Raw genomic sequence first — 72,089 nt, 5'->3', positions numbered from 1 at the left:
AACAATCAAGGCAATTATTGCATGATAAGACGTCTATCGAGGAAATTTTCGAGACCACCTGAATCGCTTGTGACATCAATTCAACATTCATTACAAACATCTGAGGGTCAAAATTCATTGCGAAATCACCTGGGTCCACTTGCTCAAAAATATGGCAGCTATATTGAGTCAAGATAAAAATTCCAAGATGGATTACGTATACGGTGTTAAATTTATCGACAAAGGAATGACGCTCGGTAATAAAAATTTCGATGTGGATAAAAATGATAATATAATTATCGATGGATCAAAATACGTTGGAACAGCAGGTCTTTACGAGTTGGTTTTCAAGAGAATTCCCGACGATGAAATATATACTGCCAATGACTTGCAGAACTACAAAAGTATATTAATAAGAACAAATACGCACAGACGAAATGGTAATGTGAATCAGCCAGTATTAGGTAACAAGGGATACAAATATAAATATATAATCGCACCATTATTCTCTGATAAAAAATCTGGAAAAGGTATACCGCGTGCTATGACCTTAAACAATAATAAGATTGATTACGTGCATTGGAATGATCCTAACGAGTTGGTAGATCGTCTGCGATTGCTCGACGCTTCACGTCAAGCCGGCAACAACGCCCACGGCAATGAAATATTGTCGATTATCGAGGAACTTTACGAAGCTGGTATTATTATAAAATAAGTTATACATCCACGATACGAGTCAGTCTGTCAGTATTAGTGGTATCGAAATGTCGATTAATAAATTTGGATTATCACTTGGAATCGAATAATAATTCATATTATCAATGGAATGGATTACTAAGAAATTACGTGCGCGATAACAATCTGTGTCTAACAACCTCCGGCTATGACGCAAGGTCGCGCAAGATACGACGTGTAACGCAACCGGAAGATGATAATGATGCAGCCAACAAACGATATGTCGAAGCGAATGTCAAGCTTTTGAGAGATCAACAGAAAAAAATTGAGAAAAAAATAATCAGGCTTGAAAGGAATATGCAGGCGCTATTATTAACGCTGGATAAAATGGCTGTAACGCAGACTACATCAAAAGATACATAAAGAACTGTACTTGAAAATTATATCACATTATTATAAATATGCCTCGATCAAACACCTCTGAAAAGCAGCTACTCGTGGAGGAATTGCACGCTCCAGCGAGAAGAAATTTTCCGCGTAGACGCGTCATAGTACGTGGATACGACGACCTGTGGCAAGCTGACGTGGTCGAGATGCGTCCTTATGCAAGAGTCAACAAAGGATACAATTCCATACTCACCGTCATCGATGTGTTGAGCAAGTATGCATGGGCCGTGCCGCTCAAGAATAAGAGCGGACGCGAAACAGCTGACGCTATCGCCGAGATAATTCGAGATTGCAAGAGATGTCCGAGAAACATACAAACCGATAGAGGAAAAGAATTTTACAGGGCAAATGTGCAGAAACTCGTAAAAAAAACACAACATCAATCATTACTCGACGTATTCTGTTATGAAAGCCTCAGTGGTGGAACGATTTAATCGTACTTTAAAGAACAATATGTGGAAAATGTTTACACTTAATGGCAATTACAAGTGGATCGACGCGCTGTCCCGACTCGTTGCAGAGTACAATGCGCGAAAACATCGCTCTATCGGCATGAAACCTATCGATGTTACTCCGGAGATTGCCGAAAAACTTTTAAATACGATATACAGTAACGTAAAAATTGCTGCTCCGGCAAGATTCAAAGTAGGCTGTCAGGTACGCGTGAGTAAATTCAAGGCCATCTTCGAAAAAGGTTTTACACCAAATTGGACTACCGAAATATTTAAAATTATCAAAGTGCAGAAAACTAATCCTGCGACATATATACTTGAAGATTCGCGCGGAAATTCCGTCGCCGGAGGATTCTACGAGTACGAGTTACATCATGTTGCAAATCCCGATGTATATCTCGTGGAAAAGGTTTTGCGGAAAAATGGCGATGATGTTTATGTGAAATGGTTGGGACTGGATAAATCTCACAACTTATGGATTCATAAAAATAATGTATTATAAACATTTATTTAAAATATCTGTACGCTGTTTATTTTACAATATATTTATCTAATAATTTTATAAATATACATATAATATACATATTTATACAAAATATACATATTTTACAACAAATATTATTTACAAAGGTATTTTATAATGTCCCCATGGTAATGTATCAGTGGTTTCAGGTATGATATACCGCTTGTCATCGTGAGGACTTAAAGCAATTTTTGTCTCGCGAATGGTGTATACTTCATGCAATTTCGATCTTATACATGACTGACTACGTGTCATTTCAATCTCTTCATTCAAACACCGCGTGTAATCATCAAACATTATCGTTCTCGCGACAACGTTACTCTTGACACCTTTTACTTTTTTCGTATCTTTCTTGCCATCCACTCGCAAGGCATACATTTTTGCTCTAAGCCCTACAAATTCGGTCATAATCACACCGTTGTTTTCATTTTTCATTAGACCAGGTACCTTTTTATTCACGAGCGGTATACCGTACACATTGTCCGCAGTGTAATCGCTCGTATCAAATTTGTCGAGGTTGCGCTTTATATTCTCGTACACATCTTCGCATTCGATGTGGTATATTAGGCTGTCTGTGTCGGTGTACATTACCCGGCATCTGTCACGATACAGCGGTGACATGTACTCATGATGAAATTCATATAAACATGTTTTGGAGATGTCGAGTATGCACATGCCAGCATAGATTGGTTTATAAAATTTTACCTCGAGTTTGCGTAATTCGACAGCGATTAGATTTTTCGAAAAGATACTTCTACTGTGAAAATTTGGTTTCGCAATCATTGCCTCTGCACCGTATCTTCCTTCCCAATGTGTGATAAGTTTTACATCAACCCGATTACGCACATTTTCCATCGTTTTGCCGAATACTGCATTATTCATCAATTTATATAAATTTTTTTCAAAATCATTTTTTGCTTGCGTTCTAAATTGCGTATTAAGTTCGATATAATTTCGAAGCCATGGAGATTGCGCGAATTGTAATATGCGATGTATTTTTGCAACGCGAAGGCCGTGACGCGTACATTGCTGCAGGTTGCGGTAATGTATCACATATCGCTTCTTGTCGTATAGCGTTGCGAGAAGCTTATCTTCCCGCTTGCCTGGCGGCTTGTCACGTGTCGGGCAAAACGGTAGGTCAGTGTGCGTGTCGTGAAGATGTCGCGGATATTCTAAATCTACCTCGAGGATGTAGCCTGTGGGTGAATCGAGCGCGATAGATGATGTGTCGAAATTAGATACATCGTCGACCCATTGAAAATCAGCATAAGGCAATGGTTGACACATTGCCCATCCATACAAATTATTTACATCGAAATACATTAGATATGAAGATGGTTTCAATGGATCGTACGACTGCATGTACTTGTTATTAGCGTGTGCATATCTGTTTGAACATTGACTCAATCCACCGCGTATACCGCGTTCGATAAACATTACCATGTCAACGTCTGTAAGTAATTCGAACGTAATTTTTGTGTGCTTTAACATGGCGTCCCACGTATACCCGGGGAGAGTATAGTAATACGCGGGGTCGAACCCATAACTCTCGACACATTTATCCCGGAAATTTTCAAAAATGTCAGCTAATAACATAACATCAGTTTTTAAATATAAGTCGCTATATTCGCCCAGCGTTCGAATGGAGAACCGCTCCCAGACGTTTTCGGCGTGCGCGTAATCGTTCTCGGATACAGTGTCGCCGGTCAAGGAACTGTAAAATGATTCGCGCGGTGGTAGACATGTATCATGTAACCTTTCAAAACAGTCAATGCATTCGTATGGAAAGACACCTTTCCGTGTTAATAATTCAAAATTTTCGGTGGATAAATTTTGAAATTTCAATTGTAAAATTTTGAGTTTGTCTTTATTCAAAAAAGATGCCAATTTATCGAGACTAGTATTGAGAAATTTATATGAATCGATAAAACGTAATTTAATATGATTTCCCGATTTTTCTTGCTCTAGTTTAACAGTTTTTGTAAATGATATATATTTTTCCTTTGTTATCGGAAGTAATTCGATTCCCCCTTCGAACGCTGTTACTATTTCCTTAATTATAAAATGTGAGTCGTAACCGGATAAATTATGAAAAACAATAGGAATACAAAAAGAGTCTTTATAATTTAGATTGCAATTTGAGTGTGCGGGACCTCTGTATCGGCCGGTTAGATGACAATGATCGCGTACGCATGTATCGTCATCTTGTGTGAATGGTTTTTCACAAATATGACACTGCGTCGCGCTATGAAATTTTTCCCACTCGTCTGATGTTAAATTTACCATGGGGACGTTAGTTGCTAAAATATTCTTTACGCGTATCGCTAAATTTTTAAGTTGTTCGACAAACCATGAAACGCAATCTACACTACGACGTGAATAATACTCGGATAATGAATTATCGTACGAGCATTGTACAAAATATGCTATACTAAATACTTGGTGATGTTGAAAGTTTTTTTCTTCTTCCGTCTTTGCTAGCACACATTCGAGGTCGGCGTATACGGCAAAAGGAAGCCGTTCTTTTCTGTTGTAGTTGTTAAACGTGAGCCACTTGTCCTTATCGCTCGGTAACCGGATAGCGCAGTCATTCATCTCTCCGCAGTCTACCATATGTGACTGCAACTTGTCTTCCGAATGGAAGTAGTGTAAGCATCTGTAAAAACAAATAATTCGTTTTTTTTTTCCCCCCATATATAATTTATATATTATACATTTTTATATATTTTATATATTGCGTTTTTAATTAAATATACTGTAACGGCCAGCGTTTCGTCTTAACGCCCGTCGCCGTCCGTCACTATTTTCTTTTTTTTTTTCTTTAATTATTATTTTATTTAATTATCTATCTTCTTCCTTGCCACTGACCTTTAACTTATATTTTACACGAGATTCCACTATAATCACATTTAATCTCAACGCGGTAATACGAATAAATCGCATCTAAATACTGCCGACAATCGAAGGAACACACAACATCGCGCCTGTCAAAACTAGCAGACGACAAGGCGGCCATAATGGAACGAGAGAGAATTTGGAGAGAAAGCTCTCTTCGATTACAGCGGGAAAATTCAAATAGCTTAATAAAACGATTTATGCTCTTTTCCCTTTTTCAATATTTAAACGTTAATTCAATATTATTATCACTAGACCATTCATGTCTAGCAGTCGAACTACGATATATAAACATATTTATAAAGATATTAATTTAAATATATTAATAATTACATTAAGAATTATGTACGAAGTATTGCAAAAAAGATAGTTATATGTAATACGCTTACATTCGTATATATATATATATATATATTTATATATATACATATATATGTATATAAAACTTTTAACGCACACAATCAATCAAAGAATACACACATATATGTGCAGATATGAGCCTAGTGTAGACACACGCGTATAACTCTTTCTATATAAATGTGATAAAACTCGAGTATAGGATATATATATATATATATATGCATCTGCGGTATAACTCTTTATCGACAAAATCGTGAACATAAATGTGTGAGATTCTAAACTTAAGTGAACCTGATAGATATATATATTTTAACATCTTTATTTAGACATATTATAACAGGAACAAATATCATCTTACATAATTATCAACTAACAATAGTTTAAGACCGACTCGAATATCGAATATAGCTTAAAAATGCATGTAGGTGTGCGACTCACAGACACACTGTTAAAATGAATAATTAACGAACAAACTAGATTTAAATTATTAATGCTATCGAGTTCACCTCAATATATACATGTTTACTAATATTAAAATGGTCATAACAACAAAAGAGAGTTCACATATACATGTATCTACATTAATTAGCGACCAACGATATTTACACTCTAACAAGGGTAATAACACAATAATATTTGTAGCCAATCATACAATTTAACGGTTTATTTCAAACGACGACAAACATACCTAATTACACAGTCTTAACGCTCTAAAGCAGGGTTGGCAAAAAACTTGTTTTTTTCATTTTAAACAAAAAACATTGATTTTTTTGTTTAAAACATGTTTTTTTTATTTTATACGTGTTTTTAAGTAAAGTAAGAAAAAAACATGTTTTAAACAAAAAAAACACGTTTTAAACAAGCAAAAAAACACTTGATAGCTTTGATCTGTGTAATCGTAATGTAATGTAACCGTAATCGTAATGTAATGTTCGACCACTCGCGTCTTTTTTCTGAGGAATCCATTAAAAATGTTAAACCGATAACATGGTGGCTTGCGTTAAAAGAAAATGTTAATACTGTAACATTTGACTTATTGTTAGTTGAGTAATAATTCTTTATTAATATATAAAATTATATATTCTTTATTTTATTTTGAGTTATTAATTTTAATTAAATTTATAAAAGTAGGTATTAAAAAAATACCCAATATGCAATGACTGCAATGCAATTCCCAATTTCAATATGTTATTGTTACCGTTCATTTTTTCGTACTTAAATGTTTATTATTTTTTTAGTTAAAGGAATAACATTATTTAATTATTTGCAATAGATAAAATGTAAAATGCAATGTGTTATAATTTAGATTTTAATAGTTTGTGCAGATAGCTTTATAATTTATAAGTAGTCTTTAATATATTCAATTATATTGATTGTTACTTAATATATTTAATATCCAAAAATAAATATTCTGTTAAAATAATACTTATCTTAGTATTTTTATTTCATTATTTATATTTATATTTTTATATCTATATGTTACATATAAATATAGATAAAAAACTAAAAAAATTAAAACAAAAACCTTTTTGCAACATTAGTTTTGCACGTCTATTAGTTTTTGTTTGTTTTTGTTTTTCTTTACAGTTTCTTTTTCAAATAATCATATGTTTTAATTGCAATGTTTTAAACAGTTTTAAACAGTAGTTTAAAACTGTTTAAAACAAAAATGTTTAAAACAGTGTCCACTGTTTTAAACATGTTTTAATCAAACAGTTTTAAACAAATTGTTTAAAACATGCCAACCCTGCTCTAAAGTACACAATAATAATAACATGTTTTCAATCTAAAACTCAAAACATCTTTAGAAATACAAATGTACTGCGCAAATATTCTAAGAAGTCAGCAAATATACCGAGAATGTTTATATTTTCGCGACACGTGTCTCATCGATACTTGTCCACGTACGACTATCGAAAGACTGGGGGTAGCTCAAAAATTAGTATATAACCGCTCGCCAAGAAGTATTAAAATCATTAAGAATCCAATTTCAGATCGATAGACTCACTCAGAACATTCAGAACAAAATCGTTATATCGAGATCATTAAGAATCCAATTTCAGATCGATAAACTCACTCAGAACATTCAGAACAAAATCGTTATATCGAGATCATATTGAGAAACCAAAAAGCACACTAGCTTCTAGATACTATTCGTATTAATTAAGATAATTAAACAGTTATATTTATACACAGCGATACTTATAAAATATATATATATATAGATATATATACGTGTTATAATAAAAATAATAATAGTAGTTATAACTTATTTATTCACATATCTGTGATTATCCAGCGTCCACAACATATCATCGTAAATATTTACAGTATATCTAATTCATTCTCACAGTGAACATTTCGAAGTCTCACGATAACATTCCAATTAACCACTCATACGAAAATTAATCTTACACTAACCAGTGAAGTGACTTAACTCTAACAATCAAGTACGAATAATAAATTAATTATTAACGTAGTACGCTAACACTCAACGCGACTCCGCGACTCTCGAATCTCTTTTGCGTCAACGAAACTCGCATCTTTCTACTGTCGCTCCACTCGTCGAGCTCTCTCCTTATTGCATGATATTTTCAACCTAGAAAATAACCACAAGCTCAGACTGTTACATATATATATGCATTTCAATTATTATTCAGGAAGATTTTACACTTATCTGATAATTCGGTCTTCCATTAATATTTTTATTCCATCTACCGCGCGCCTCTCACAGGGCGTCGCACGGTTCCAATCCTTCTGAGCGCCTCTGAAAGGGCGAGCTGTCCTTGACTCTAGCTCCTTTTCTGTACCCATCTCTCGGAGAGCGCCTCCATAAGGGTGAACTTCTATCCATTTACAAGGTCACGCCTCTCTCAGGGCGATAACCACATCCATCTCAACATGTAATTGAAGAAAGACAGTATCGATTAACGCTAGTCAAGAATTAATTAAACACTGATAAGTGTAATCAACACATAAATATATAGATACATATATATATATTGAACCAGACTAAGTGACAACTTATACATATAACAATATATGCTAACCTCGTAATTGAATCATAGATGTGCCCACGACCGTTCAAGGACCATCTAGAATCTCAGGAAACCCCGGAACCTCTACCGGAAATTCCATTATTCTTTTGTCAAAAGGGCTTGGGATACTTCCACCGGTCTACCAAATCCACACTTTGTCAAGTGTGTTTCTCAGCTCTTCCTCGCCGTACTAGGACATATAGAAAACGAATTAGTAAACACTGTACTATGGTTAATGGCGTCTACATAGGGTTAAACTGCGATTTTTGTAAAGGGTCTCTAACAATCGTAAAGCCAGGACCCACATGTCCTTCATGCAGAGATAAATATCTCGACTACATAATTGGAACTCCAGATCTAGATTACACAGTAGACGGAGAATTAATAGAAATAACGGTAGAAAGACAAATCACAAACGCGCAATAAAGTTCAACCAAATACTTGTATAATAATTATAAAGAAGAATAAACATATATTTGCATACACATTTTACATCGAGGAAACATTACAACAAATATATTACTGTTATATAAAACGCAGCTAACATTATTCTATTATAAAAGTACCACATCAGTAACATAGTAAATAAGAGCTCGCGTACTCACTACTCACATTTCCCCCTCTCATTTTAATCATAAAAATACACATACATTCTATCCATCCGCTTATAAAATTTTCTATTTTTATAAATAATAATATTCAAGCGTCCTAGATAAGATTAACGCGTTCTCCCTTACTCCTGACCACGCGTGTTCTACCGCTCGGCCCCGCTAGTCAGGTGTCTCATCGCGTATTCGTAGAGGCGCGCGAACGCGTTAGAAAATACTTACCCCTAGGACGTGACAAAAAAGAAAAACTGGTGACAGCGGTGGGATAGAACAGCCATCGTTGGTGGAATTTGCTCATCAGGAGAATAAAAGAATCATCACACTGTAAATTGGAAACAAGTAAAATCACGAATCAATTAATATAATTTACAACTTTAACCAAAGATATTTATTACAAACATTACCTACTATATATACACGAATTATTATTGTATCGTATAATATTATTTATGGAAGAATTGACGAATCGCGAATAGTATCACGTAAACGAAAAATATTAAATACGAATATTAATTATTACAATTATATTATTACATAATATTATTTACACATAATAAGAATACTACGAAATTTTACATTTTACAAATACATTTATAAATAAAATTTTACACAATTATAAATATTTAAAATGGATCGCTCAGGGGAACCCACAAATTACGTCGCGAGCAACGAAGATCGCGTCAATTATTAAATCGCACTCAAAGAAATGCGCGAAAAAGAAACGGAATTATGTAAACGTACAGAATTATTAGAAAATATGATGCGTACACTCACCAATAGTTTTTCAGCGTCTACCCCAAATGAGACCGCCGTAGGTCCAAATCGCACATTTAATTATCCGAACCCGTTAACACAAATGGCAACAGCGACGAATAATCCTCTCGTAGGAATGGGAAATTCAAAATCGTATATCCGCGATGCACTTGACCTCGTACCGAAATACGATGGGCACAACATTCCCGTCTGGCAATTCGCGAGAGCCTGCAAAAGAGCAAAAGAGTCAATATCAGTAACAGACGAAGCATATTTTGTACGAATGCTACGCAATAAATTAACTCATCACGCGTACCTCGCCGTAGAAGATGAAATTCACTCGACGGTAGAAAAGTTCGTCAATTGCCTCAAACGTACTTTCGGACCCGGTAGAAGCTCTAATTACTACCGCGGACAATTAAGTATGGCCTATAAAAAACAGAACGAACACATTGTCACGTCCGGGGGGTAAGTATTTTCTAACGCGTTCGCGCGCCTCTACGAGTACGCGATGAGACACCTGACTAGCGGGGCCGAGCGGTAGAACACGCGTGGTCAGGAGTAAGGGAGAACGCGTTAATCTTATCTAGGACGCTTGAATATTATTATTTATAAAAATAGAAAATTTTATAAGCGGATGGATAGAATGTATGTGTATTTTTATGATTAAAATGAGAGGGGGAAATGTGAGTAGCGAGTACGCGAGCTCTTATTTACTATGTTACTGATGTTGTACTTTTGTAATAGAATAATGTTAGCTGCGTTTTATATAATTATAATATATTTATTGTAATGTTATCTTGATGTAAAATGTGTATGCACATATATGTTTATTCTTCTTTATAATTATTATACAAGTATTTGGTTGAACTTTATTGCGCGTTTGTTAGTTTCCCACTAGTTAGTACCCTGTTATTAAGTTATTAGTAAAATTAATATTATTGATGCGAGATTAATTCTTAATTGACATTAATTGATTCTGTCTTTCATTAATTACAGGTTGAGATGGATGTGGTTATCGCCCTGAGAGAGGCGTGACCTTGTGAATGGGTAGAAGTTCACCCTTATGGAGGCGCTCTCCGAGAGATGGGTACAGAAAAGGAGCTAAAGTCAAGGATAGCTCGCCCTTTCAGAGGCGCTCAGAAGGATTGGAGCCGTGCGGCGCCCTGTGAGAGGCGCGCGGTAGATGGAATAAAAATATTAATGGAAGACCGAATTATCAGATAAGTGTAAAATCTTCCTGAATAATAATTGAAATGCATATATATATGTAACAGTCTGAGCTTGTGGTTATTTTCTAGGTTGAAAATATCATGCAATAAGGAGAGAGCTCGACGAGTGGAGCGACAGTAGAAAGATGCGAGTTTCGACGGACGCAGAAGAGATTCGAGAGTCGCGGAGTCGCGTTGAGTGTTAGCGTACTACGTTAATAATTAATTTATTATTCGTACTTGATTGTTAGAGTTAAGTCACTTCACTGGTTAGTGTAAGATTAATTTTCGTATGAGTGGTTAATTGGAATGTTATCGTGAGACTTCGAAATGTTCACTGTGAGAATGAATTAGATATACTGTAAATACTTACGATGATATGTTGTGGACGCTGGATAATCACAGATATGTGAATAAATAAGTTATAACTACTATTATTATTTTTATTATAACACGTATATACATATATATATATATATATATTTTATAAGTATCGCTGTGTATAAATATAACTGTTTAATTATCTTAATTAATACGAATAGTATCTAGAAGCTAGTGTGCTTTTTAGTTTCTCAATATGATCTCGATATAACGATTTTGTTCTGAATGTTCTGAGTGAGTTTATCGATCTGAAATTGGATTCTTAATGATATTAATACTTCTTGGCGAGCGGTTATATACTAATTTTTGGGCTACGCCCAGTCTTTCGATAGTCATACGTGGACCAGTATCGATGAGACACGTGTCGCGAAAATATAAACATTCTCGGTATATTTGCTGACTTCTTAGAATATTTGCGCAGTACATTTGTATTTCTAAAGATGTTTTGAGTTTTAGATTGAAAACATGTTATTATTATTGTGTACTTTAGAGCGTTAAGACTGTGTAATTAGGTATGTTTGTCGTCGTTTGAAATAAACCGTTAAATTGTATGACATTGGCTACAAATATTATTGTGTTATTACCCTTGTTAACGTGTAAATATCGTTGGTCGCTAATTAATGTAGATACATGTATGTGTGAACTCTCTTTTGTTGTTATGACCATTTTAATATTAGTAAACATGTATATATTGAGGTGAACTTGATAGCATTAATAATTTAAGTCTAGTTTGTTCGTTAATTATTCATTTTAACAGTATGCCTGTGAATCGCACACCTACATGCATTTTTAAGCTATATTCGATATTCGAGTCGGTCTTAAACTATTATTAGTTGATAATTATGTAAGATGATATTTGTTCCTGTTATAATATGTCTAAATAAAGATGTTAAAATATATATATCTATCAGGTTCACTTAAGTTTAGAATCTCACACATTTATGTTCACGATTTTGTCGATAAAGTGTTATACCGCAGATGCATATATATATATATATATATATATATATATATATATATCAAGAAACACGGTAGTGTCTCGCGCCTAGTTTGGGCGAAGCCGACCCCTCAGAAGCGAGGCACCGTGTATCTTTACGCGAATCGGACAGTTGAGATATTCATAGTTTCGGATATCAATATAAACGGCTGAAGCTATCGAGTTTTTACTACGCTTAATCGATAGATTGAGGTCGAATTATATTAGGAAAGTGTCTTTATTTTTGCTCTACGTTCATTATAAACGAAGATACCCAGATAGACAAAAGATATAGTAAGATATCTTTTACATTCCTAAAAGATATCTTACTATATCTTGAGATGTTTTTCATTTTGTACCAAAAGATATCTTTTAGGAATCTAAAAGATGTCTTATGCAACAGTTTCAGATATCTTTTAGATATCTATAGATGTCTTCAAGATATCTAAAAGAAGTCTAATAGTTATGTTTTAGACAACTTATAAGATATATTCTAGATGTCTTGGAAAATATTTTCCAGATGTCTTCAAGATATCTAAATAGATCTAAATTTATATTGGAAAAATAAATAACACATAGCATGACAATGTTAAGTTTATTAATTAATAGTTGCTGCATAACTGTTCGCAACAACTTTTAATTAATAAACTTAACATTGTCATGCTATATATGTTAAAATTGTTTTCTTGAAAAAACTTGAACACTATTTTAATGTGAAAACATGGAAATATATATTTAAAACTACATAGAAATATTACACATACAAAATATTATTACGTATTAATACTAATTATTATTATATATATTATTAATAGAAATATATATATGTGTTTCTATATATATATATATAATACACAAGTCTATATATATACATCCTTCTCTCTCTAAAGCCCCTTGCACAATGCCAGGCAATAACAGGCAATAGGAACAGGAAATAAAAGATATTCACCAATAAGAGCAGAAAATATCTATTCTCTGCTCTTTATGGTAAATATCTTTTATTTCCTGTTCCTATTGCTTGTTGCCTGATATTATGCAAGGGGCTTAATATTTAAGCTATCTAATATTAATGCTGATTTTCATTGTTTCTTTCTTCTCCTTGCATCTTTTTCATCCGATATCGCATTTTATCACCTGCATGTTGCAACCAATTTCTTATATGTTTTACAATCAATGCAACGGAGCAATCAGGTGTTTTTTCTTTTGTATTAATCACAGCCCCTGTGGGTAATATATACACATTTTTATATTAGTGAATAAATATATTGGAAAATACACTATATTTATATAATATTAGTATTTAAAAAATCGTTAATAATAAGTTATAATTTTTATACGTGTCACGTACATCACAAAGAATATAAATAACAAAATAATGCGAATAAATAAAAATTGAAAAACAAATAATCTTGTATTAAAGTACACTTACCAACTATAGTATTTGCAAACGTAGACTTTTCAATTGCAACAGTATTTTTTGCACCAGTCCAAGATAACTTGTGTCCTACCTCAAATGTAATGCAGGTTATCAGTATATTGGAAATCATTTTTTGTACCGTATCACCACCAATATACTTTATTTTCTTGTACTGCAAAGAATATTGTCATATATTATTAGTGATAAACTTATTTTCAATATAAGTCTTCTATATTCTATAAATTAAAAAAAAATTTTTCTAAAATATTTAAGATATTTCTTGGATATCTTCATAAATTTATTATTTATATACGTATATTTATATTTATATTTATTCAATATTTGTTGCACTTGTACTTTAATTTTACTATAAATTTATTTATTATAAATAAAACAGCGAAAACTAACTTTCAGTATAGATATATATATATTATATGCTATAAAATTGTCGTTATTGTTCGTATTATTATTTCTTATCCTTTTTTCATTAATTATTTATTTATTTAAATGTAATTTCTATTATAAAAAAATTCTCACATCTTATATTTTCCAGAATATTTTATATATTTCATAAAATTTATAAGGATTTCCAAAAATATCTTAAACTTCTTGAAACTTTACAAGTTTTTTTAAACATTATAGACTAAGATATTTCATTTCAACAGATTCAACATTTACATATAAAAAGTATACTTACAAAGCAATTACGAATTGCTTCATCATTTTTTTAATCTTTCATCGAATTGTATATATTCCTCAACGGATGTCAATGGAAAATCAGGCATTAAATCCATCGTTATTTCTTCATTTTGTTCATTTCTTGGAAATCGTTCTCTTAAAATGGTAAGTATTTCTTGAAGTTTTGTTTTATTTCTACTTGCTTCGCGTCTCATTTCAGTTTTAAATTGCTCAATGTCTTCACGTAAAATATTTATTGTTTCATGTAAAGCATCTGAAATAAAAAAATTATTTATATTAATTTTATTAATTTTTTATGCAATTATTGTAAATGAAGCTTTATATTTTTAATGTTATAATAAAAAGAGATAATAAATTCATAAATTATACAATAAAAATATTTTATGAAAGTTATAAATATATTATATAATAATAAGTATATTTTATGAAAGTAATAATAAGTATATAAAAAGACTACGCCACAATATTAAAAATATTACTTATTAAAATTATTTGCAGTTTTAATTTTTTAATATTAATCATGTTTAAAGAAAAATATCACTTACGTAAAGTTGTATGTATATTTTCGTCCACATTATTTATTTCTACATTCTTCACCTCTGCTCCTATATCAAATAATAAAAATATATCCAAAAATTATTTAATTCTTTATTAAATTTTTATTAAGGCTCTTAGGTATTTGTCGCAGCTATGTTACATTGTGACATCAAAGGCGAGAAAGCACGCGTTGAAAATTCTTATAGCATTTCTAAATAAAAAGATAAAATATCACTTTAGAGAGCTTTAATACACTTTTAAAATCTTTTACATTTTACACACTTTTAATATCTTTTTATTTGGAAATGACGTAAGAATTTTCAGCGTGTTTTTTTCGCTTTTGATGTCACAATTTCAACATACGACAACTCAGGAAACCTTAAAGTTTCTTTACAAACTATTATATATAACCTCTATTTAGGTCTTCATTTTCCTCATTGATTTCCTCATTTTCCTCGTTGATTTCCTCATTTTCCTCACAGATTTCATTTTCCTCATAAATTTTTTCATTTTTATTAATGTCAAATTCTTCATGTTCTTTATCATTATCAATTCCTTCATTAAAATCAGGAGCATTATTATTTATCTCACTTTCATTATTTTCATCTTGAAAAATTTCAATCGAAAACGGTTGATGTTTTAGAGATGGAGGAATATTGTTAAAAAATGGCTTTATTGGCAAGCATGAGGTTTCCTTTTTCTGAAAGATTAAAAGTAAACATCAATTTATATATATAAATAGATCTTAATACCACATGTACGCACATTACATTTAAATAAAATATCTTTGAGCGTTTTCAATTTTCAAAATACTCACATGCTTTATGTCAGACTCTGGATTTGCTGATTTAATAGAATATTTTCTCTTTTTAACTTGATCGTCATGCGTTTTATAATTTGATGGAGGCCGTTCAAGTTTACGTTTTTTCGAAATACTTGCAATATAATACAAAATTATATTTTATAAACTTACGATTTATCAATTTATAAAATAATTTATATATTTATTTTACACTATATTATTATTTAAATATCTTTTAATATATTTTCTATTACTTTTATTTATTGTAATGATATCCTAAACTTACCATTATGCGCGTCAGAATCGTCAGAATCATCATAAAACGTTTTCGGCGTTATCAAACGTTTCGAAGGCAGTTGTTGAACTTTGTTTGAAGCGGCCAATTTATTTTCATCTGAAGTAGAAATATCAATACATGGTTTTTCTACTTCTCGAGCCGTGTCATACGTATCATACGGTCCCAATATTTTACGATATTTATAAAGTTTCCAGTCCTTTCTAGGATTGATTTTTTTTTTTATTGCATTTGTCATATTACATTTTGATGCAGGACATATAAATGTTTTGTCCTTTAAGCTCACCCAATTGTGAGGAACGATCTGGCAATAGTGGTCCCAAAATATGATATTATACATCTGAAATAATAAATATTGATTAAATTATGATAAGTATTTAAAAGAATAATCGGAAACAGTAAGTCTATAAAATTATATAAAATATAACTACTGATGGCAGTGGGAGGGGAGTTGCACGAATAGAGTGAGAGGCGAATACTATAAAGTTAGTTCCGTCTATTTCTAATAAAGCCTAATTGGTTGGTAAAAAATTAGCAGTATTTACCAATCAGCCTCTATTAGAATGAGACCTCATATGATCTACTTTTTACCTTAGTCATATGGCTCCAATTCCATTTGCCATCAATATAGTCAATTTTATATGTCGATAGTAATAACACTTTAATCTTTTGTGTGCAGAATAGGAATTATACAAAATGTGTTTTTATAAGGAAGTCGAATTGCCTTGGCACTTTTTTGGCTAATTGAATGTATTTCAGCGTCAGACCATTCATCTCCGACATAAATTCTTAAATATTGTGAATCACATGGATACGAAATAATATTGCTAGAATTTTTTAATATTTTTTCTATTACAATTGGTTCTCCATCTTTTTTGCCAATATAATCAATCTTAAGAACATCTTCATCCATGTAACAATAAGAATCAGCTTCTTTTATACAAGATAATGTAAAATTCTTAAATTTTGCTACTCGATGAGAATGTGTACATCCAAAAGGTAATTTAACATTATTGGCTTTTTGAAAAATAGGATTTCAGCCTCATATTCAATATTTATTACATTTTTAGATTTTTCCATTAATCTTCTGTGTAACTGCTGTAATGGTTGTGCATTTTTTCTTAGCATTTGCTTCAATTCTTGAAAATAATTTTCAAAAGGGAAAGCATTGAACATATCTAAACATCCATAATTCTTGACATCCTCATGCAAGTGAATCAAGTTATGCATGTTGTACGTAACGTAAGATTCAGAGTATAATATTTTAAATGTTTGTACAAAATGTACTAGCAATTGATGTGCATATTCATTATTATATATACAATCGGCAGGATTGCAAAGAATGGAAATTGCACAGTGTAGAACATAAAAATGTTTTACATAATCATTTGGCAAATATGACGACAAAGTGACCAAACCTGTATATAAGAGAAATAATCTTAATTCCGTCGCTTTCCAGCGATCCAATTCATCTAGACCTCTTGGTTTCCTGGAAAATTCCATGGGTATGTATGGTATTAACAGTTTCAAATCTGCATAATTGCTGAATTTGAGAAGCACATAATTTAATACCCTTTATTCCATGGATCCAAAATTTTATAAGTCTTTTCATGACACCGAGACAAATGAGATGCATGTAATCCAAGGGAAACTGCGTTATCATTTTCAATCCAATTTTTTCCAAAGATGAATCATTCAAATGATGGTCTTCATTATACCGTAAAAATTTTTCATCCGTGCGTAATGGAGCATTTTCATTAAGAAATAACATTTGATTATCCCTCCACTCACCTTCCTCTTCACATTTGTCACATCCATAATATCCTGTATGGCCTTTAATGCATTTCATGAATGCTTTAGCAGGAGCGTCGCATATTAGCATTTAGCATTTACACAACCTTGTATTTGTTTCTTCTATATTGAAATCCTTTTTCTTGAATGTCATTATATTCTTCAATAAATTGATTAATAATTTCATCAGGGTTGGTTGGTTTACAGTATCCATGGAATACTCCAATAATAAATGGTTTTTCCCAATAATCTGCGTGAATAATTTGTCCCAAAAGTGGCCAAAATTGTGATTTTGAACTTTTTGCTAAAGGTAATCCGTCAATACTTAAGTTGATTTTAATTGGATTTTCAAGATGTTTATAAAGAGGTTTAGTTTGTTGTAAATGATCTTTTAGTGCTTTTTGTAATCCATGATAATAAAAAGTGGCAGATTGATTAATCATTGATGTTATTGGAGTTTCCAATAATGTTCGTGCATCACAAGGAAGATTTTCATGTCCATTAGCTCTGAGACCTTTCAACAATTTTGTAAGAGCTACATGAGTAATATTATTCTCAAGACTCCATGACCGTAGAAAGTTTCGTAATGGAAGTTCTTTCTGTGGATTAATATTCAAATCTTCATAATATTGATTATTGTCAGTCAATTCTTCGTCCAATTCTATATCAGATTCTTCATCTTCACAATATTGATTATTATCAGTCAATTCTCCGTCCAATTCTATATCAGGTTCTTTAAAATTTGAATAAGAGTCAGTCCTATATTCTTCGACATCTTCAGACATGTCGTTGTTATTTGAATTACTATTTTCTATAAAAACAATGTTGTCAATGGGCCCTTCTTGAGGAATCTCAATTTTTGGATGTATAATATTAATTGTGCAATCTGTTTCTTGTCGCCGACGCCATTGTTGAAACCGACTCAAATCCTCGTATCTTTTTCTTTTCGGCATTATTTCCAAAATTATTATATCTATAATTATTTATTTTCAAAAATTACTTTTTACAAATAATTTGTTATTATTCATTATTTTTTAGTATATTTTATTATTATTTACTATAATTATTATTTTATTATTATTATTACTATTTTATTGTTTATATTATAATTATTATTATATATTATTATTATTACTTTTATTATTATTGTTATTATTCGATATTACTTTGCACAAATAATTCGTTATTATTATGCAATATCAAGTAAAGTATAAAATATCGTAAAAGTAAAAAAAAGTACTGTTTAAATATTTTTTACTTTTAAATTTGCTATCATAACATGTAATAAGAGATACAAAAAATGTGTTTTTAATACTTTAGTTTAAATATAAATAATACAGTTTCGGATGTTACATTCTAAATTGTATTGCTATTTTAAGTAAAGCATGAAAGATGGACATTTTTTCTGTCTTTTATTATGTTATGATAGCATATAAAAAATATTGGAAAAATTCTTTTTAAAAAATAGAAAAAAGAAAATAGAAAAAATATAGATATAAACATAAGTATAACAATATATAAGTGTAAATATAGACACACATTGTAAAATAGACACATTTTATATTTATTATACAGGATGTATCATAAGCCATGTCTTCTTTAAAGAGTTATCAAATAATCGAAAAATTTATGTAAATTATTATTATTATTAATATTTCAATTAAAATATGTAACTGTTTTGATAACAATAAATTGTTTTGATAACAATAAATATAATATTAATTAACTAACAAATAGTAAGATTAAAGATGTTCAAATAATTTGCTATCATTGTTTGTGACAGAAATTGTGATCTGAGAGACGTAAGAAATGCTTCAAAAAGTGGCTTATAATATCCTATATAAACTGTATATTTATATCGTCGTATACTTACGTCGCAGAATTTACAGCTGATATTTGCTTTAATTAGTATACTATCGCAGATTTCCTTCACAGTCTGCAAATGTGAATAATTGCACTGATAATGAACGATTTTCGTCGTACCGTTCCTCTAATCCAAAGGAAATCCTGTAACCGAAAACGAATGACTCAACAAAATATGAAAACGATCAACTCTAACATGTCAATATCAAATGACATTGTAAATATGTTTTGAATCTACCAACAAACATTAATGTATAATAGATTTTTTTATATGTAACTGCAAAATTTATATGAACGTTGTTTGTTATTGCACATTATATTTATAATTTTATATTAAAATTTTTAAAGGAAAAACATCTCTTAATTTTATCTCTTATCTAATATTAAAGTAAAACCATATATAAGTTATTATTGACGTATATCAACTTAAAGATGTATTTTAGAAAAAATAAGTTTTCTAATTATTATCATTATTAGAATAAGTAATTTAATCATTATGTTACTATTAAAATCTGAATCTATTTGGAACGAATAACCCATAACATACTGTTCAAACTTGTATGGTGCGAATAGAGAGAAGATATAAAGAACTACTTGAGAAAGTGCAAGGTCTTTTCCGCGGATTCAAATAAATAAGATAAATTAAATAAATTACAATAACATAAATTATCACATTATTTTAAACAATTCAAACAGATAAAAAGAATTGTAATAAATGTATACCTTGTAACAGCGATGTTAGGATATCATCCAGGATGGATAATAAAAGACATCTTTAAATATGACGAGCAGCAAATATTGGTTCGATGCAAGAAAACAGTGCTATCCAGAGAGTCATTTTTCCTATTAAAATTTTTTTATGTTTATACATATACAATATGTATAATATGTATAATATGTATAATAAATAGTAATAACAAGAGTGGTCTTTAGGGGCTGCGCACAATAAAAGGAGTAAGCAACAGGAATAAATAGACCAAAAAATTTTTCTGCGTTACTACATTGCATATGTTTCATATTGAATTGTTCCTTATTCTCTGCTCTTGTCTTCTGTTTCTTAGACTCTGTTCCTTATTCCTTTTATTGTGTGCAGCCCCTTATAAGTAGCATAAATAGTATGACCTGTTTTTGGATCAAATGGCAGTTGTGCTAAATAATAACTCGAAGAAGTCGAATATCCTAGTTTCCTCATCATTCTTATCACTGAAAAGAAAATATTACAACTACATAACCTCAAATATGTAACAGAATAATGTAGTTTAAAATAAATTATTTTATGTATGTAATAAATATTACATGAATATATTATAAAAATATTCTTTATAATTTCATGTAGCATTCAATAAAAATTTAATTAAAAGAAAAGGAACAATCGAAGTCACACACTACTCATCTTAGGAAAGTCGTTCCTCGCAGAGATAATTGATCCGCACAATTAGAAGATATCCTACGGCAACTCGAGCTTAGCACATTGTGAACACTCGCACAGTTTTACACATTACATCACTTTTCCACATAATAACGCACTTTTGTCATTCATTCACGCATCATGCGTGAATCGGAAAGCACAACACCTTAGACATATATTGTGTGTCCGCCAGCGAGAAATAAAAAGAAAGGTTAGGTTAGGTTAGGTTAGGTTAAGTTAGATGCGAACTTTTGATTGTTTCAGGGAAGGAACATTCCCCCAGGAATGGAAGGTAGCACATGTTGTGCTCCTTCCTAAAGAGGGCAGACCATATACGTCACCATCGGCGTATAGGCCGATCTGTCTGCTGGACGAGGCGGGAAAAATCCTAGAAAGGATAATAGCGAACCGCCTCGTCCATCATCTGTCTCGGGAGAGTCCCGATCTTAGTCAGGATCAATACGGTTTCCGCGCCGGACGCTCAACGATAGGCGCGATACTTCGGATGCGCTCGGTCGCGAGGGCCGTTATGGAGGGGGGCGGGGTGTTACTAGCGATGTCATTGGACATATCCAACGCTTTTAACACCCTGCCCTGGCACCGGGTGGGGGAGGCCCTGCGTTATCATAGGTACCTCCCCACCTGGTAGCCATAATAAGGGTTGATGGGGGCGAGAGCTCGACACATGGTTTTGAACGCACTCGAGGAGCTCTATACGATGGGGTGAGTGCGATATTTTTTGGAAGCATCGTTTACGAGGTACAGGCATGCACCCCCTTAAGGGATGATGGGAGTGAAAGCTCGACACATGGTTTTGATCGCACTCGAGGAGCTCTACACGATGGGGTGAGTGGGATATTTTTAATTTTGTTTTTTTTAGGAAGCACCGTTTACGAGCTACAGGCATCACCCTCTTAAGGGTTGATGGGGGCGAGAGCTCGACACATGGTTTTGAACGCACTCGAGGAGCTCTATACGATGGGGTGAGTGCGATATTTTTTGGAAGCACCGTTTACGAGATACAGGCATGCACCCCCTTAAGGGTTGATGGGGGTGAGAGCTCGACACATGATTGTTAATTTTATATCTTGTAAACGGAGTGAGATACGGATTCCGACCAAGAATACTTATATTTAGAACAAGCAACGCTCTGTCCAACGGAACCATCCTCTCCCCTATGTGGTGATTTTTTAGTATCTTGTTGATATTCGACACGCCGTATTTCGGGAACGGTACGAGATACGTGAGTTTGAATCGCGGGGTCGGTCTAGGCCCGGGAAAGACTTCTCGCTCGTGATTGGTGGATTTTCAAAAATAGTGATATCTCGGAAACGGTAAGCGATAGAGGATTTGTCTCGGTGGTCCGTCTACATTCGAGGAAGGCTTCTCGAGCGTGATTGGTCGATTTTCAAAATCGCGATAACTCGGTAACGGTGCGTCCTACGAAAAAAAGACAAGATACCTTTTTCGCTTCATTGGACGAGATCTACAAAATTGCTCTCTAGTGTTTTTGTCGTACGACTCGTCGTTTCCGAGATACGCGATTTCATTAATATCTCGTCAACTATCGATCGCACAGATATCTGATTTCGCGACAAAGTAGGTAGTATTAAACCTTTTGTACCCTCCAAGTGTTTGTTATAAGGCTGTAGGAATATAATATCAGCTGAAGAACATGAATATTTTATTTTAAATATTCTACCTTAAAAAGTGAAAAATGAATCTTTCACTTTGGCTGTTGGAATATAATATCTCAGCTAAATAACATTAATGTAATACTTAAAAATTTCAATATTATATGCCTTAAAAAGTGAAAAAGGAATCTTTCAATATTAGAGCATTAAAACCTATTTGCGTTGCATCTAGACGCTATTATATATCTGCTCGCATAAATACAAGGCTGTAGGAAAATAATATCTGCTTGAGAACATGAATATAATAATTTAAAATTTCAATATTATGCCTTATAAAGTGAAAAATTAATGTTTCTAAATTACATAATATACAACTAGTTGCGCTGGATCTATAACCGATTCTATATCTACTCTCATAAATACAAGGCTGTAGGAATATAATATCAGCTCAAGAACATGAATATAAATATTCAAAGTTTCAATATTCTACCTTAAAAAGTGAAAAATGAATCTTTCAATATTAGAGCATAAAAACCGTGTTGCGCTGGATCTAGACGCGGTTCTATATCTACTCTCATTAATAAAAGGCTGTTGGAATATAATATCAGTTCTACAACATGAATATAATACTTCAAAATTTCAATATTATGCCTTAAAAAGTGAAAAATGAATCTTTCAATATTAGAGCATTAAAACCTAGTTGCGCTGCATCTAGACGCCATTATATATCTGCTCTCATAAATACAAGACTGTAGGAAAATAATATCTGCTCGAAAACATGAATATAATATTTCTTTAATTCAATATTCTGCCTTAAAAAGTGAAAAATGGATCTTGCAATATATTAGAGGATAAAAACCTTGTGGTTCCGAGATATTAATTTTCTCGTTTTTATTTTATCTACATTTGATTTTAAGAGATTAAGGAATCAAACTCGCTGGGTAGATGAAGTTTAATAGTACCTACTTTGTCGCCAATGGAGATGGCTGTGCGTTTGATACTTTCCGACATTTTAATTTTAAAACATTTTAAATCCCCAACCTTTATGATAGTAGATATAGAATCGAATGTAGATCCAGCGCAACAAGGTTTTCATGCTTTAATATTGAAAGATCCCTTTTTCACTTTTTAAGGCAGAATATTGAATTAAAGATATATTATATTCATGTTCTTGAGCTGATATTATTTTCCTACAGTCTTATATTTATGAGAGTAGATATAGAATCGCGTCTAGATCCAGCGCAACAAGGTTTTTATGCTCTAATATTGAAAGATTAATTTCTCACTTTTTAAGGCATAATATTGAAATTTTGAAGTATTATATTTATGTTCTGGAGCAAATATTATTTTCCTACAGTCTTGTATTTATGAGAATAAATATAGAATCGCGTCTACATGCAGCGCAGCTAGTTGTATATTCTGTAATTTTGAAAGATGCATTTTTCACTTTTTATGGTAGAATATTTAAATTTTCAACTTTTATATTCATGTTCTCGAGCAGATATTATTTTCCTACAGCCTTGTATTTATGCGAGCAGATATATAATAGCGTCTAGATGCAACGCAACTAGGTTTTAATGCTCTAATATTGAAAGATTCATTTTTCACTTTTTAAGATAGAATATTTAAATTAAAATATTCATGTTCTTCAGCTGATATTATATTCCTACAGCCTTGTATTTATGAGAGTAGATATAGAATCGAATGTAGATCCAGCGCAACAAGGTTTTCATGCTTTAATATTGAAAGATCCCTTTTTCACTTTTTAAGGCAGAATATTGAATTAAAGATATATTATATTCATGTTCTTGAGCTGATATTATTTTCCTACAGTCTTGTATTTATGAGAGTAGATATAGAATCGGGTATAGATCCAGCGCAACTAGTTGTATATTCTGTAATTTGGAAAGATTAATTATTCACTTTTTAAGGTAGAATATTTAAATTTAAATTTTTATTTTCATGTTCTTGAGCTGATATTATATTCCTAAAGCGGCGTTTCAAGTCTGTCCGAAAAAAAAAAAAAAAAATACTTACCTTGTTGGGAGCGATGCGTGTGAAGAAGATAGTCGCAAAGAAACAGCACTTGGGCGAATATCTATACACACGCCCAAGTGCTATTCCTTTGCAACTTTCGGCCCCTAGGCGTGTCCTGCTCCAGGAGACTCGTGGATGAAACTAGTATATATATTGATGGCTGCTCGTAAAAGTACATGCGAGAAAGTAAAAAAAAAACATGGAAATTTTAGTAAATATGATCAAGTATGCGTGTAATCGGAACCCCGTCACCCGTCGAAGAGTTACCCTCAACGTTTTATAAGTCGCAAAGCCATCACCCTTCGCGACAACGTAGGTACCGTTAAACCCATGGACATATGAATATATCTGGACGGAGCGTAAAGTTAGTTTTAATGGCGAGGGGACCGATACTGGCGCGGCGGGGGATCGGCCATCTTGTCTGGCGACATTTTGGCGCTCTGTTTGAAATGTGACATATCATGATATTTTATTTCTACTTCTATTGCATGAGAACAGACTTTTATAGAATAGAACATTAATTCAATAATTGTGCGCAATTGAAAATAATTTTCTATGTTTATATTAAAAGTTTATATCTTTTAATATAAATGATGCAAAATATGATATATTTTTATTGTTTGTATGGAGAACCATAATCCTCATATTTTGGCTTTTTTGAAACGTATTAAAACATTGTAAGCTATAAAGTCATAATTATATAAAATATAATTTATTAAAAGTTTTGACAAATTATTGAAAATAACTTTATACCTAAATATATTTTATACCTAAATATATTTTATACATAAATATATATATATATATATATATATATATTTACCCAGATAGCCAAATCTGTCAAGAGATGTATTAAAACTGTGTGCTATATATTTTTGCCAGCAAAAAAACTGCAGATTTTATACAAAACTTGTTATATCAGATAATGATAGCAGAACGTTGGCAGAAATGTTATAAAATCTGCTGACATAATTTGGCAGCAAGTCAGTAGCAGAAATCAAGCAGGATTTGTATAGAATTATCATAGCAGATTGGTAGCAGAAATCGAGCAGGATTTGCGCAACGCAGTTTGGTGTCAGATTGACGGCAGAAATCGAGCAAGATTTACGCGCGCACAATCTGATGGCAAATTGACAACAGGATCTGCATTTTGCAGTTATTTAATAGTTCCTTCACCTATCGCTATGTGATGTATTTTCTCGCAATCAAATTTCTGTTAAAAATAGATATAAAGTCTGCAAGTCGTGGCTATTAATAAAAGATCAAAAGTATATTTTTCTATCAGTTTAATTTTTGATATCTGACAAGTCTAACATGAGAATATTAAACTTATTAGAATCAATAGGATATACATGAAAAATTATCCATTTACTTTCTGTTTAAAGCATAAAGCAGAATTTAATTCTCATATAAATTATATCTTAAATTAAAAATTATAAATTTAATTATTTTTACAATTTATTTTATTAATTTAATTAATAGATTAAATTGAACATTTAATTGCTATGTGAGATATAACTACATACAATATAATATGTTATACATTAAATATCATATTTATGAAAAAAAAATTATAAGTAGCGGATAACACGTCTTATGCATCTGTTATATTCATCGAAAAATATTGAATTTTATTATACTTATATGTTCAAATGGCAAGGAACTGCAGATCCTGCTCGATTTCTGCCGCCAATCTGCTATTAGATTGCGTTTGACAGATCTGCTCGGTTTCTGCCGCCAATCTGCTGTCAGATTTTGCTTACTAACTATGCTAGCAGAATATCATCAATTGCGGACACAGTGGATAGGAATCTGCTGTAAAGTCATGATTAGATCTGCTGTCATACTGCCGATATGCTGCTAACATTTTGCTATCTGGGTATATATATACACAACTCACAATGATTAAAACTGATTATAAAACTTTTCAATTTAATGATTCACCTTTTGAGATCTTTAAAAATTTGATTCACATATTGTAATAGTGTAAAACTGCTTTAACAAACATTCTTATACATAATATTACACATATCCAATTTTTACATAGTATATATTACATATACTCTATATCATACAATATTATAAGTTAAATCCCTTATAGTAATGTATCACTAGTAACGCCAATTAATCACTTATTTCGAGTATTTAAATTACTGTATATCAGTAACTTATTTTTTGGAAATTAATATAAAAGTAACAAAGTTATATGTCAATAATATCATTTTAATTCTTATTGACTAGGAGAAAGTATGCTAAATCGTTAAAATCGTACATCTACTGTATTTTATGAATAGAGTTAAAATATTTCAAAGTGTTAACGCTGTTGTACCGCAGGTAGCCTCATTCGAATGTCGCATTGTTTATTTCCTTCTCAAGAAATATATGCTACCACATTGAGAAAGACAAGAAATTAAATTTATTATATTAAAAGCAAAATTTATTATTAAAAACATTTTTCTACTTATTTAATCCTGTATATGGAAGCATTGAAAAATCGGAAAAATGTTTTAAATTAATTTTTTTCCTCACGACAAAAAAAGCATGGAGATTCGTAAAGTGGTAAAATATACCACAAATTTTTTCCTATTTGTATTAATACGATTTATTAAATTAATTTTTTTACTGAGACATTTGTTTTTTTTCTTTATATTTAGATGGTCAACTAAAGAAAGTATTATTAAATTTTATAATTATATTGAGATCATTCTTATTTATATTTTTGTGTGACACAAGTATTTTTGTAAAATTTTTGAAGGAAATTTATGATTATAAAATATGACATTCTTATGGATATGTTTTGTTGCAGACTGAGAAATTCTATAGAAAATAAGACTTCATTTGTGTTACAATTTTTTAATTTTATTGCTAGAGGTACAATTTAAAAACTCACGGGTACAATTTAGCAAACCGGCATTGTAAATTATGTTAATTTTTAAACATTTTGGAACGTAACCTAGTATCACATGTTAGTACAGTTAGTATTATTTATTTTTGTTGTTAATATATATATTTATTCCCCCCCTGCCCCTGCCTCTTCCTCCTCTTTGTCCGTGTCCTCTCTGTCCTCTCTGTCCTCTCTGTCCTCCCCGTCCTCTCTGTCCTCCCCGTCCTTTCGAAGTTGAAATTGCTTTCGCAATAATATTAGTTAATTCTTCGGTCTAAAACAAAAAATAAATATGGAAAACATAAAACAGAGCATACATGTTATAATAACATATATATAAATAAAAATATTAAAATAAATTCTAATAACACACACTGAAAAAAAAGATTATTTAATTCAACTAATATTTAGTTTAATACGTTCAAATAAATCATTTATTTGAAAGTAAATAATATTAATTTGATATGACAAATATTTATTTGATATAAGAAAATCCTTTTCAAAACAAATAAATATTTATTTGTTTCAAATAAATGATTTATTTGAACGTATTCAACTAAATATTAGTTGAATTAAATAATCTTTTTTTTCAGTGCACCAATTTACAGCAAAAAACCAGACAAGATATATTTCTTAACATTTTTGAATACTGTAAACAAAACCGCAAGCTAATATTCACCAGTACATCAGGTTTCCAAAATAATTTCAGGTTTAATATACAAGAATGGCTTTTTTGCAACATTAAAGGTTTTTTTTGTAAAAAAGATAAACGTTATCTGAAAATTCTGATCAGGACATGTGTATTGTTCATCGAGTTCCAAAATAACTCGGCATTTTTTATTTTTTAAAATAATAGATCTTTTAACCAGTTAGAAAACGATTTTTCCCTAGCGAAAATGAAGTATAATCTTCGAATTATAAATAATTAAAAAGAACTTTTCGTTATTATACTTTGTGAAATTTAAGATTAATAAAACTACATTCTTCAGTTAATTTTCGATAGAGTTTACTTTGCTAAAATTTTAATTTAACAAGATTACAAAGATATATTAATGACAAAAATTGGAAACTAAATTTTCTTGACATTTTCCAAGAAAAACATCTCCAAATTAGCTAAAGAACTATTAATTTAATATTTTTATAAAATTAAACTTACACTTAATGTTATCATTCTCGAACTTGAAGTCGGAACCTCCTCCGTCGGCGTCGAAATTTCCTCCGTCGGCGTCGGAACCTCCGTTGACGCCGGGATCTTCATGGGTACCGAGATCTCCGTCAGCGTCGGGACCACCGTCGGCACCGGTACCTTTGTCGGCGCCGGGATCTCCATCGGCGTCGAAACCGTCGTCGGCGTCGAAACCGCTGTCGGCGGTAGTTCCGACGTCGACGACAATGCTTGTGATGTCGTCGGCATTGATTCCGCCTGGCTTGTATTCTGAAAAAAGGATTAAAAAATCATGATCATCATTTTTTTAAGTGTTAAAAACTTAAAACGCGGATAATACCACTCGCTAATGAGAGAGAGAGAGAGAGAGAGAGAGAGAGAGAGAGAGAGAGAGAGAGAGGGCGATAAGAGAAAAAAGTAAATAAAAAGTAACAAAAGCGACAAAAACAATTATCAAAGTTTTATGTTTATCTCTCCGACAATCAGTGCAAATAATATGTCAACATTATGCCAACTAAAAAAAATGAGTTTATATAGACACTAATTGTTGGATAACTATATTCGGAAACCTTATCTTATTTTTAGGTGAGCGAATCAAGCTGAATTTATTAAGGAAAATTAATACAAAGTATTCTATATCTCACTCTGTCTTTAATGTGAGTCACGTTAATATAATCAATCAATATATTTTGTACAGTTCTGCTTACCTTTACGTACGCTTAGTCTTTTCTGACAATGCAACCAGCCGGCTCGTTGAACGTCGGTCGAATGAATCGTGTGTCATGTTACGCTGCGCTACGTCACATGCTGATTTTCTCAAGACGCATGCGCGTATTGATTAAAGCGGTAGATCGCGAAAAAGCCGGCGATAAGTCGGTGAGCACAAAACACACTCAATATTTCTCATTTTCAATTTTGTTTAATACAATTTTTTATTATATATATATATATATATATATATATAAAATTATACAAATATAATATATAAAGTAGAATAATAATTATATATATTATAAACTTTTTCGCAATGCATACATATATACATACATAAAATTTAATTTTCCATTATTTTTTCCATTGGTACAGTCCTTATATGCACATTTTTCGAAGAAACGATATGCACGATTCTCATCCGACATTGTTTTTCAATTATTTTTTCTTATATTAAAGTTTAAACACGATTTAAAAAACCTTTTCTCACAAACCAAATGCGATACACTTCGTGTATATGAATATACGTATCTTTCACTGATTAAATCGCGTATTAAATCCTTTACGGACAATAACACAGCGAAAACAATGAATTACATATACTTATATATTTCGTGAAAGGATGAAAAAACACGTTTCGCGTACCGCAACTAAACGTATACTGATCCGAGATATCAGTTCTCCCCTTCCATTTCTCTAACAAAAGCTATACGTAAAAGCTGACAAAAGAAAAGCACCAATGACGTTTTCGTGTATATAATGTTTAAAATATCTCATATTTATGAAATATATAATAATATTAACATATATATATATATATAATATATACATTTAAAATATAATATATACATTTACATAATATAATATATATAAAATAATATATACATTTAAAGAAAAATACTAAAAAAAAATGTATACATAAATTGGCCTCGTACTCTAGTCTTCAGGGTCTTCATAGAACGAACATTATTCTATTAAACTATTACGATATCGCAACGTTAACGCTATCAGCACTTTTATGTAAATATATTCGCATAAAATCTTATTATTATAAATTTCTATTTCTAAATTAAAAGTGTCTATTTAAAATTTGTTGTCGGATAGGATAACAAAGAAAAATTATCTCTTTACAGGTGTATGGTACTTTAGAGAAGGAAATTTATTTATTGTGCAAAAAAAACATTAAAGATTACAAAAATATACAAATAAATCTATTATTTAATCTTACAAGGATTGTTTTATTTATTAATAAAGAGTCTACAAAATCTTTACAATCTACAAGTTTTACTGTAAAATTAATTGTTTGTTAAAATTTAAAAATAAATATTTCTCTCGCGAGAATAAAATATATTTTTTAAGTGCGCGCATATATATAAATTAAATAAATAATTTAATTATTTTAATAAGAATATTTAAATAATAATACACGCATTGCTGTCCATATATGTACTATGATTGAAAAAAGATCACGCACAGTTAATAAAATATATATTAATAAATCTGTTTTTGTACTTTATATATCCACAATTATGGATCTAGGATCTAGCATGGACATGAACCAATCGGTCGTTTTACCGTGGCATCGAAAGTGGATCTGGCTACGTAGTTCCGCTGGCTCTAAAATGGATCCAGTTAGCGCCACTGTACCAGCTAGGAAAACCGTCCCACGAAAAACGGCGGCGTGGCCCCTCTCATTCTTCTCTCTGGCCTGGGTCTCCTGTCGACCCTTAAGGGATGAAACTTGCAGGGTCGAAGGGGTTTAACGCATGGACGTATGAATATATCTGGACGGAGCTTTATGGCGCGGGGGGTGAAGATTTTTGAGGAGGAGGGGGCCGCCATATTGTCTGGCGACATTAGTGCTGCTCCATAGGTATAGAACAGTGTCATTGAATTATTTTATTGTGCGAAATTAATTTATTACACGAAAATATTAAAAAATGCCGCTTTGTGTTGCAATCGGCTGTTACAACAAAAGTTATCGCAAAGCTAATGATAAAAATCTAGTCTTTCTTTCCCCGAATCCAATAACACAATTCTTTTCATCAACCAACTGAGATGCAGTGATATATTTTTGTTATTTATATGAAGAACCGTAAAGGTGCCTTTTCATGCTGACGCTCGACACTCATTTTTAGCGTCAAAAGACGTCACGTGACCAAAAATAAAGATACCAATTCGTCAATTTTGGTCACGTGACGTCTTTTGACGCTAAAAATGAGCATCGAGCGTCAGCATGAAAAGGCACCTTAATTCTCATGCCTCAGATTTTTTTAAACGAATTAAGAACACTTTTAGCTATAAAGTGGTCTCGTGGTATTACATATATATGATCAATATTGTTATAATAAAGTTGATTTTAATGTTTATGAATGTAATTCATATATATAGATATATATATATACATATATATATATGTATATAAAACTTTTAACGCACACAATCAATCAAAGAATACACACATATATGTGCAGATATGAGCCTAGTGTAGACACACGCGTATAACTCTTTCTATATAAATGTGATAAAACTCGAGTATAGCATATAAAAAAAGGTAAAAAAAGGCGCCTAGTATGGGCACGCCAGTAGTGAAAAATTACCCATTGCAAACCCATGTAGAATCGTATGAAAAATTACTCATTGCAAACCCATGTAGAATTGTACCATTGCAAACCCATGTAGAATCGTATGAAAAATTACTCATTGCAAACCCATGTAGAATCGTATGAAAAATTATCCATTGCAAACCCATGTAGAATCGTACTACAAAAGTAATGATATCAAAAAAATTGTGCGCCAAGTGAAAGTAGAAACTTGTATCAGTGGAAAATTTAAGTTGCAAACCCATGTAGTAAAAAATTACCTATTGCAAACCCATGTAGAATCGTACTACAAAAGTAATGATATCAAAAAAATTGCGCGCCAAGTGAAAGTAGAAACTTGTACCAGTGGAAAATTTAAATTGCAAACCCATGTAGAATAGTACCTATGTAGAATAGTATAATTATAGAGACCTCTCTTCACGCTGGAAGTTGCAAACCCATGTAGAATCGTATAATTATAGACCTCTCTTCACGCTGAAAATTGCAAATCCATGTAGAATCGTATAATTATAGACCTCTCTTCACGCTGAAAAATTTAATTTAAAAAACTAGGCACTACTAAATTTCAAAATTAACTTTAGCATATTGTTTAATTTAGTAGTGCCTAGTTTTTTAAATTAAATTTTTTATTTTTTTTTATTTGTATTAATTTATATAATTTTTGCATAAATTTTTAATTTTTAATGCTTGTATTAATTTTTAATTCTGTTTTTTTGTGTTTTGTCTTATTTTTTTCTTATTACGATTCTATATGTGTTTGCAACTTTCAGCGTGAAGAGAGGTCTATAATTATACGATTCTACATGGATTTGCAATTTTCAGCGTGAAGAGAGGTCTATAATTATACGATTCTACATGGGTTTGCAACTTCCAGCGTGAAGAGAGGTCTCTATAATTATACTATTCTACATAGGTACTATTCTACATGGGTTTGCAATTTAAATTTTCCACTGGTACAAGTTTCTACTTTCACTTGGCGCGCAATTTTTTTGATATCATTACTTTTGTAGTACGATTCTACATGGGTTTGCAATAGGTAATTTTTTACTACATGGGTTTGCAACTTAAATTTTCCACTGATACAAGTTTCTACTTTCACTTGGCGCACAATTTTTTTGATATCATTACTTTTGTAGTACGATTCTACATGGGTTTGCAATGGATAATTTTTCATACAATTCTACATGGGTTTGCAATGAGTAATTTTTCATACGATTCTACATGGGTTTGCAATGGTACAATTCTACATGGGTTTGCAATGAGTAATTTTTCATACGATTCTACATGGGTTTGCAATGGGTAATTTTTCACTACTGGCGTGCCCATACTAGGCGCCTTTTTTTACCTTTTTTTAAAGGTAGGTTTTTATAGGGATATCATTCATTTTTGTATGATAAACATCTTTAAATAAATAAGCAAAAAACCTGCCACCACCCCCGTCATATTTCAAAATACGACGGTCCTCTGCTTACGATAGATAAAAACAACTATTTTGTACAACCATATTTAATTAAAATATTTTTATAGGTTTTTATTTATCAGTTGCAACTTTTTCATATCATTATTTTTATAGATTAATATGTCATTAAAAATATATTTATTATTCACAATCTATACCTCTAAGTCCATTGATGACTAATCGTTGCTGCTTATCTAGTTCATTATTAAATATATAAATAAAACAAAAAGTGTGTTATATTATTCCATTTTTAGTAGTAATAGCAAATTATTGACAATTTATGCATGTAAAAAATATTTTTTTGCACTTTACGAATAATGCAGAATAAAAGCGTTGTCATGAAATTGCTAATACATTACGATACATTCTTTTATATAGGACTGATCGAAATGCAATATTAAATGATTAAATATTAATCATAAATTTTATATTATAAAAATCTATTTAGTGAGAATTTTTCAACTACTTTATTTTATATCGAATTTATATTATTTATTTGCTATTTTTTGTAAAAATATTATATAAACATCTTTAGCACCTCTAGGCCTCTTTTTAACTTGCGCATCATCAATTTCGATCCAAATATTAGATAGTCCTTCTCTACATATGCTTATATAATGATCTTCATCGGTGCACGAACCATCATAAAGAATAGCATTCATCGTCTTGTACAATTGTCCCGCTATTAATACTTTAATTGTTGGAACAGCACATAAGTTAAATTTGTGTTCTGCTTTTATTAATTTACCATCTTGTGATAAAAATTGTATTAAACGAATAACAATTATTTCTCTTGTTAATGTTACTTCATTTTTAAATATTTTATCAGTTCCAGTACAACATTCACATGATTCGTTGTGTAAGTGAAACCAATGTGAAAATGTAGCATTTAATAAATCATTAAGATTATAACTTTTTTCCTTTAAATTATCAAGGGAAATTGAAATAGCAATATTATTTTCAACAATAGTTTTTATATTGCCACATGTTTTGCATCGCTTGGTAGAAGTTACCTGATGTTGTATCAAATTTCTTAAGTAATCATATTTTTCGCAAAGTGCCGTAAGAAAATCATACGCATTTCGTTTTACGATGCTCGAAAAATATTCTCCTAAACATTGCCGTATTGCATAGGTATTTAGATTACGCATTCCATTTTCATATCGATGCATTAATATACGTGAAACATCTGTTTTGTCGCAATTAATCAATTGTTGCCTAATAACATTTAAATGTAATAAACATTGCAATACTGTATTTGCATAACATGAAACCTTGTCTGTATTCTGAAAACCATGTATAACCCAAGCAGTGTTTTGAATTCTTCGATTTGAAGCAATATCTTGAATTTTTTTATCTGAACTTGATTTTTGAACAGAAGCAACTACTTTTGGTAACGCCCATCGAACATCTTTCACTTTATGACAGCGTTCTTTTGACACAGCAATCATTTCTGCTTTTGGATTGTGTATCCGTTTTAAACGATTATATTCAATAATAGCTTCATTGTTAGCAACTACTGCTGAAGGATCAAAGTTAATTAAATGCAATCCTTCTAGAGATGTTATTCGCGACAAGGCAACATAAACTTGACCACAACTAAATACAGAATTGCCAATATCCGTAACAACACTTTGCAAACTTAATCCTTGGCTTTTATGAATAGTGATGCCATAACTTAAAGATAATGGAAATTGTTTTCGTATAACATACGCTCTATCCAATACCTGAAATTTAACCTTTACTCTTTCAATTTCATATTCTAAACCTGATGGTAAAAGAAGTTTAATCTTTTCTACGTCGTCAGTAGACGTTTCTCGTACAATTGAAATTACTTTAGCAATTGTACCGTTTACAAGACCCAAACTAGCATCGATGTTACGCCGAATCATAACTTTTGCTCCAATTTTAATTGTAATTTGTTTTGAAACCCCAGCTGTTCGAGAATTATCATCATCGTTATTTGACAATACTTTTAATACTTTCTTTTTTACATATGGTATACATTCAATCGTATCTTGAGCAATTAATAATATTTCTTTGGAAACAATGCGTCTTAACATTGCATCATTAAGGACATTACACATATTACAAGTTGGCAATAAACAAACAATGTCCGATGGTAAACTGTTAATAAAATCACATAATTCATTTAATCTAGATTCGAAATAATCAGCTTTGAAAGATATTTTTCTACTCTCTAGAATTTTACAATCAGATTTTGTCACTAAACCTATACGAATTCGCGACAATAACTCACGGTAAGAATCATCTCCTTGCTGGCGCATATTGATTGTCAATTCATCATACTCAAATAATGTAATCCATAAATTAACAGCATTTAAAGAACCAAGACATTTAGCAATTTTTTTATCTGATAAATATATAAAGATAGAATCTTCGCGTACAGGAGGTAATTGAAGCAAGTCTCCGAATAAAAGAATATGCTTTCCACCAAACCAACCATCATCGCAATCACTAGTGTCAAAAATCTCAGACAATCGAAGGTGTATATATATTAAAATCAAATTAGATATCATTGACACTTCATCAATTACAAAAAGAATAACATCTTTAAGATCTGCTCGTAAAACTTTCAATACATGATCAGATAATTGTTTATACTTAGGAGTTTGACCATGTTCAACGGGTAATTGAAGCAATCTATGAACTGTCAAACCATCTATATTAAATGCTGCTATACCAGTAGGTGCTGCTACAGCAGTATCTTTGTTGAGATTTTGTTTTATCCAGCATTTAATAGTCTTGATTAAGAAACTTTTTCCAGTACCACCTTCTCCGCTAACATATAATCGTAATATTGATTTATCGGACTCTACAACATTGATAACTTTATCAAATACTCGTTTTTGATCCGTATTTAATTTTACTATCATTTCAGATACATCAATTTCTCGAATCGCTCTATCACCAAGATCTTTAAAATCTTGCATTGCTTCACCAGCCTCTATATTTTGAATACCTATCGCATTTTCAGGATCATCCTGAGACTGCTCTTTTTGTAAATCGTCATCTAAACATTGCTGATGCATTGACTAACTGTTTTGCAGTCTCAAATGCTTTTTGCAATTCTTCTAATCTTTCATGATATTGCAATGCTTTTACAAGATGCAGTTTTACTTTGTGAAACGATTCGGCATAAGTATCGCATTCATTTATAAGATCCTCTAATTTTCGCCATGGTTTAAACATAAGCAATAACGCAAAGAAATAATTTTCCGGCTGTGTATTAACATTATATCTATAATGATTAATAAGATATCCGCGCTGTCGCCGTTTAAGATAACAACCATTACGTATTTTATAATATTCAATATACTTATTTTTCGGTTTGATCTTCGAGATATTGTACCACTGTGCAAATTCATAAAGAGACGTATTTTCTAGTTCGTTTGGTCTATGTGGATAATGATCATCTATCAAAGATTGATAAAATATATTTGTAGATTCAGCATCAAGAGCTTCAATTTCTCTGCGACTTTTTAATTTTCTATATCGTATTTGATTAACATCTAACCATCTGATGGTTGTATTTCGATCAGTTCCATACAAAGGAATACCTAACAATGTATCAGCAGCTTCGAGAGCTCCACATTCTCTATTATTCGTAAATCGCAAAGCAATATTCTAAAGATGACTCGCTAATGATTTGTTTTTGTTATCCTTACTATCAAGAATAGTCTCAGACAATTCACTTTTCCTCGCTTTATTCATATATTTAGTAACATACCAGGTAAGCAGCGATGATTTTTCACCAATAAATTGTATATTCATATTACCTTCCCATGCAGTAAGAAGAACAGGATTATAGTCATTTATATTAACTTCATTATCCATTCGAGGAAGATCATAAAGTCTACTTTTATGTTTCAATTGTTTTCTACCGGCTATCGAAGTTGCCACATCTCTCATATTCAAAGTTTTAGTAACGGGACGAGGAAATCCAAAACGACATCGACGAATAACTTTACGTGCTACTTTTTTAGAGCGAAGACAATAATCATTATGTATATGTCGCTGATGCGTATCAACACGACTGTATAATAATGGCGAAATATTTTTATCCGGCATTTTGCAGCTTATATGTTGTAAAATAAATTTAGAGACTTCTTCCATAGTAGATTCACCGAAAATCGATGCATTTTTAATCCAAATTAATAAGTGAAAATGTTGTATACCTCTACCTTGATATTCTCGTCGCCAGAAATAGTGCGTTACTTCTCCAATTGGATGATCTTTGGACTTGATAAAGTCAAGCATTGCCCGAAACTTATTATCGAGAAACCTGGATGTTGATACAGGATCTCTAGCAATGAGTACGCTAATGCTAAAGGAAGCGTCATGCCATCCATTTACTTCACGAATATATTCACCTAAATCTTCCCATAACCATTCACTTGGACTTAGTGTTAAAAACCATGTCGCAGGTCCATAATGCTGTGTCATACAATTTAAATCACTTCTCGGTCTACGCCAATATTGCTCCGTATTTCGAAGTGTGGCAAATATTGTACTCAAATTAGATTCCAACAATTCTTTCGACATTGCGTCTAAGTATTCTGCAGCTGTATAACGAAGTCGCGGATTAGTTACATTCATTTTATGAAAAATTCCACGATTTAATTGACGCATATTTGCATCGTTCAATAAATAAAATAAGTATTGTTGATTCAATCTATACTGTGGATGTTTAGATGTCAAACAACATTTAATAAATTCATGATCATGAAGTTTAACCTGTCTAATTTCACGTTGTCCATTAATACCAGAAGAATATAAATCTGGAAAACACATTAAATCTAAATGTTGCTCACGATTATTCAAAGGCAAGTCCTGAATTTTTAACATTTGATATAAGGCTGTCGCAGTTTTATTTGCTTTCTTTTCATATAAAGGATAGATAGTATATTGTTCGTAATAGCCATCGTCTTCAGCATTAGTAACTTGAGTTAACATTGCTTTCCGCTGGTCTTCTGTATCATTTTTGATCTCTTCTATCATTTAATAATTTAATAATTAGGATTTAATAATTAGGATCATTTAATAATTTAGTCTCATCATCAGCCACTTCTGCATTATCTTCTGTCTCTTCCATTTGGAATTCAGAATTTTTTAATTTTGGTAAACGTAAATCATTATGATTATTTGGCAATATAATATGAGAGTATAAAGTATTGTTACGCTTTAACCACGTTAAAGCATCAAATACTTTTTTAACATCAACTACCTCTTCCCAAATAATCTTTGATTTTGTCGGGATACCTCTAACTAATATGTATAATTCATGATTAATATTTATTGGATCAGTATTAGAACATAATTTATTCAATGTCTCTTGTAACGGAAGTGGTAAATGAAATGTTCTACCTTTAACTTTTGGTACCATTTGTCTTTGAGGCAACTTTCTATTCATAACACTTCCCATTTTGAGAACAGTTTGAAACGCTTTAGCTCTCTGTATAAGAATTTTTTCGAATGTATTAAGAGATGATATTACTTCAGGCACCTGATTTGTAAAGAGATTATTTAAGACATAGTATGCAGGCATTAAGCCTTTACGAAATTTGCTTGCACAATAATTACATATGTATTGCGCATCAACTTTTTGTTGTACATACGTCATCAAATCTCGCCAAATTAGTGTCTGAAAACTATTGACTTTAGAAACATTTTTTTTACAACAAAATCTCTCGCACGATACGCAAACATGTCGTGGTGTGTCCATAGAGCGTTTAGTCAACGCTTTAAATGCTTTACGATATTTAAAAATAATATCATCATCACTCAAAATTGTATCAGTCCGTTGATGTCTGTACATATCTACTTTCTCCTGTGCAGTAGTCACAATTTCATTCAAAGTGTTCATATCAGCATAATTTAATGCATCATCTAGATTTTCCATCTTTCGATGAAAAGCTGTAAGTTGGTAAATTAAACGCTTCATATATCTTACTTTTGGAAAATGAGGCGATAATAATTGAACTGGAAGAAACATTCCTTTGCAAAGTGTTAAATCAATATAGCAGCTACGCATATGACCCAATTTCTCATTTGAAGTTTTCATAGTACATTTATGAATATTTTGCATCAGTTTTGGTACATTTTTTAAAGTACATGTATTTACGGTTTCGAGAAACTTTTGATAACGATCAATTAAAAGCAGATCGTTAATTTTACAGCTTGCAGTATTACACATCAGAATTGGTTCATTCTTTGAAGTACATGTGTTTACGGTCTTGAGAGATTTTTGAGAATGGTCAATTAAAAGCGGATCGTTAATTTTACAGTTTGAAATATTACACGACCAAGATTTTTTAGCTCGTTCTGTTATTAATGGTAATATGTTTACTACTTTTCCTTCTACATTCATTACCAAAGGTTCCAATGGATTTACATCATACTGATATGTAGACTCAATGAAATAATTTTCAGATGAGGCTCTATGTCTAGATTCGCCACATAGCGCAGTTAATTTGTCTTCAATTGTAGAACAATCTGCGACAAGAGTCAAATACACTTCTGATTTCTTTTTAATCAAACTTAACATTTTGTATATATTGCGAATATAATTTTTTCTAATACACATGCACCAACGTACAATTTTTTCGGCTTTCAATCGTTTATCAATATGACCTTTAATATTGATTTTTTCAATAATATTTTTTATAAATATTTCTGAAGAATTATAAAGTTTTATTGTGTTTTTGGACCTGAATTGTTCATACTTTTTAGTAATTTTTTTGACAATATTACAAGTTTTTATTTCAAATGTAGATTTTGTCTTGATTTTATTTTGTATTTTTGTCTGATAATATCGCTTATTATAAAGCCATTTGCGATTAGGATCCAATCTTTTTTGTCTATCTTGTTCATGCTCAAAGTTTTTCGAATAACGCATACGCTTTTGTGCGCGTTTATTTTCTAAATCTCGTTCATATCGATATCGATCTTTAATGCGTTCATCTTCTAAGTTTCGTTGATATCGATTATGCTTTTTAGCGCGCTCATTTTCTAAGTCGCATTGATATCGTTTACGCTTTTTACCACGTCTATATTCTAAATTTTGTTTATATTGATCGCGCTGTTTAGCGCAATTTTCTTCTAAGTTTAGCCGATATCGATTGCGTCGTTTAGCGCATCTATCTTCTAAGCTCTGTTTATATAGATCGTGCTGTTCAATTTCTAAGCTCTGTTTATATAGATCGTGCTGTTCAATGCAATTATTTTCTAAATCTTGTTCATATATTATATATCATGCTTTTTAATCTGATTATTATCTAAATTTTCTGTATAGCGTGCACGTTTATTTATGCAGTGATTTTCTAAATCATGCTGCTTAGTTTCTTTATAAATATCATTGTTTGTTTTCATGCAATCCTTTGAAGCATTTTCCGTTAATTATAATTGATTATTATTTAATTCTTTTTTAGATTGGTAAATATGACGTTGCTTTTCTAAACGGTTCAAAGTTTGTTGTTCTGTCTCACATCGACGTATAGTACGTATACGGTCTGCTTCAATCTCTCTTGCTTTTATTACTGCTAATGGAAGCACCTTTTGAGGAATATATTGTGGATCTTGTGGAAAATGCTCAATAACATTAGATTCAAAAATCTTAATTAAATGCAAACGCATTAAACTATGATCATATTTTACTTTTTCGGGTTTAATATTAAATAACAATGAAATTGCAAAGGCTATTGCGAAAACCCCGCAATCGCTACCGTTTGGTTGGTATTGTACAGTAGGAAATATGACAGATTTTTTTTCAAAGTTACATGTTGGAAATAATTTTTTCAAGAATTGTTCATGTTGTCTATGCAATTTTTTATTATTTAATGCATCATAAATAAATATTTTTTTTGTATCGTAATAACTACAAACCCAATGTCCATCTGATGGACCTGACGAACTATATAATATTTGTATGTGTATTTTATCAATTGGCATAGCCTGAATAGTATCAGGAAGTTGTAATCGCCACGTTTCGACAGGTCTATAATCTGAACAATTTTTTAAAAGATTGTCAAAATGTTCCATATGTATATCGGTTAACCATTCGCCTCGCATAATTATGTTTTTTTCTCTAGGCATTAGGACTATTTGTTTGTTTCTCTTTACAGACATTTTTTTATATGTATATATATATATATATATAAGGTAAACGCTTTATATAAACAATAGCTTTACATAGACTTTTTACTTTATATAGACTAGTTTTACTTTTATATTTCGTATAACAATTTTTTTTTTATATAAACACAGTATATTCTATATCGGTGCACAGCAGCCGCTTTTGAGAGGCGCACAGCAGCCTTGTATCGGCGCACAGCAGCCGCTTTTGAAAGGCGCACAGCAGCCTTGTATCGGCGCACAGCAGCCGCTTTTGAAAGGCGCACAGCAGCCTTGTATCGGCGCACAGCAGCCGCTTTTGAAAGGCGCACAGCAGCCTTGTATCGGCGCACAGCAGCCGCTTTTGAAAGGCGCACAGCAGCCTTGTATCGGCGCACAGCAGCCGCTTTTGAGAGGCGCACAGCATCCTCTTTACGAAAATTAAAATTGGTTATACTAACCTGTATATCCACGTAGAAAGCCGCTATTGAAATTGTCAATCCTGGAGATCCTGGTCTGCGCAGAAAATTAAAACTTCTTATAAGTGATAGGGCCTTTAGAGCCGAACGCGGATGTTGATGCGTATTCCAACGAAAATTTAATTTTTTTCGCTGGAATTAAATTAATTGTGCATAGGGCACGAATTTTACTGCTTGGTATACTGCCAAGTCTTGTATGGAATAATCTCATACTTGAGATTTTTATTCTATACATCCCCCTCTAACCCCCCTAAACCCCCCTAAAGAATTAAATGCTTTAGGGGGGTTTAGGGGGGTTAGAGAGGGATGTATAGAATAAAAATCTCAAGTATGAGATTATTCCATACAAGACTTGGCAGTATACCAAGCAGTAAAATTCGTGCCCTATGCACAATTAATTTAATTCCAGCGAAAAAAATTAAATTTTCGTTGGAATACGCATCAACATCCGCGTTCGGCTCTAAAGGCCCTATCACTTATATTTGTATTTATTACGGAAGAGCCTTAATAGTAATTCTTATTAAAACTTCTTGTTTCACATTAACATTATTTAAAGTGAGTGGAGCTTTACAATTTACATAATTTTAAACAACTAATTATTCAATAAATATAAATTTCTCATCAAAAATTTGAAATAATTGCTTTTTGGGGGACCATTAGAACTCTCAACAGAACTGCTGGCGTTCAATCTCTGAAATTTATAAAATTTCGAATTGCGACTAGCCAGAAGATTTTTATATCGCATCGTAGCGTTTTGAATGCTATATAATAATTCAAATAGTTCAAGCTATTTCCTTAACCAAAGTGTTAAAGTTAACTCGACATAATTAACGTAGCCAAGGAAAGTCACAAAAACATTTATAACAATATTCTGAAACTTTTAACAATATTGTTATGCATCACTGCGCAGATTTTTTGTATCATGTAATTGCTGCGCAATGATACATAACAACATCCTTAAAGGTTACAGAATAGGCCGCTAAATATCTCTCACAATAAATAAATAATATTAAATTATATATCTGAAAGAATCAAATGATATTTTAATATATTTTATACAGTAAATTATAAACAGAAAATTATTTCAGATAAAACTTCTGTTTTGGTTCCATTAACACATATAAAAGCATTGTACTTGCAAAATGTAATAGTCGTGAATCATTCAGTTTATTATGTAGTGGTATACAATTTTCAAATATCTCATTATATATTTAAATAAATAATACATGAATATATATATATATATATATATATATATATATATGTATATTGCGTGTGTATGAAATAATGGACACAGAAAATTCATTAAATATAATAAAATATTTATAAATTAAAATATTCAATATAAGAGAAATTCAAATACATCATTAGGTATTTAAATAAATAATACATACATATATATATATATATATATATACTAGTTTTTTCAATATATATATATATTGAGAAAACTATATTGAAACCAAATCTTAAACCCAATCATAAATATGATATACTTTGCGAATGAATAACAGAATCATACCTGATAAATACATCGGAATAATATAGCAATTATATGTTTTTTTAAATTCTCCTCTTGTTGGTTTTTCCTCTTGTTATATCCTCTTCCTCTTTTTCTACTGTTTCTATATATCGTAGCTGAAAAAAGTAAATATATTTAGTAATTTAACAAATATAATATTATTAATTTGCTTTAAGAATATGAATAATTGCAAGAATATATATATATATTTTTTTTAAGAATAACGTAATTATTAACTTCCTTATTTTATACCAACAATTATGTATTTATAAAAGAAATAATAAAATGGTAGCGTAATAAGAAAGTATTATAGTTATTATTACAACTACTTTCATATGTTACGCTATCATTTTACTATTTCTTTTATAATAATTTTCTTGCTACACTACCATCCTACTATTTCTTTTATAAGGACGTAACAATAAAAAATAAATGTATTTTGGCAATAATTTAAAATATATGTAATGTATCTATATATAATAATGTAAATAAATGCTAAAATGTGTATATACTACTATGTTAAACCAAATCTTAAATCCAATCATAAATATGATACTTTAAGAATGTATAATAGAATCATACCTGATTAATATATCTGAATAATATATAGCAATTATATGTTTATTATTCTCCTCTGTTGTTTTCTTCTCTTTCTTCTCTTTCTATATATCGTAGCTGAAAAAAGTAAATATTTGAGTAATTTAATAAATATATAACATTATTAATTTGCTTTAAGAATATTAATAATTGCAAGAACATTTATATATATATATATATATATATATATACATTTTTAAGAATAATAACGTAATTATTAACTTCCTTATTTTATACCAACAATTATGTATTTATAAAAGAAATAATAAAATGGTAGTGTAATAAGGAAGTAGTTACTATTACAACTACTTTCTTGTTACGCCATCATTTTACTATTTCTTTTATAATAATAATTTTCTTGCTACACTATCATTCTACTCATTTCTTTTATAAGGATGTAACAATAAAAAATAATTGTATTTTGGCAATAATTTAAAATATATGTAATGTATATATCAGGGTTGGCATGTTTTAAACAATTTGTTTAAAACTGTTTGATTAAAACATGTTTAAAACAGTGGACACTGTTTTAAACATTTTTGTTTTAAACAGTTTTAAACTACTGTTTAAAACTGTTTAAAATATTGCAATTAAAACATATGATTATTTGAAAAAGAAACTGTAAAGAAAAACAAAAACAAACAAAAACTAATAGACGTGCAAAACTAATGTTGCAAAAAGGTTTTTGTTTTAATTTTTTTAGTTTTTTATCTATATTTATATGTAACATATAGATATAAAAATATAAATATAAATAATGAAATAAAAATACTAACAAGGGGAGGTCGCGGTTGACTCTTCACCGATTTTGATCTCCTTTGGTATGGTGAATCTACATCGAAAAAAAGTTGCTCCGTGTTCGAGCTTTTCGTCCAATGCGCCTTGTAAAAAAAAATTTTTTTTTCCCGAAGTTTAGAGAAATTGTCAGGTTCGTTACGAGGCCTAAAGAAAGACACACTTTCGATCGGTGCCGCTAGTGCAGCGGCAGAGCACAAGAATAGTAATCTGGGATCCCCAGGTTCAGAACTTTGGGCTGTCATAATTTTTATTTTTTTTATTTTTAATAACGTATTATTTATTATGATAAATAAATATTCGGCATATTTTTATCGTTAGTTATGCATATATCTCTTTATATATTTAAAATTAATAAAATGATCGTAATATAAATAAAATATTTTTAGAAATATTTTTAGAAATATTTTTACTTTTTAAAGATTTATACATTTTTTCAAATTTTCTTTAATCTAATAATGTTAGAATACACACTTTTCATAGCTTTACAAAATTTAATTTATTACTCATTATTATTTTTTGCTTCAATATGTAATAAATATGTCATAAATATATAAGTAAGATATTTTCTAACCGACCTTCTAGAACCCTTATTAGTAGACAGGATCAGACGACCCTCTCCTCTCCCTCCAACGTTCCTTACACTTTCACAACCAGCGGTTTCATCCAGCGGTTCACAGCAGGTAGAAAATCCGAATTTTGTAAAGCTATGAAAAGTGTGTATTCTAACATTATTAGATTAAAGAAAATTTGAAAAAATGTATAAATCTTTAAAAAGTAAAAATATTTCTAAAAATATTTCTCTATAAAAATATTTTATTTATATTACGATCATTTTATTAATTTTAAATATATAAAGAGATATATGCATAACTAACGATAAAAATATGCCGAATATTTATTTATCATAATAAATAATACATATTATTAATAAAAAAAAAAAAAAAAAAAAATTATGACAGCCCAAAGTTCTGAACCTGGGATCCCAGATTACTATTCTTGTGCTCTGCCACTGCACTAGCGGCACCGATCGAAAGTGTGTCTTTCTTTAGGCCTCGTAACGAACCTGACAATTACTCTAAACTTCGGGAAAAAAAAAATTTTTTTTACAAGGCGCATTGGACGAAAAGCTCGAACACGGAGTAACTTTTTTTCGATGTAGATTCACCATACCAAAGGAGATCAAAATCGGTGAAGAGTCAACCGCGACCTCCCCTTGTAAGATAAGTATTATTTTAACAGAATATTTATTTTTGGATATTAAATATATTAAGTAACAATCAATATAATTGAATATATTAAAGACTACTTATAAATTATAAAGCTATCTGCACAAACTATTAAAATCTAAATTATAACACATTGCATTTTACATTTTATCTATTGCAAATAATTAAATAATGTTATTCCTTTAACTAAAAAAATAATAAACATTTAAGTACGAAAAAATGAACGGTAACAATAACATATTGAAATTGGAAATTGCATTGCAGTCATTGCATATAGGGTATTTTTTTAATACCTACTTTTATAAATTTAATTAAAATTAATAACTCAAAATAAAATAAAGAATATATAATTTTATATATTAATAAAGAATTATTACTCAACTAACAATAAGTCAAACGTTACGGTATTAACATTTTCTTTTAACGCAAGCCACCATGTTATCGGTTTAACATTTTTAATGGATTCCTCAGAAAAAAGACGCGAGTGGTCGAACATTACATTACGATTACGGTTACATTACATTACGATTACACAGATCAAAGCTATCAAGTGTTTTTTTTGCTTGTTTAAAACATGTTTTTTTTGTTTAAAACATGTTTTTTTCTTACTTTACTTAAAAACACGTATAAAATAAAAAAAACATGTTTTAAACAAAAAAATCAATGTTTTTTGTTTAAAATGAAAAAAACAAGTTTTTTGCCAACCCTGGTATATATATATAATGTAAATAAATGTGTATATAATAGAGTATTTATAACTCAAGACTTTCCAAAACACTATAATAAAACATTTTTCTCAAGTACTTTTCGTGTTATAAGGCTTCAAATTTACAATTTTTCGACGTAAAATGTAAAATATCTTAAAAAAATATTCAATTTTCGGTAATCTTACTTTTATACTTTTATGCATAGAATAATGAGATCAATCAATTAGTGTAAGAAAAACAAATAATTTTTTCTTAAAAGCAATTGTGTTTTTTGACACCAATTGATTGATCTCGTTATTCTGTGCATAAAACTATAAAAGTAAGATTAGCGAAAACTAAATATTTTTTAAGATATTTTACATTTTATGTCAAAAAACTGTAAACTTCAAGTCTTATAACTAGAAAAGAACTTGAGAAAAATGTTTTATTATAGTGTTTTGGAAAGCTTTCGACGTAAGCTACATACCTTGGTTATATTATTTCGCGCTATTATTATCGCAGTCGACGCTCACTGTTACCAGTTTCTTCTTCTTCTTCTTCTTCTTATATTGGCACTGGGCTTCGTCTATGCAACACCCATGCTGCCAGATAATGTTACCAGTTTCGAAACATGCAACACGTCGTCTTAAGGCTTCTGCACATGGGACGCGGAAACGCTTGCGCGTGGTAACAAGCAATACGTTGATTGGTTACCGCTTCGCTTCTTGCCGCGCGGTAAGCATTTCCGCGTCCCATGTGCAGAAGCCTTAAGACTTGACGTGTTGCATGTTCCGAAACTGGCAACAGTGTCGATACTCTCGTGTCTCGTCCAACGCGGGCCAGCATATCACGTTAACAAAGGCACACTCAGATCAAAGAAATAAAATGAGTAAAGAAAAGGAAAAGAAGTCGCCGCCGAGTAATAAAGAAAAGAGCACAAAGATTCAAGAAGTAAGTAGATTTTTATTTTATTAATTATAATACGTCTATTATATGTTCACACGACAACAAGAATGGCTTAACACAATTTTACGCACATATCGAAATATATTTGCATTTTTTATATGCTCTGATGTGTGCATAAATTTGTTAAAGCATTCCTGTTATCGTGTGTACATACATGCATACATGTATACACACACACACACACACAGGGTGCTTTCCAGCAACGACACAGTGCGACAGTGTATCATTCTATCTTCTTTCAATACCAGTGAACAACAATAAAACAAAGATAGAATGATACTCTGTGTCGCACTGTGTCGTCCCGTATGAAAAAAAATTATAAGGAAACTATTTAAAAAAATACTGGAAAACTACTGAGAGCAATATAGAAAAACTATTTAAACACTACTGAAAAATACTGGAATACTACTGTATACGTATTACAACACTATTAGAAAACTATTGAAAACCTATTCGTGAAGTATAGTGTCATTCCCTGTAGTATTTTCGTCAAGAACTATTGAACACTTATACCAAAACTATTTGTGAATTATTCGATTTTTATATTTCAATGACAAAGTACGACTGTAATCAGATTTAATATATTTGTATTTCAGAAATATTATTACAATGCATGTTGAATAATATTATATAATATAAAACATTTTGAAATACAATTATTCGATTTTTATATTTCAATGACAAAGTACGACTGTAATCAGATTTAATATATTTGTATTTCAGAAATATTATTACAATGCATGTTGAATAATATTATATAATATAAAACATTTTGAAATACAAAAGTATTATCGGTCGAGATTTATAGACACAGAATGATAAGTTGTAATACAATTTATGAAATTAAAAAAATACATACCTCAACTTTTTATATTTACAATACAATACATATTATTTATACTAAACACATACAAGAATATATAAAAAGAATTACATTATTTATGATTAATATAATAAAAAATATTGATTAATCAATTTCTACAGTATTTACCAAAGGCACAATGTATAATTTATCTTCTTTATAATGTATATTACAACACTTTTTATCAAAGTCTGAAGGAAAACAAGAAATATCATTATTTGTTTCTCGTGCTATAAATGAAAACATTTTCGTTGATATACCTTTGTATTTACAAAGTTCTTCGTCTAGTATTTGTAATTTTTTACCAAGGACAATATAGTAGTGTGTTGTTTTTGGTTCTAGTATATTAATTAAAATTAGACCTGAAATTACCATTAGTTCTCCGTTATGTAATATTACTGTGCTATTGTTCCTTTTAATAAGGCGAGAATATTTGTAACTATGATAAAGAGTATTTTTATAAGAAAATCTATAAAATAACTTAACGTTTTCTGTTATTGTTTGTTGTAATAACTGTTCAACCAACAGTTTTTGAGACAATGATAAAGTTATATCTGCAGGTTTCCCAAATATTCTCAAATCATCTCCATATTTTATACATTTTATAATTTTAGTTTCTTTCATTATATTTTTAAACAATTTTTTTCCTTCTCTACTACAATTAGGCTTACTAAAGATTTCTGAATTTTTTTTTATATATCTTATTCTGGAATAATTTTTACAAATTTGTAATGGCACGCATTGACTTCCATGAAACATTTTTACTATTATACCATTAAAATGTTCAAACGGAAATGCCGACCACGCCCATACAGCACCGTATTTTCTTACATAGTCTGACATATGAAGCATCATATATACATTATACTTCATGTTTTCTTTTCCATAGAGTAACTCGATATTTAAAATAAATTGATGAAGTGCTCTTTCCGCTTTATCAAACTCATTGTCTGTAAATTTTGTTTTGGAAAAAATATAGATGCTATATACAAACAGTGACCAATGTTTAATATATTTCTGTGGCATTATATCAATCAAGCAAATGAGCGAATAATATAACAAAAAAGATTTCCATTCGTTTGCCTTCCATTTTTTATTTTTTATGGATTGTGGCGTTCTTGTAATTTCACATGGAGGCCGTATAGCCAATAACTTATCATTGAATTCAGTAACTCTTAAACCTAAATACCAATCTTTATTACTATTAGCTGAGTCAAACCACAATGTTCCAAATAATTTTGTGACACCTAATAAAACTGAATGAATATATTCTGGTGGAAAAGAATGAATAATATGAAAAGTAGGTAAAAGTATTACTATTGAAGGCCCTTTAACACCTTTTATTGGTCTTCCTTTATTAATAGCTTTCTCAACATATTTGTAATGTTGCTTCATTCTTCGCATTGCTTTTTTATCACCAGAATATATACGTATCTGACCTCTTCTGATTGAAATTTGTTCCCCTTTATGGAGACAATAGGAACATCCATATATACCATTAAATTGTTTTATATTTTGAATAAGTGGTCTAGCTACCGTATCTACAGTTGCGAGAAGTGCATAAACTTTTATGAGTATAGGTTCTCTGTGTCCAAATGCGGCACACCAAAACCCATTGGTTTGTAATTCCAAAAGTTCATCTATGAATGGACGCAAGAACAAATCCATTGATGGTTTTTTCTTATAAAACCATAATCCACAAAGCAAAATATTTTCTCTTCTAAGTCGGTATGGTAATTCATTTATACATACTTGAATGGGCCATATATTGTACATGGATGATTCAAATATTTCTACATCATCTGTATTCCATTGAATAGTAATATCGTTATCGCATATAACATTTTGTTCTTTCAAATGACGATAAAGTGTTCCATCTACGATATCACTTTCAATGGGACAAGTTTTTCTACATTGTGCAAATAATTTGGAATTTAATAATTCAATCAACTGCGGCTTTAGTGAAAAATGATAAAAGAAATTAAAATTTTTTTGTAATTGGATTTGTTCGTAACGTTCTTTACAATTATTACATTCAATAATAATATCATGATGAAATGTCAATATAGTAAAACACGTTGGACAAAAATAATATTTACAAGAAATCACCTTTGGAAATAACTGTAGAAAATGATACTTTGAGTGGTGTACTTTAAATGGCAAATGACAATCAATAATTTGAAGCAAAGCTTGTAATCCAGTGTCAGTCAATCTGTTTTTAACTGCCATACTCATTACTAATAATTGGCTTTCTTCTTTACTTAAATCACATCCTTCATATATGGGAAATTCTATGTGTTCCTGCAAGAAAATATATGCGTATGTATATACACGGTCTATTTTCATATATATATATATATATATATATATATATATGTCTAAGGGATGTTTCAGGGACCGTTTTTAATTCTTGTCGTTTTTTATGAAAAATGATGAGGGACAATTAATTACATCATTTCCCGTTTGAATTTTTAAAATTGCTTTATTTATTTGTGAGATATTTAATAAAATATATAAAATGGTTACTTCCAGGTCCATTCTTAATTTTCTTTATTATTTAAGAAAATTTATAAAATTAATGATTTTTTTGAAAGTGCCAGATATATTTTAACAGTAAGAGAAGATATATTATAAAAAATAATGATACTGGCTGAAATAAACTGAAGTTTTAAATCGGTCCCGGATTTCATCATTTAGGTATATATTATACACTTTCGGACAATTAAAAAGTATACGTTTTTTGTTTATTTAATGTATTTTACACATTCAGAATCAATGTATTTAATAAAAGAAAATATATGAAATAAAAACAGTTGATAATTACACTCATTTTTATGTTTATTTTGTTCAAATTATTAATATTAATAATACGAATACTTCCAGAACCAGGAAGAACAAACAAAAGGGCGCCAAATTTTTGTTATTGGCGGGACCGATGGTAAATGCGTATATTTACACCATATTAGGTGTGCGTATATTTAGCACTGGCATAAGACATCGGTTTTGTAAAATTAAATATTAATATTTAAATAGTATGTTAAAAGGTGAAATAGTATCAATTTTGCGAAATCGCGCGAGAGCAAGCTTTATGGCGCCAAATTTTTGTTATTGGCGGGACCGTTGGTATAATGCGTAATGCGTGTATTTAGCACTGGCATACAATATCGATTTTATTAAATAATTAGGTACCAATATTTGAATAGTATGCTAAAATGCTGGAGTAGTAAAAATTTTTTCGAAGTAGTGCGAATGCGATTTATGGCGCCAAATTTTTGTTATTGGCGGGACCGTTGGTATATTTGCGTAATGCGTATATTTAGGACTGGCATAAGATATCGATTTTATTAAATAAGTAAGTAATAATATTTGAATAGTATGCCAAAATGCTGGAAGAGTTAAAATTTTTACGAAATAATGCGTATGAGCTTTATGGCGATAATTTTTGTTATTGGCGGGACTGTTGGTATGATGCATATATTTAGCACTGGCATAAAATATCGATTTTATTGAAAAATTAAGTACTAATATTTAAATAGTATGCTTAAATGCTGGAATAGTTAAAATTTTTACAAAATAGTGCGAATGAGCTTTATGACGCCAAATTTTTGTTATTGGCGGGACCGTTGATATAATGCGTAATACGTATATTTAGAACTGGCATAAGATATCGATTTTATTAAATAATTAGGTACCAATATTTGAATAGTATGCTAAAATGCTGGAATAGTAAAAATTTTTACGAAGTAGTGCGAATGAGCTTTATGGCGCCAAATTTTTATTATTGGCGGAACGTTGGTATAATGCGTAATACGTATATTTAGCTCTGCCATAAGATATTGATTTTATTAAATGATTACGTACTAATAATTGAATATTATGCTAAAATGCTGGAATAGTGATAATTTTTACGACATATAGTGTGAATGAGCTTTATGGCGGCAAATTTTTGTTATTGCCGGGTCCGTTGGTATAATGCGTAATGCGTATATTTAGAACTGGAATAAGATATCGATTTTATTAAATAAGTAAGTACTAATATTTGAATAATATGCTTAAATGGAATAGTCCATTTTTAGGAATTAGTGCAAATGCGCTTTATGGCGCCAAATTTTTGTTATTGGCGGGACCGTTGGTATAAAAGGTAATGCGTATATTTAGGACTGACATAAGATATCGATTTTATTAAATAAGTAAGTAATAATATTTGAATAGTATGCTTAAATGCTAGAATAGTTAAAATTTATACGAAATAGTGCGTATGAGCTTTATGGCGCCAAATTTTTGTTATTGGCGGGACTGTTGGTATGATGCATATATTTAGCACTGGCATAAAATATCGATTTTATTAAATAATTAGGTACCAATATTTGAATAGTATGCTAAAATGCTGGAGTAGTCAAAATTTTTACGAAGTAGTGCGAATGCGCTTTATGGCGCCAAATTTTTATTATTGGCGGGACCATTGGTATAATGCGTAATACGAATATTTAGCTCTGGCATAAGATATTGATTTTATTAAATAACTACGTACTAATAATTGACTAGTATGCTAAAATGCTGGAATAGTGATAATTTTTACGAAATATAGTGCGAATGAGCTTTATGGCGCCAAGTTTTTGTTATTGGCGGAACCGATGGTATAATGCTTAAGGGTGAAAACCCATGCAGCGGAATAACAGAACGCGGAACGAGAGCGGAACCAATCAGGAGCCGTTCCGCGTTTCCTTTACGCGGAATTGTATGTTCTGATTGGTTCCGCTCTCGTTCCGCGTTCTGCTATTCCACTGCATGGGTTTTCACCCTAATGCGTATATTTAGCACTGGCATAAGATATCGATTTTAATAAATAATTAAGTACTAATATTTGAATAGTATGCTAAAATGCTGCAATAGTTAAAATTTTTACGAAATAGTGCGAATAAGTTTTATGGCGCCAAATTTTTGTTATTGGCAGGACCGTTGATATAATGCGTAATGCGTATATTTAGCACTGGCATAAAATATCGATTTTATTAATTAATTAGGTACCAATATTTGAATAGTATGCTAAAATGCTGTAGTAGTCAAAATTTTTACGAAGTATTGCGAATGCGCTTTATGGCGCCAAATTTTTATTATTGGCGGGACCATTGGTATAATGCGTAATACGAATATTTAGCTCTGGCATAAGATATTGATTTTATTAAATAACTACGTACTAATAATTGACTAGTATGCTAAAATGCTGGAATAGTGATAATTTTTACGAAATATAGTGCGAATGAGCTTTATGTCGCCAAATTTTTGATATTGGCGGGACCGTTGGTATAATGCGTAATGCGTATATTTAGGACTGGCAAAAGGTATCGATTTTATTAAATAAGTAAGTAATAATATTTGAATTGTATGCTAAAATGCTGGAATAGTTAAAATTTTTACGAAATAGTACGAATTAGTTTTATGGCAACAAATTTTTGTTATTGACGGGACCGTTGGTATAATGTGTAATACGTATGTTTAGTATTGATATAAAATATCAATTTTAGAAAATAGTTACGTACTAATATTTGAATAATATGCTAAAATGCTGGAATAGTGAAAATTTCTACGAAATAGTGCGAATGAGCTTCGTGGCGCCAAATTTTTGTTATTGGCGGGATAGTTGGTATAATGCATATATTTAGCATTGGCATAAAATATCGATTTTATTAAATAATTAAGTACTAATATTTAAATAGTATGCTTAAATGCTGGAATAGTTCAAATTTTTACAAAATAGTGCGAATGAGCTTTATGGCGCCAAATTTTTGTTATTGGCGGGACCGTTGGTATAATGCGTAATGCGTGTATTTAGAACTGGCATAAGATATCGATTTTATTAAATAATTAGGTACCAATATTTGAATAGTATGCTAAAATGCTGGAATGAAGAAAATTTTTACGAAATAGTGCGAATGAGCTTTATGGCGCCAAGTTTTTGTTATTGGCGGAACCGATGGTATAATGCTTAAGGGTGAAAACCCATGCAGCGGAATAACAGAACGCGGAACGAGAGCGGAACCAATCAGGAGCCGTTCCGCGTTTCCTTTACGCGGAATTGTATGTTCTGATTGGTTCCGCTCTCGTTCCGCGTTCTGCTATTCCACTGCATGGGTCTTCACCCTAATGCGTATATTTAGCACTGGCATAAGATATCGATTTTAATAAATAATTAAGTACTAATATTTGAATAGTATGCTAAAATGCTGCAATAGTTAAAATTTTTACGAAATAGTGCGAATAAGTTTTATGGCGCCAAATTTTTGTTATTGGCAGGACCGTTGATATAATGCGTAATGCGTATATTTAGCACTGGCATAAAATATCGATTTTATTAATTAATTAGGTACCAATATTTGAATAGTATGCTAGAATATAGAATAGTCAATTTTTACGAAATATTGCGAATGAGCTGTATGGCGCAAAATTTTTGTTATTGGCGGAACTGATGGTATAATGCGTATATTTACACCAAATTAAGAGTGCGTATATTTAGCACTGGCATATGATATCGATTTTATTAAATAATTAAGTACTAATATTTGAATAATATGCTAAAATGCTGTAAAAGTGAAAATTTTTACGAAATAGTAAGAATAAGCTTTATGGCGCCAAATTTTTGTTATTGGCGGGACCGTTGGTATAATGTGTAATACGTATATTTAGTATTGATATAAAATATCAATTTTAAAAAATATGTCTTGAAGACATTATTAAAAGATATCTATTATACATCTTAAAGATATCTCAAACATATTAAGATTTTTAAGAAACATGCATATATATATATATATATTAATTAAAACCAATGTTTTAAAACAAGTGTTATATGTTATATAATTTAATAATTACACGGGATTACGTTTTTTAAAAGTATATTTTTCGACTCCAAAAGTTCGCATCTCTTTTTTTTTTTTTTTTTTTGTTGTCGCTGCGGAAACCATCATGGTACCCTCGCCCCCCGGGTAGGGAACGAGGGTTATGTGGGACTCCTTGTTCCCCTTGGCCGATCCACTGGTGGATCGGTGAGGGGGCCCAAGACCTACCTCACTAAAACCGCAGCGGGTGTCCTACTCGGGCGTTCGGTGGGGGACGGCGAGGATGCTGGTATCCCATGCCGTTTCGCCGCCCCCCCCCGCCTTTATCCTTCTCGGGGAGAGCACCGTCCCCTTTAAAGGGACGATACTCTCCCTCCGCCATCGTGCGGACCGTACGCGGTTGCGGCGCAGGGCGACACCGACCCCACGCCGCGCCCACCCAAAGAGTTTGGGGGGCGGGGACACGACTCGAGTAGCCCGCTCGAGTCGCCACCCCCCGCCTCCGGAGTGGTGCTCCCTCCCCTTCCCTGAGGGATAGGGGATTCGGCATCCAGCTCCAGAGGCCCTCACCTGGGGGGCCCTCTCAGAAGGAAAGAGTCCCCCTCTACGGCGTTGGTGCCCTCCCACCGGTGCCTCTCGGCTCCCGGTAAGAGGGCCCTCCCGCCACATCTCCGTCCGAGAGGGGAGGGATCGCCCCCCACGATGCCGGGCACTAAGGCGCGACACCGCGGGCGAGCGACCCCTCCCCTCGGCCCCCCCGGTTACGGCTCCCTCCGCTCCTTTAGGAGTTAGGATTTGGCCGCCACCGAGGGGGTTACCCGTTCGGGGGCGCGACCGCGCCGACCCCGCCTAGGCGAGACCGACGCGCCCACGCCCCCCTATCTCGTGAGGTCTCCGGGGGGGGAGCCTTGGGACTTAAGCGTCCCTAGCCCCCCCCCCCGGGGACCTCATCCCGCGTCGATATCAGACGCGGGTATATTGGGGGCGTGCCCCCCCGACTCCGCCACCACAAACGGGTAAGCCCGTCGATGGCGGGAAAAGAGAGGGCCCGCCCCTTTCCTCCACGTCTACTTCTTCCTCCGACTCCTCTATCTCCTCTTCATCCGAGAGTCGGGCGTTGTTTCTCCCGGCTCTCTCCCTCTCTCTCTCTGCCTCCTGCTTTTGCGAGAGAACACCCTCGCAAAAGGAGGAGAACGCCTTCCACCTCTCCTTCGACCCCACAATTGCCGACACAACTGTCGGCAATGTGAGGTCCCTCCCCACTGCAGCCACCAGGTCAGCCCTTTCGCCCACTCACGCGGGACAATCCGCGAGGGTGTGCTGGGCATCATCCCTTGGATGACTGCAGTGGTGACATCTCGTCGTCCCTTCCCTCTTAATTCGACCCAGGTACTCACCGAAGCACCCGTGTCCGGTGAGCACCTGGGTCATCCTATAAGTAACGCCCCCATATGCCCTGCTTAGCCACTCTTCTAAGCAGGGCAGGACAGCCTCGACGGTCCTCTTTCCGGGCAGCCTAGGATCCTGTAGGCTGCCCTTCCATCTTTCGATGAGGACACGTCTGTGATGGACCCTCAACACTTCGCGGGCACGGTCCGTCACGATTTCGCCCGCCGCCTCTAGCTCGCATATACGCCGGTAGATCTCGGCGTACATGCTAGCCAACTCTGCGGGGGGCACTCCGGAGAGTACCTCCACGGCGACCCCACTCACTGTACGGTAGCCCCGGCATACCCTACACGCCACTCGCCTCTGGACTCGGCGAACCGAGTCCCTTAGTCTGCGAGTGGCGCACAGTTTTTCCGCCCATACCGGGGCTCCGTACAGGAGCATCGAATGCACCGTACCCGCGTATAATCGACGAACACTCTCGTCTGGTCCACTTAGGTTTGGGAGAAGGCGACATAACGATATGGCCGCCTTCTCCACCCTCGGGACCAGTCGACGAAAGTGTTCGCCGAAGGTCCACCGGCTGTCCAGGTAGAGGCCCAGGTATTTGATGTGGGCCCCTACCTCTATGGGGGCGTTTTCCACCCTTATCGTACATTTGGGTGGCGCCCCATGTCTTCCATTATGAAAGAATACCGCCTCCGTTTTATGGGGCGCCACCCTGAGTCCCAGGACCCTTATGGCCCTGGTGACTCTTGCCACCGCCAGGTTGGCCCGCGCTATACATTCTCCCCAGGAGTTCCCCCCGACCATCACGAGTGTATCGTCTGCGTAGCACACCGTTTTGCAGCCGGGGGGGAGGGCAGACCTCAGGATGCCATCATATGCGAGGTTCCACATCAGGGGGCCCAAAACCGACCCCTGTGGAACCCCGCATGACACCCCTCTTTCCCTCCTGTTGGCCGATCTGTCCACATATGCTAGTCTTCTGCCTCGGAAGTAGTCCCCTTAAGGGGGTGATCCCTGTAGCTCGTAAACGGTGCTTCCTAAAAAAAACAAAATTAAAAATATCCCACTCATCCCATCGTGTAGAGCTCCTCGCGTGCCTTCAAAATCATGTGTCGTGCTCTCGCCCCCAACAACCCTTAAGGGGGTGCATGCCTGTACCTCGTAAACGGTGCTTCCTAAAAATATCGCACTAGCCCCATCGTATAGAGCTCCTCGAGTGCGTTGAAAACCATGTGTCGAGCTCTTGCCCCCATCAACCCTTAAAGGGGTGATGCCTGTAGCTCGTAAACGGTGCTTCCAAAAAAAAACAAAATAAAAAATATCGCACTCACCTCATCGTGTAGAGCTCCTAGAGTGCCTTCAAAACCATGTGTCGAGCTCTCGCCCCCATCAACCCAAAAAAATAAAAAAAAAATAAAACACAGCGCTTGAAGATATAAAAGCAGCAAGTGCAACAATTTCTATTTAAGAAAACGATTCTCAAAGAGGTTAGTAAAGAAAAAGAGGAAAATGGAAGATGTAATATGTAATTTAAAACAAAGATACCAAACGACTTTTAATGACACTATGGACAAAGCAATATTAAAACGCGCTTTAGAAGCAAACAAAGTAACCAGTAAGCGTGTATGGAATCGATGAAGAAAGGATAAAAAAACACCTATTCAGAAATGTGCAGATAGTGTACATGGAGAAAAGAGCTCATCAGCTCGCTGCTGGACATGGTTCGGCGGATTTTAAAGAAAAATACAAAGATAAGTTGAAAAAATTTAAGAATTTGACGATAAAACAAGGAGGAAAATATAGATACTTGGTCGTCAAATGCAACAAGTAGTATAGTGTTTGTCGAATAGAAAGTAAAAGAGAAAATTGTAATAAATATTAAGTATGCGTGTAACCGGAGCCCCGTCAGCCGTTCAAAGTTACCCTGGACGTTGCCCGACTCTCACCGCGTGGAGGTGGGGACGGATTTTGGAGAGTCTTGTGTGTGTGTGTGTCTTATTTATTGTTTTACATGCTAAATATTAATAAGATATAAAATGTAATAAAATTTAAGAATAGATATAAAATTTAAAAAGATTATATAATTTTAAAAATAAATTTAGAAAGAATTTTTTTACTCCTCCTCTCTCTCCCTCGCCCCTCTCTCCGCCCTCCTTCCAGCCTCCACGCCCCTCTCGTAGAGGCGCCAGAGGTCCGCGCGCTCCTCCAGGGGGAAGCTCTCAATTAGCCCTAATGTGTCGTCCGACACGTCCGACACATTAGGACTCGTTCCTGAAAAGATGAAAAAGAATAAATATCCTGAATAAAAATTATTGAAAATGTACCTACCACCGGATGCGCCGACCTCGCGCTGCACCTCGCTCCTTCCGCCCATTGACCACTGTAGGAAATGATTTGCCTCCGCCTGCATTTCCGCGGGAAGGTAGCGAACGAGGCGGCGCGCACTCTCCATATTTGTTGCTGAAAAATAAAAAAATTATTAAATATTTAACCGCGAAGAGATGGGATTCAATGTAAAGAAATATGTACTTACCACTCGGACGTCTATCTCCCTCCGCTCGCCGCATTTGCTCCACCGCCTCCATGCGGACTTCCCTCGGGATACTGTCGAGGAAGTCCATGAACTCGGCGTCCGGAGTATTTTCTGAAACTGAAGAAATATTTTAAGGGTAAGCCAAAAATAAGTTATTCCATCTACGTACCGACACTCGCAGTATCCCTCTCCGCGATGTCCGCTTGCCTAGCGGCCTCCTCCATCTCCGCGTCCTCCCACAACCATTCCGCCGGAACGTTGAGGCATGCATGTCCGTCGGGATTAACCGGCATGATTGCAGGATTACTGAAATGATAATTAAAAGATAATAAACGATAAATAATCTCCCAACTCTTCAACGATACGAGATACGAGATCGACGTTAGTCCTATCTTGTACATCTCTTTGAGATGTACAAAAAAGGTCTTCTTGTCCGACCTCGTATCTCTAACCGTTTACGAGTTGGAAAATCCGGGTACATTGTACTCGATCGAATGGGGGTAGCGAAAAGTAGTGATGAGTAGTGAACAGACGATGATTCGAGTTTCACGGGGTACTTACCTTTTTTTTACACGCTGCGGGTGCCGACGAATGTGTGCTGCACCAGTAGGTGCGCTCAACCTTGTAAAAAAACGACAAAAGAGGGAGAAAAATCATAAATTCGATAACTCGGAAACTATAAGTCGTGGAGCGAAATGTTGTAATACTTTTTGTAGGACTCGACAAGATGAACGAATCTCTAACCGTACGACTAGAGTCATTGTTTACTTATAGAAAAATCCATAACTCGGAAACTATAACTCTTGGAGCGAAAAGTTGTAATACTTTTTGGCAGGGCTCGAAGAGAGAAACGAGAAAGGTATAAGGTTGGACCTCGTATCTCTAACCGTTTACGAGTTAGGAGACGGAAACTTGTTTACTTTTAACAAAAAATGCGATAACTTTGAAACTATAAGTCTTGGAGCGATGAGTCGTAATACTTTCTTGTAGGGCTCCGAGAGAGGAACGAGAAAGGTAATAGGGGTCCGACCTTGTATCTCTAACCGTTGACGAGTTAGGAGGCTCGGAAACTTGTTTATTTTTAAACAAAATGCAATAACTCGGAAAATATAAGTCTTGGAACGATGAGTCGTAATACTTTCTTGTAGAGCTCGGAGAGGGGAACGAGAAAGGTGATAGGGTCCGAACCTCGTATCTCGAACCCTTGACGAGTTAGGAGGCTCGCAAACTTGTTAACTTTTACAAAAAATGCGATAACTAGAAACCTATAAGTCTTGGAGCGATGAGTCGTCATACTTTCCTGTAGAGCTCCGAGAGAGGAAGGAGAAAGGTAACCGGGTCCGACCTCGTATCTCTAACCGTTGACGAATTAGCAGACTCGGAAATTTGTTTACTTGTATAAAAAATGCCCAAACTCGGAAACTATAACTCGTGGAGCGAAAAGTTGTACCGACCGTGGACCCAAAGATCCTTATAAAATAAACGTAGAAAAATAAGAAAAAATAAAGAAAAAGCAGATGAAACGAAGAAAAAGCTGAAAAAACAAACAAGGAACAATGAAAACACTTAAAACAAGGAAAAGTAGAAAAAATAATAAAAAAGACGACAAAATGTAGTGTTATAATTTATTTATTGGACTGCACAAAAAATTGATAAAAATTATAATTGCGGATATTGCCTATGCAAAATACGCATGATTGCGAGGAGGCCATTCTGCAGCCTCTCGCACCGCTTTAATTGTCGCACGAGCTCGACAATTTTGCGACACAAGCTCTGCCTGACCCTCTCGTCCAGGTGGCCCCTCAACATTATTTGGAAGCGCAATTTTCGCAGCTGACTAATAATTTCGACGCGCCGCCTCGAGGTGTTATATCTTTCATTGACAAATATATACTTACCCAATAAATCCCTCCTCGCTCGCTCGTGATCGGCACCGTTTTCCGTGACATAGTCACGGACTCGAACCTTATTGCGACGAGGCATTGTCTTGCAAAATCAACTGGAATAAATAATAATTAGTTAGTACGCCAAAAAATTTAATTGCGCAAAATTAAGTATTATATAATTTACAAGAAAATACAAAATTTACTTTAATTTATTAAAATTAATTTCAATTGTTGATAACTTGATAGAATTTAATAACAAGATACCAAATTGTATAGAATTGAGTAAAATTTAGTGAAATAAACTTAAATTCTTTCCAATTATGCAAAATTTACTAGAAATTACTATAAAATAAAAATTTTAAATAAATAAGTTTAAATTTATAAAAATAGATTTAAATTGTTGAAAACTGAATTGAATTAAATAACAAGATATCAAATTTGATACAATGAAGTTAAATTTACTGAAATAAACTTAAATTGTTTCCAATTATGAAAAATGTACTACAAATAGAAAAAAAATTAAAAATTTTACAGAAATAAGTTAAATTTATAAAAATTTATTTAAATTGTTGAAAACTGAATACAATTAAATAACAAGATACCAAATTTGATAGAATTTAGTAAAATTTACAGAAATAAACTTCAAATCTTAACAATTGTAAAAAATATTGTAGGAATTATTATTAAGTACAAAATTTAAGACAATTTACTAAAATTTATTATTATTCATTTAAATTGTTGAAAACTAGGTAAAATTTAATAACAATATTTCACATAGGTACTTGCTACAAAAGCCTTTCACACAATCATAACCTATACTTAAACATTACGTATGAGAAAAACCAACATGCATTCCTATTAAATGAAATAGTTTTACACATTGTTCACTTATTTTCAAACACCACGTGCAATAAAACGCAACATGCATTTATATTACACATACGTACCTATAAAGAAACGCCAACGTTGATCGCCAACAAGCACAAATGCTTCCTCCGCAACAGCTGACTTATTGCCATATACGCAACGTGCAGCACGCTGTAGCAGTCAAGATTGGCATGCCGCCTAGCCGAGCCGAGCTCCCAGCCGAGTCGAGCCTTTTAGTTTAATGTGGTAAAATTAATGAAAATTGTTGTAAATATAAACAAATAAAATAAGAAAATGCAGAATTTGATAGAATATAACAAAATCTCGTACAAATTATATAAAATTTCACTTGAATTTACCAGAAAATACAAAATTTGCTCGAATTTAATTTAATGTACCGAAATGAATGACAATTGTTGTAAATATAATCAAATAAAGTAAGAAAATGCAGAATTTGATACAATATAAGAAAATCTCGTACAAATTCTAAAAAATTCATTAGAATTACCAGAAAATAGAAAATTTGCTCGAATTTAGTTAAATGTACTGAAATGAATTAAAATTGTTGTAAATATAAACAAATAAAGTAAGAAAATGCAGAATTTGACAGAATATAACAAAATCTCGTACAAATTCTATAAAATTCACTAGAATTTACCAGAAAATACAAAATTTGCTCCAATTTAATAAAATGTACTGAAATGAATGAAAATTGTTGTAGATATAATAAAATAAACTTAGAAAATGCAGAATTTGATAGAAATTAACAAAACCTAGTAAAAATTGCAAAAAAATTCACTACAATTTACCAGAAAATACCAAAAGACTTAAAAATGCCTTTAACACACTAAAAAAGATTAGAAAATGCCATTAAAACACCTAAAAAGAATGTTAAAACAAAAGCAATGATCTGAAGACTATGTAACTCTTTTCACGTAATTATCAGATAATTGCTACAAAACTTATAAACGAAAGATGTATTTATATAAAACGATACTTGCGTTACGTCCAGACTCGAGGAAGGGTGAGTCAAAGGAAGGGCGTAACTACTTAAATCTCAATACACGCAACGAGTGTTCGAGTCGAACGAATGCGGTAGGCCTGAAACAGGTCAACGACCCCAAAGACCGTTCTTACTCTGTTTAAGGGACTATTCGTTCGTTGATCCCTTTTCGGCAAGAGAATTTAATCTCTTTTGCACGGGATGGGACCTAGTGCGATTTTTGGTCAGGAGAGAGTAATGGGTACTTGAATAACTTACTAATTAACAAAAAATTATCATTTATTTATGTGAACACGAATATATATATATATATATATATATATATATGTATATATATTAAAGTACTGGTATGTGTCTGATTGTGTGTAGATACAATTAATTTTATCGTTATGGTTCATGTGAGATCTATGAGGGAAGGAGGTGAGGGAGGAGAGTCGTCAATAATTATGACGGGAGGGGTAAGAGAACTGGACGGATATCGTTCCCGAAAGGATCTAGGAGGAGATTGGTAGTATACAGGGTCATCTGTAGTTATTGGAATAGGTGAAAATAGAGAGGGGGAGTAGGATGGTCTTGAGTCGGGGGACGAAGGACCGGACAAAAAGAAAAAGGAGAGATAAGTACAGGTGGTTGGTGAAATACACGATAGAGAGGGAGAGGGAGAACGTGGAATGTACGTGTATTTGGTTATTAAATTAAATTCTTCGTTAAGGCGGTAGTATTGTGCTACTAAACGTTCCGCTCGCAGCGGAGTACGGCCGAAATCGTTGCGCTTCCACTTATGGGCGCGCTTGATCGCATTACAGGCGACGGAATTCACTGAGAATTATGTTGATTTTAGTTGCGTTGTTGGACTTTATTTGTTTTTGCGGGATTACGTTTGAATGAGTGTACTTACTATTTGATGTGATCTAGTTGCTGAACGGCGCTGACAAATCGGCTGGTTCTCAGGATTACTGGGTTCTCTCGAGTTCTCGAATGTGTCGATGAAGACGCTAGGTGGTTGTTAAATATTGCTGAGTCCGATCGTTACAGTAATGGTTATTATGATTGTGTACTACGAGGTACGTGGATGGTACGTTGTAAGCGGAATTAATGAGAGCGTTCTTGGAAGATTAGCTGCTTTTATACTATTCGTCTGCCCTTCTTATAGGGCAAAGGGCGTCTTCTTTTCTTGTGACTCATAGTCATACGTTCGGTGTTTTAATCCCTTTTGCGCAACGTATTGCTCTCTTGTATGAAGTGTTTTTTCCTAATTCTGATCTTTGGTCCGCTGATAGCGTGTGTCGATCGTGATATTTCAACATTACCTATGACTTATTGATCAAAGTGTAGGTTTCGTAATCTCACCGGTTGAGTTGTTTCGCAATCACTGTCTTTCTCCGTTTAATTCTTATAACTAATTTCGGTCTTATAATTAATATGTTCGCGGAACGCGAATCTGCGTAAATCGGGGAGGAGAAAAGAATCGTGCAGTCCACAGGACGTAACACTTGTAAAGTCACATGCGAGAAAGTAATTTGCTTGCATATTCTCCTCTTTACTAACAAAATACTAAATTTGATAGAATTTACTTAAATTTACTTTAATTAACTTCAATTCATTACAATTGTCCCAAATTTTTAAGAATTTAATAGAAAATACAAAATTTGACAAAATTTACTTACGTTTGTTTAAATTTATAAAATTTGTCCAAAACTGTTAACAATTTACTAACAAAATACCAAATTTCATGGAATTTACTCAAATTAACTTAAATTAACTTAAATTCTGTACAATTGTCCTAAATTTACTCCAATTTAGCAGAAAATACAAAATTTTATAGAATTTACTTTAATTAACTCAGACAAAAAAGAAAAAAATAAGAAAATACTTACCTTGTAGTTACCTTGTTGGATGAGATGCATGGGAGGAAGATTATGCCAAAGAAGGAGCTGTAATGCGAATATCTATCACACGCATTATAGCTCCTTCTTTGGAACTTTCGTCCCCTCGGCGTGTCCTGCTCCAGGATACTCGTGGATTAAACAAATATATATATTTAACGCTGCTCGTAAAAACACATGCGAGAAAGTAATTTGCTTTTCTCCTCTTCGCGTATAAAGTGTTGCGGGTAGAAGGCGCTCGTATCAAAAGACTGAACAACTTATCCTCTTCGTATAAAGTGTTGCGGGAAGAAGGCGCTCGTATCAAAAGACTGAAAAACTTATAAAGTGTTGCGGGAAGAAGGCGCTCGTATCAAAAGACTGAAAAACTTCTCTTCGTATAAAGTGTTGTCGAAAGAAGGTATCAAAAGACTGACTATACGAAATGATTTAAAACGCGATGAACCAAAAAATATTAGATGCAACTCACCACCACCCCCTAGCATCCCTCCTTCAAAGGGTGAATGCCTGTATTTCGTAAACGGTGCTTCTTAAAAATATCGCACTCACCCCATCGTGTAGAGCTCCTCGAGTGCCTTCAAAACTATCTGTCGAGCTCTCGCCCCCATCAACCCTTAAGGGGGTGCATGCCTATACCTCGTAAACGGTGCTTCCTAAAAATATCGCACTCACCCCATCGTGTAGAGCTCCTCGAGTGCCTTCAAAACTAACTGTCGAGCTCTCGCCCCCATCAACCCTTAAGGGGGTGCATGCCTGTACCTCGTAAACGGTGCTTCCTAAAAATATCGCACTCACCCCATCGTGTAAAGCTCCTCGAGTGCCTTCAAAACTATCTGTCGAGCTCTCGCCCCCATCAACCCTTTAGGGGGTGCATGCCTGTACCTCGTAATAAGAGATAAAACATATTAATATTTAAATATTTTATTTTTCCAAATCTTGTAATTTTTTCTGGCGTTGCGACCACCAGTTAAATATTTTGAGTACATTTTGTAATGCACAATTCTTAACATGTTTTCTACATTGCATAGTGTTTTTAACATCTAGATTATTTAGAGACTCGATATCATCGTAATCAGCATCCAAGGTCTCGATGATTAAGTTTTCTATCGCATCATCCTCAAGCATATCAGCCAACCATTCTTGTTTATGCCATACCTTAACATATACAGTACACGGCATTTCATTATCTTCAACTACAGCTGTTGTAATCAATCGTTTCGCCATGCTGTACGCAATGATTCCGTCCTCCCATTGTAGTCCATGATGATTCGCCATCAGCCATGAAGCTTGAGACTTTTCGGATTTTCTAAGGAGATGCCATGGTACAGGACTCCGAAAAAAGTAGTGTGCGAGAATAGTTCTTCTCCTCAGCACTGCCACCTCCTTCGCGATAAATTTTCCCGAAACGATGAATCCTTGCAGATCGACGAACGTTGGTACAGACATGATGAGATCTCTCTATGTTTGATGCGTCAGTCAAGAAGAATGACAACCATCTCACAGCACTTTGATTTATTTATAATCCTACTCCTCTTCCCCTCTCTCTAAATTGTTGTTGTCTAAACTCGATGTTATCGCAAACACTTAGGTGATTTTGCGCAAAACGTTGATCAACGGGTTGTACTGCATCACGCGATCGTGTATGATGTGAGGCAGTACGCAGTGGTATTCATCGGCACGTTCTTCTTACACTCGAATTCCAATCTCACATCCACGGTTGCGCTCTTGACCGATTCGTTTTGTCGAGAACAATCGATGATCACGAACAGACCGTTACGTAGAAACATTGAGACGATGAGACTCGGTTCGAGATACTCGTATCCATAATAGTTTTTGCAGAGACGCGCATACGAACGGTTTCTCGCATATATGACAATGCGTCGCGCTGTGAAATTTTTCCTATTCATTTTTGCTATACGTTGTCGTCCTCCTCCACGTATAGCAAATTCACATGTTTTTCTCTTTTCCGATGGGCGAGTTGTATCGGAAGAATAGATAGTTCTTTTTTCCTCTCGATGTCGTAGACGTTGATTGAGATATCGTTTATATGTTCAAACTTTTTTATTTGGTTCAGCGTCATCGAAAACTCAATGTTTTGTAAATTTAGCATTGTCGTGTAATGAGGATATGAAAATTCCCGTGTCACATTTCTTTCGGCGGGGTACAGAGCGGCCACCACTGACCACGCGAAACATGCATTGTCTTTAGACTGCACGTTCACCACTGCTCTCTTCGTCATAATTTCTCGTGGCAAGTTTAAATAACACCCCGCACGCATAGGATTGCACTTGTTGACGTTGACCGTAAGATCGAGGATTCGTGACAATGCCCATCCGCTATCACGTTCCTGAAACTCTTCGAGAGATGCCAATGTGGATTCGATGACATGCCGCTCATACTACTCGCATAAATCGGACGTGCGAAAGAGTTCATAATTTCGCGTGTTAATGCTTTTGTTGGCGCGTTTATCACCGGACACAAACTCACCGTCGAACACGGTATTTACTTTTGCACAGTTGTATATTTTTATAACATCTTGCACTTGCTCGAGTACACTACTAGCATCTTCCAAAAATTGTCGCGGTTCGATATAGTCTGCGTTAATCACCGCACCTGTCAGTATCCGATTTTCGAACGCGGTATCGATCTCTCGCCAAACGAGTCTTCCCGTGTTATTAGCGCCACTGTAATTACCACCACTGGTTATAAACTGTCTCTGCAATCGAGTCTTTGCACCCTCGAGTCGCGCGATTCTAGCAACCAAAGATTGTCTATATCCAATCGAGAGTCGCGGACGCTTGACACGACTGCGTTCTTCGAGCAGTTTGATAAAGTCCTTGCAGCGCAGCGCCCATTCAAAATATTCGCCCAAAGTGGTGACTTGGCGGGATCGCTCCAACAGGTCGCGTTCGTTCTGCTCAATGTTTTCCATTATTTCTTTTATTCACTATTATACCATTTCTAATACAAGAAAGTAACCACTAAACTTTTTTCACCGCTGGATCTATGCGCTTTCAAATCGTATTATGGTTTGACGCGCTCTCATCCTCCTTATATATATTTCACCTAATTCTATCTCCTTTTCTAACATTTGGCGTATCTCAAAAGATAGTTTCCGGAGATATCGGTTTTATGGATAGAGGAGTAAGGACACAAGCTGCCGAACGTTGGCGCCGATACGTTGCATTCTTCCTTAAAAAATATTAAGAAAAATGTTTCGCTCTCGTTTTTATGGGAGATTTTCCGCGAGGGTACAAAGCTGCCGAACGTCAACGCTTTTACATTTGCAGCTATAAATAACGTTTGACATGTTCGTCGCAGCGTCGGGTTAAAATCTTCATTCCTTTCCATAATATCCTAATGATTTTATGGACATTTCATGGACATTTTGTCCATAAAATGAAAAAAAACATAGTTTTATGGATTTTAGAACGCTCCGTTGACAAGTTCGAGCAGCCGGACATCGGCGCTTCCGTAATAAAATTATATTAACGAGGGTACAAAATTGTTAATCATCGGCGCTTGTTCTATACCTTTTTTGGGAAAATGTCTAAGAACCCTCATAAAAAAGTTGTAAAGATACCATCTACAAATATTGCACTAAGAAAAATCCCCCTCCTTTATCGAAACATCCCCTCCACCCGCGTGACGTCACCCCCCCGCACCAACGAGATACCCCGCCCCGCGTGACGTCATACCCCTCGCCGCGGAGAACCCCCCGCGCCCCGCACCCCCCTCAGAGGACCTGTGTTAGAATCGGCATAGCCTCTCTACTTATCACCTCAAGAACATGAATATAAAATTTAAAAATGTCAATATTCTATCTAAAAAAGTGTAAAATGAATCTTTAAATATTACAGCATTAGAACCTTGTTGCGCTGGATCTAGACGCGATTTTAAATTTACTATCAAAAATACAAGGCGGTAGGAAAATAATATCTGATAGAGAACATGAATATAATTCTTTAAGATTTCAATATTACGTCTGAAAAAGTGAAAAATGAATCTTTCAATATTAGAGCATTAAAACCTAGTTGCGCTGCATCTAGACGCCATTATATATCTGCTCTCATAAATACAAGGCAATAGGAAAATAATATCTGCTCGAGAACATGAATAAAATATTTCTACAATTCAATATTATGCCTTAAAAAGTGAAAAATTAATCTTTCAATATTAGAGCATTAAAACCTAGTTGCGCTGCATCTAGACGCCATTATATATCTGCTCTCATAAATACAAGACTGTAGGAATATAATATCAGCTCAAGAACATGAATATAAATATTCAAAGTTTCAAAATTATACCTTAAAAAGTTAAAAATGAAAGTTTCAATATTAGAGCATTAGAACCTAGTCGCGCTGCATCTAGACGCCATTATATATCTGCTCTCATAAATACAAGGCTGTAGGAAAATAATATATGCTCGAGAACATGAATATAATACTGTAAAATTTCAATATTATGCCTTAAAAAGTGAAAAATAAATCTTTCAATATTAGATCATTAAAACCTAGTTGCGCTGCATCTAGACGCTTTTATATATCTACTCTCATTAATACAAGGCTGTTGGAATATTATATCAGCTCAAGAACATGAATAAAATACTTTAAAATTTCTATATTATGCCTTAAAAAGTGATAAATGAATCTTTCAATATTAGAGCATTAAAACCTAGTTGCGCTGCATCTAGACGCTATTATATATCTGCTCTCATTAATACAAAGCTGTAGGAAAATAATATCTGCTCGAGAACATGAATATAATAACTTAAAATTTCAATATTATGCCTTATAAAGTGAAAAATTAATGTTTCTAAATTACATAATATACAATTAGTTGCGCTGGATCTATAACCGATTCTATATCTACTCTCATAAATACAAGGCTGTAGGAATATAATATCAGCTCAAGAACATGAATATAAATATTCAAAGTTTCAATATTCTACCTTAAAAAGAGAAAAATGAATCTTTCAATATTAGAGCATAAAAACCGTGTTGCGCTGATCTAGACGCGATTCTATATCTACTCTCATTAATAAAAGGCTGTTGGAATATAATATCAGCTCTACAACATGAATATAATACTTCAAAATTTCAATATTATGCCTTAAAAAGTGAAAAATTAATCTTTCGATATTAGAGCATTAAAACCTAGTTGCGCTGCATCTAGACGCCATTATATATCTGCTCTTATAAATACAAGGCTGTAAGTGTTAAGGAATACGCCCGTTAGCGACCACACACACATACACACGGACACACCGGCGACACTCTCAACACAGAGATTCCCTGTACTACACCCACTAACTAGTAAAGAGATACAAAGTGTCACGTCCGGCCGCTAAACATTTTTCATTTTCTTATGTTTCTCATACAAATAATTCTAAATCCCTTAGCGCTGTTTGAAAAGCGCGCCAGCGACGGCCATGATGCCTAACTCCGCCTAGTGCCTAAACGTGGCGCTGCGTAGCGCCTAGGAACTTTCCCACCACGGCGAGCGTTCCCACTACGGCAAGCGTCCCCCACCATGGGCCGCTGCAACGCCGAGCCGCCAAAACGAAGGACCTCAGATCAGTCCCAAACTTAGTCAGTTCTAATCGCGACTCCAACCAGAGCAGTTCTACTCCGAACGCTCTCTAACTCTAAATCCTAGTTCAAATTCTAATTCTAATTCTAAATCTAATAATAAGCTCTAACTCTAAGATTTGATTTCTTGTATTAAGTGCGTCTAGTGTTAACCTTAAATAAATTGTGTGTTTTATATTAACAATTCTAATATTTATTTGAAAATACAACCTCATCTTTAACCTCACGCGTTTCTAGTTCTACATCTTATATTTATTCTCAAAATCTCTAAATTCAGTTGCTTCTCCAGCGTGGACGTGTCGTATAATTACTTATTAAATAAACAATTATCGATTGAATTCTAGGCTGCGATTTAGAGAGGACGAACCGCTCATCGTTGCTAAACAATTCATTTCTTCTATTAAATTCTGGAACCTGTAGTGACTGTTTCGAGAGAACAACCCGCTCACAGTTATATACCGAAACAATAACCGACAGTGAGGACCGCCGCACGTCGACTTATTGTGAAAGTAACGCAGTCTCCAGAATGTTCTATATGATTTATAATGCCTAAGACACGCCGTGCAGGAAGGAAGAATCAGCTTCGTCGAATAGTCGCGCGTTATTACCACCCGGCAAAACCAAACGAATATTCAGCTAATATTGGCACAGATTATTACAACGATCCTGAATACGAGGCATTATTCACCAAACACGTGCTACTAAGAGAGTGGCCCGCGAAATTATCGCAAATCGACATCGAAAAACCTGAGTCCCCGCCAGTCGACATCCCAGAAAACGACCCCCACAAATACCTCCAACGCAGAGCTGAAGCCTTGCACGAACAATACGAGAAGCCACTCCAAAACATCGTGGAACTGCCACCCACCAACTACAAGCTCGACTAAAAAGTAAGTAAAAGAAATATCTCTCGTCAACTTATGACCCTTCGGTTTCACTTAAAAGTAACAATAACGTTCTACTTTAACTGTAAATGAACGACTTCTTCAACGGGCAAACCAAATTAAAATAGTACGTAGCTACAGAGTCATAAAAGTGAAACTCGGGTCATGATAGAAAAAAAGGGTCAGTCATAAAAGTGAAACTCGGGTCTGATAGAAAAAAAAGGGTCAGTCATAAAAAAAAACAAAGGAGCGATTTCTCTTTCCAAATTCTTTGGCCGGTTTCGCTTTTCGTGCTAGAATAAGAGAACGAATATTTTCCAATATTAACACGCT

The 72,089-nt window shown here is 33.1% G+C and overlaps 1 protein-coding gene, 1 long non-coding RNA gene and 2 pseudogenes across 2 annotated transcripts; all 4 read right to left on the bottom strand.

The window, feature by feature from the left end:
• Positions 1-16,066: 16,066 nt before the first annotated feature.
• LOC145943213 (uncharacterized) lies at positions 16,067-17,930 on the bottom strand. The gene is made up of 3 exons (XR_014426492.1): positions 17,840-17,930; positions 17,467-17,580; positions 16,067-16,388 (listed from the first exon to the last, which is right to left on the bottom strand). It is a non-coding gene; the product is annotated as an uncharacterized LOC145943213 (long non-coding RNA).
• A 16,161-nt stretch (positions 17,931-34,091) lies between these two features.
• LOC145943212 (uncharacterized) lies at positions 34,092-39,526 on the bottom strand (annotated as a pseudogene).
• A 9,451-nt stretch (positions 39,527-48,977) lies between these two features.
• Positions 48,978-50,267, bottom strand: LOC145943211 (uncharacterized). Its single transcript, XM_083050693.1, has one exon. It carries the CDS (start codon positions 50,265-50,267, stop codon positions 48,978-48,980), a length of 1,290 nt encoding a protein of 429 aa, XP_082906819.1.
• A 245-nt stretch (positions 50,268-50,512) lies between these two features.
• Positions 50,513-51,218, bottom strand: LOC145943210 (uncharacterized; annotated as a pseudogene).
• Between the last annotated feature and the right edge of the window lie 20,871 nt (positions 51,219-72,089).

Source organism: Prenolepis imparis, unplaced genomic scaffold (genome assembly GCF_030444845.1).
Source record: "Prenolepis imparis isolate NDT839.2.m4 unplaced genomic scaffold, iyPreImpa1.0 SCAF_11, whole genome shotgun sequence".
NCBI lineage: Eukaryota > Metazoa > Arthropoda > Insecta > Hymenoptera > Formicidae > Prenolepis > Prenolepis imparis.
This window is presented reverse-complemented; position numbering and strand designations above follow the sequence as displayed.

Coding starts and splice junctions, on each gene's coding strand:
- LOC145943211 (XM_083050693.1), bottom strand. CDS start 50,267: ATGAAGCAACATTACAAATATGTTGAGAAAGCTATTAATAAAGGAAGA.